Source organism: Bidens hawaiensis, unplaced genomic scaffold, assembly GCF_021521415.1.
Source record: "Bidens hawaiensis isolate Kalapana, Puna unplaced genomic scaffold, B.hawaiensis_p1.1 tig00016041_1, whole genome shotgun sequence".
In the NCBI taxonomy this organism is placed as follows: domain Eukaryota; kingdom Viridiplantae; phylum Streptophyta; class Magnoliopsida; order Asterales; family Asteraceae; genus Bidens; species Bidens hawaiensis.
Window position 1 is genome coordinate 340,516 of NW_027492454.1, and position 71,830 is coordinate 412,345.

General features: G+C 38.1%; 5 protein-coding genes across 7 annotated transcripts; 3 read left to right on the forward strand and 2 right to left on the reverse strand.

Annotated features, from left to right (window-relative positions):
* Window positions 1-6,756: 6,756 nt before the first annotated feature.
* On the reverse strand, window positions 6,757-17,930 carry LOC143550450 (exocyst complex component SEC10b-like). 2 transcript variants are annotated; one of them, XM_077041091.1, is made up of 25 exons: window positions 17,770-17,929; window positions 13,048-13,128; window positions 12,710-12,940; window positions 12,542-12,616; window positions 12,096-12,197; window positions 11,929-11,979; window positions 11,729-11,834; window positions 11,163-11,273; window positions 10,778-10,869; window positions 10,347-10,512; window positions 10,190-10,266; window positions 9,984-10,082; window positions 9,791-9,881; window positions 9,207-9,292; window positions 8,944-9,117; window positions 8,575-8,628; window positions 8,362-8,490; window positions 8,158-8,250; window positions 7,910-8,056; window positions 7,715-7,812; window positions 7,554-7,638; window positions 7,408-7,466; window positions 7,219-7,317; window positions 7,031-7,114; window positions 6,757-6,946 (listed from the first exon to the last, which is right to left on the reverse strand). In XM_077041091.1, the coding sequence occupies exons 2-25, from the start codon at window positions 13,126-13,128 to the stop codon at window positions 6,871-6,873; spliced, it is 2,466 nt and encodes an 821-aa protein (XP_076897206.1). In that variant the 5' UTR covers window positions 17,770-17,929; the 3' UTR covers window positions 6,757-6,870. The 2 variants fall into 2 exon arrangements, with proteins under 2 accessions (XP_076897206.1, XP_076897205.1); XM_077041090.1 differs by having other exon boundaries at window positions 8,362-8,628; window positions 17,770-17,930.
* Window positions 17,931-26,056: 8,126 nt separating this feature from the next.
* LOC143550451 (methylenetetrahydrofolate reductase (NADH) 1-like) lies at window positions 26,057-31,798 on the forward strand. Its single transcript, XM_077041092.1, has 11 exons — window positions 26,057-26,556; window positions 28,536-28,596; window positions 28,736-28,818; window positions 28,952-29,125; window positions 29,224-29,397; window positions 29,501-29,601; window positions 29,687-29,798; window positions 29,879-29,959; window positions 30,044-30,221; window positions 30,312-30,646; window positions 31,517-31,798. Exons 1-11 carry the CDS (start codon window positions 26,146-26,148, stop codon window positions 31,598-31,600), a joined length of 1,794 nt encoding a protein of 597 aa, XP_076897207.1. The 5' UTR covers window positions 26,057-26,145; the 3' UTR covers window positions 31,601-31,798.
* A 1,918-nt stretch (window positions 31,799-33,716) lies between these two features.
* On the forward strand, window positions 33,717-39,370 carry LOC143550428 (uncharacterized). 2 transcript variants are annotated; one of them, XM_077041072.1, is made up of 9 exons: window positions 33,717-33,853; window positions 35,761-36,025; window positions 36,128-36,229; window positions 36,488-36,591; window positions 37,357-37,470; window positions 37,776-37,887; window positions 37,962-38,295; window positions 38,889-39,079; window positions 39,166-39,370. In XM_077041072.1, the coding sequence occupies exons 1-9, from the start codon at window positions 33,717-33,719 to the stop codon at window positions 39,280-39,282; spliced, it is 1,476 nt and encodes a 491-aa protein (XP_076897187.1). In that variant the 3' UTR covers window positions 39,283-39,370. The 2 variants fall into 2 exon arrangements, with proteins under 2 accessions (XP_076897187.1, XP_076897188.1); XM_077041073.1 differs by having other exon boundaries at window positions 38,895-39,079.
* A 2,749-nt stretch (window positions 39,371-42,119) lies between these two features.
* Window positions 42,120-45,130, forward strand: LOC143550434 (F-box protein SKIP31-like). Its single transcript, XM_077041078.1, has 8 exons — window positions 42,120-42,206; window positions 42,309-42,422; window positions 42,596-42,669; window positions 42,926-43,001; window positions 43,394-43,504; window positions 43,585-43,759; window positions 43,852-43,970; window positions 44,996-45,130. The coding sequence occupies exons 1-8, from the start codon at window positions 42,120-42,122 to the stop codon at window positions 45,113-45,115; spliced, it is 876 nt and encodes a 291-aa protein (XP_076897193.1). The 3' UTR covers window positions 45,116-45,130.
* Window positions 45,131-56,900: 11,770 nt separating this feature from the next.
* On the reverse strand, window positions 56,901-57,614 carry LOC143550435 (uncharacterized). Its single transcript, XM_077041079.1, has one exon. The coding sequence runs from the start codon at window positions 57,612-57,614 to the stop codon at window positions 56,901-56,903; it is 714 nt and encodes a 237-aa protein (XP_076897194.1).
* Window positions 57,615-71,830: the final 14,216 nt, after the last annotated feature.

Genomic DNA, 71,830 nt, shown 5'->3' on the forward strand with positions numbered 1-71,830 from the left:
GATTAAGGTGCTAGGAAGGTATAAACAACTATCCTATGTATTTTACATGCTTAATTTTGAGTTTGAATGGGTTAATTATAAACCCTAAAATCTGGAAATTTCATATATTGTGTTCATATGATCTTTGTTTGATTTGATGATGTATTGATGATGATTTGATAACTAGAATTGATATTGTTACATGTTAATTGTTGTGTCTTGATTTTGAGATCAAATAAAACCCTAACCATGTAAGTATGGTGTAATTGATGTGCATGGATAGTGATTATGGTGTCTAGAGTGTTATATGAACGGATTATAGTCTATAGATGGTTAATATGTTGAGTTTTGTTGCAAACAGTTTCTGGACAGATTGTGTTGTTGATGTTCAACTGACTGTATCGGGGTGTAAATGTGAAAATTGGTTGAGATTATTGATACTACAGTAAACTAGGTTGGGTCTAGTTTCTAAAGAATATAAATTTGCAATTTTTGGACGTGTAAAAGTTAACCTTTATGATTTTACAAAAACGTTGTGCAAAGCTGAGTTGTTAGACCTGCTGTTAGGTTGTTTTGTAAATGTTATATCTCATGAACTACGAGACCAATTGGGTTGGTTCCACTTCTGGAAGTTGACTTATTGAGTTAGGAACCTAACCCAAGTGGTCTTGTATTTGTTGGATTTTTCATTTAACGGGAATTTCAAATAACATTCTGTTGCGCATGAATTTGACTGTTATGAGCTTGCTGTAGTGTTTTGATCATTATGAGAAATCTATGTGGAATAAAAATAAAATAAAATATGTTATGGAAACCTAACAGATGCATGCTTTAGTGATGATTTTTGGTAAATTAATTGAGATGCCATGATCGGTGGAATAGTACAATTTTTCAAGTAGAATTTCTGTCTCGGTGAAACTAGCTGCTGAATTTTGTGAAAATGCATGAAACATAATAATTGCTACTTAATTGTTATGTGTGACCAAATTGCCCTTACGGGGAGTAATTGCTAGTGATGTACATTATTAATACATGACACGTAAATAATTGCTCACACACGTATCGTATCACAAATATACTCGTTAAGTCACACACGATTCACAAACAAACACGAAACGTATCTTGTGATTAGGAATTATGTGCCGGGTCTAGAGACTCGATATTAGTTCCGATACTTAGAAAATCTCCTTGTTGTTTTAGAATGCTAGAGAGAGTTTTCTGTGACGCGCATCACTTGGTGATTTATTTTGGGAATTCTTCGCAAACAGTGAGTTTCACTTACCCCTTTAAACTGTTTTAAACGCTTTTCACTTGGGGGAGATAACATACTCCGATAAACGCATTTAAGATTTTGTTAGTAAATTATATATCACTTGTAAAGCCTAAGTGGCAAACGAAACATTTGAAGTCCTACACATCGAACCGGTTAATATTTGGAATAGCGAGTCACTGTTGAGTAGTACTACTGGGTTTGACAAACCCCACCCAACGCTAAACTCGACTGGAGGTCGAGCGGGTGTAATTTTGGCTAACACGTACCATGGTCTGGATGACCTGGTGACAAGGCACTTGATAAACAGTCAGCTTCGGTGTCGAACACTTAGTAATACTTATTGTATAGGCTAGCTACCTATCAATATATAATTGATTTAACACTATCTGGTAACGCAAAACGCTGAACGCAAAACGCTAAACGCAAAACGCTGAACGCAAACGCTAAACGCTTTAATTTTATTTAAACTTGTGAACTCACCAACCTTGTGTTGACACTTTTAGTATGTTATTCTCAGGTAGCCGAGGCGGGCGCGCGGTATAGGATCATGCATGGTTTTTGAACATTCTGATATGCAAACATGTTTTAACTATTAATACTTGGGTTTTTAAGTCGTCCTGCGTGACGCAACTTTTGTCTTTTGGTTTTTACGCTTCCGCACTTAATTTCATTTAAACGTTTTTATGGTTTGATTATAACTAATGATTCCGATCCTGTTAGTTCACACCCTCTGACAGTAAAACTCCGTTAGTGGAATTTGAGGGTGTGACATTATAACATAATTATTCTAGTTCATAAGTATAATTATTCTAGTTATTTGTATGTTTAGTATGTTAATTTTATTTGTTTTGGATCTTTCCCTATACGTATGTTTTGGATTTAATATATTTAACACTAACTATATAATTCATGTTCTAAATCATCAATTTTCACTTAACAAACCAAAGCCATTACCATCATCATCATCATAGTTTTTAAAAGTTGTCGGTTTATAAGTTAGTGAATTAGATGGAAAAAAACAACTTTTGAAAACCATGATGACGGAAATGACATAAAAAAATGCATGGAAATAACAAAAATGACCAAAATCAAATTAACGAAAATAATATTTACCTTTCTTAAATCCACAAGTCGAGCCTGTTATTTGAAACCAAATGAGTTTACTTTTAATTAATATCCTACATAAAATAAAAATAAAATAGTTTGCCTGACTCCCTGTCACGATATCGTCATTTTTATTTGGTCTTATCTTACTCTTTTTTATTAATTAGTTATCCAGTTTTATATATGCTTACTTTTTATTAATCGTTTTTCTTGCCATTAATTTTTTTCTTTTTTGAACAACCAAGAATAGAAGACCAGCCACCCGAAGTAACCTAATAGTAAAAATGATCTTATACGTCCGCGATCACTAACAACGTTAGGTAGTCGAAGTCCATCATCTTCATCTTTTGCGTCGGAGAAAATCCGTCACTAGAAAGTCAAAACTATAATATAATACGGTTGAGATCAGACTTGAACTTTCGAAGCTAGACACATTCAAATTGTTTTTAAATAATATTTGTTAGTTTTCATTAAACATTGTGTGCACTGTGCAGGTATTTTAATAAGGCCCGTCTTATCCGGGCTCTATGTGTTTACACGTTCCCACTTTGGCCTTCACGTCACAAACAATTCTTAATTCTTTTATTTTATAAGTGTGTATAATTTAAAAAAAAAAATACACCTCACGTCACACATAAATAAATAAATAAAACACGCATTAAAATATTGGCACGTGATGTTGGCCCAAACTTAATATTAACATGTCAGGCTATTTGTGGTGGATGACTATAAAATGAGGATGATTTTCGACACGTAACGCAACGTCAGCGGGTGGACAATATTTGTTTTAAGGATGTAACAATGTTGTAGCATCATCACGTCACACATATATGTGTGTATTACACACACATACTAATATAATAATAATATCCGAACAAAACCACCAAGTGAAAAATTTACCCCCCCCCCCCCTTTTTATCGTCAGGGGGTGTTTTCTTCACATATCGCCCAATTTTGGGGGGACATGTCGCGCCACTACACTTACACTCATACGGCTAAAAGAGTAAAAAGTTAAATTCAAAACATATCAACGGGATAAACTGTCATTAAATTTTTGAAAACTCTTATTTAGCGATATTCTATTCAAAACATATAATTAGAGTATTTTGTCACGGACAAACTTTTTAATTAGCGTTATCGTAATGACTAAACAATCAAAAGGTTGTGAGTTTAAGTTATTGTCAGGGAAGTGAGTGTACTAAAGACACATATGAGTGTTTTTGCCTTTAAAATAGAGGTGTATCTATCATATATAAATTTTAAAAGATATATGATTTACCACTAGACAATATTATACATGTATTTATATATTACATTCGTATAAAGAACAAGTTATAACAATTTTTACACATTGGATTATGTGAGAAATAAAATTTTCCTATAGGATTTCAGAATAAATTAGACATATATGATGTATTAATAGATACATATATACACAAAACAAACAATGTTAAGCATGACCATTTTTCTTAAATTTGATATATTCAAGTGACACCAAGTCAAATAGATGAATAAAAACTTAATAAACATGAAGCATGTTAAATGTTTGAATAAAAATTATATCAAATTAAAACTTTTGCTAAAACAATAAATATTTTCATTACCATAAAAATTTAAAAGCATCAATGCATTAGAGGTGATCCACTCTGTTAACAAAAAATGTAGTCAACACGTTGATGGTGAGGCTATGCACTCACAAATTTGGCCCCAAATACCAAACCCATTTCTTTTTATTTTTTTCCCAATTTTTCTTTTTTGGAAAATTGGTTTTTATTGGTCCCAATTATTGCTTTTTAGTCATTGTCGGTCTCAACTAACGAATTGGTCACTGATGGTCCCAACTTTTAATGTGCTTGTTCCTAACAGTCTGTGGCTAACAGAATCCTAACGCCGTTAGTTTCAGGTCGCTGGAAAAACGTTTTTGGCCGGGAAGTCAATTTTTTGTAAGGAAAACACCACCTGAACACCGCCACCACCACTAATTGACTCACCGTCAACCAACCACCATCACTTAAGCACTATCAACTGATTCCGACGATGGTTCTAAGGTTCCAGCGACCTCAATAATTGGGACTTTTACTAGAAAAGGTTCCTAAAGGTACAATACAAAGTTACCATAATGTTTGAGACAAAATTGTTGAGTTTTCGGGGAAAAAATGTGTGTTTTCCGGCCAGAAACATTTTTCCGACAACCTAAGAATTTTGTTAGCAGATCGTTAGGAACAAATACGTTGAAAGTTGGGACCGTCAGCAGCCAATTCGTTAGTTGGGACAGACAATGACCAAAAGACGATAGTTTGGACCAATAAAAACCAATTTTCCTTCCTTTTTTTATTTCTTTTAGAATAACTATAATAGGCATGCACCGTGTTCTAGAACTCGCAATGCGTTAGTTTGACGATGTGATAGGACTGACGATTAGTTGGATTGAAATTTATTTAATATTGTAGACATACGTATATAGAACTCGCAATTAATCAGCGACTAGTCGATGGAGTACCAACTAGCGATTAATCAGGCGTCTAGACGTGGTTTTTACAACCATGGGTATACATGTATTGGACTCATTATCCATTTATCTGTTTCTTGTTTTCAATTTATTTACAGTTGTCTATCAGATGCATTTAAGCTTGTAGTCATTTTCACCCAAAAGTAACTCCACCAATCGGGTGAAATTGTGAAAGTGACAAGTGCAACCAATGGTCTAACCCACCATGAAGGGTCTTGTGTTATTTGCTAGTCCATTTATTTCTTTTTTGTCGAAACTCAAAAGTACATGTTATCATTACATGTTCAAACTTTTTCACATGACAACATATAATTACAGCCTCTAAAAATACACCGCTTGTCTTTCATCCAACTCGTTTACCTTAACGTGTTTCCTACATAAAAAAAGTTTTCGTTTTAAAATATTTCATCTTATAAAGTGGATGTGACGTTAAAGATCTGTTATTTTTATCTGACACGCTAGTGCATCAAGTCAATCTTTATTTCCTGCTATGTCTTGCCCAATGACAAATTGGACATTTTTTTTTATCTTCGATACACGACGCAATCATGTCCTCTCAAAGTTTGGTCTTAACACTGTCTAGTTGTGGGATTAACATGTGATAGATCTAATCTTTGTTGACTCTTTACCTTAATTGGATTATTTGCTATCTTGGTTTTAAAAAAAGCATGAGGTGCTCTAAGGTGCCCATGTCTCGAAAGCAGAGAATAGACGCAAAGAGCTTCACGGACGTACGGTGCTCGATATTGAAAATTTTCTATAAATGAAGTTTAACTAAAATTATCTAACTGATTGATCCTTTACCGAAAGGAAAATAAGGCAATCAAATTGTTACAATTTAATTCTAAGAGTAAACTGTGGTGTTCGTTCCTGTAGTTTGTCTAAATCTATGGTTTTAGTCCAATAGTTTCAAATTTGCAATTTTCGTCCATGTGGTTTCATTTCACTTGCAAATTAACTCGACCTCACTAACCCCGATAAGTCTGGTCGTTAAACCCATCAACGTGCACCTCAGTGTGGGGCAATTTTGCACTTTTTCTCCCCAAATAAACCTCGGCCCTAATTCGCAAGCCCTCTCACGTGAAGGGCTGTGATTTATTTGGGGAAAATAATGACAAAACTGCTCCTCCCATGGGTGCACACTGATGGTTTAACGATCACACTTAACGGGGGTAGTGGGGTCGGGTTTAACCGCAAATAGAATGAAACTACATAAACGAAAATCGCAAATTTGAAACTATTAGACTAAAACCGTATATTTAAACAAACCACAAAAATGAAAACCGCAGTTTACTCTAATCCTAATTTTTGATATACAAGTATACAACCAAAGAAATTATGTATACCTCGAGCAGGTTTTTAGCGTAACTTAAATTGAAAAGCCCACACGGTCATAACTAACCATGGTTCTTCGTGCGATTGGGCCGGCCCAATCCCATTTACAAAAAAGTCTAGAAACCTACCATTGATGATTGAGAATTTGAGATTTTTGATTGGAAAAAATAATTTCTTACTGTTTATGTCAAGATTTATGTTTTTTTTTATGCTGCCAGATGTAAAAAACCAACAATCACATAATTTCTTAGACAAGTAATCATTTTCTATAAACAAACAGTGCAACATTTTTATTAAAATAATAATAATAAGTAGGAAGTTTGATGATCTTGCAATATCATTCAAACAAACAAGAAATCCAAAGTTTAAACGGAGGGCAACTTAAACTAAAATCTATAACGATTACAATAACATACATGTGTAAAAGTCATATATATAAACAGTCATATTATATAAAAGTCATATATATAACATACATATTATGTTTTATTACAATAACACATAATAAAACACGCGAGCGAGACCCATAGCATCTAAAGTCATATATATAAACAGACTGGATACTAGTGCACAAAATCTGCTTGTTTCGAAAGGAAAATAAAAAAAATAAAGAAATGGACAGAGTATAACATCCGGCGAAACCTCCGATGGTAAAAGTTTGTTTCTGCTTTTAAGAGCTTGGCCAAAGAGAGCTGAGTTTGGCTGCAAGTTTTGCACTTTTATAATCCTCTCTAAGCTGAATAAACCTATTCAACGCGGAAAGACAGGTCGTTAGAACATGACATATAGGTCGTCAATATCAAAATGTCGTCGTAGAATTCATTAGTTACCTTTGGGCGTCTTTCAGTATGCTTGGTGTGCCTTCAAACAGACTCGACAAGCTTTCAGGAGCCACAATAAAAACATTGGCCAAGCTGAAGATTAAAAACAAGTGCCACACATTAAATTCTTTTCACGATAAGTAAGGAATAGACAATGAACATAAATAGCATATATAAAATAAACGAATGCAACTTACATGCTTAATGATTCAAATTTCTCATCAACCGTAGGAGCATTAAAGCTTCGCACAAAATCTCCATATTCAGTGATGTCACGTTTCAGCCTTAGCCCTCCACTACAAAAAAGAGAGTTCAGAGTTCTTGACCAAATCGTTTCAACGCCGATGACTTTAAATGTAGTAAAATTAAAAGAAAAACGAGGTTACCTGGGATTAAAAGTGTACTTCTGCCAGTGATTACTTAGCCCTTTGTGCAAGCGGTTTCCCTGTATTATGTATTTCATTAATCATCTTAGCATGTAGTGGTAAATTAAACAGGTCACAAATAATTATATATAAGAAATGTGCGGTACCAATTCAGTTAGGAAAGCTTGCTTGTTGAGACCTTCTAGTGCAGTGAATGCTGCCTCAAGCACACGAGAGAGATATGCTACAACTCTGGCAAATAGACAAATATTTAATATTAGAAATAAATATATGAACTCTGACTTTGCAGATAAGGGCAAAAGACAACCTTATGCACGCATTTGTAGGGCGGTGATCAGGAACAACGCCGTCATCCGGTGACTTGTAGTCGGTAGCTTTTTGCTCGGCTGAAAGCAACCGTTCCACCTGCACATAAAAGGGAAACACACAGATTGTTAACAAAACTGAATGTAGATACCTTAATATATAGAAGATGTTGTTTCAATGACAGTTAATAACAAACCTCAGCCATAACTGTCTCGATGCATTGTTGGAGACCTTTATAGGCAGCACCCTCTGCACTGGACATAGCTGTTCCCATTTCTTCACAAGAAGCGGCATGTGCCCCATCCACAGGTAACAGAAGCCTTGAAATAGAGTTGGCAAAGTACTGACAATTGACAAAAGCAAACATAATCAAACAAGAATTCAGATTCGTCGCACTAGTAAATAAGAAAATGAGGAGATATAACTAGATGTAACGCGACCTACTTGTTGAACTATAGCCACACTACTTCCACACCGTTGTACAGAAACCATAAAAGATCTGAAACTGCTTTCACCAGCGGCAGCGGCAGCTTCTGCCTACACATCAAGATTAGATTGTCATGACTGGTTAGATAAGTGTGATCGCCTTTGTTACTCAACAACAGCAAAGCTCAAATAAACTATTTTTTTAAGATAAAGAGGTTTTACAGCAGAAGCGGCTGCAGCAGCAACTCTTCGACTGACACTTGTACCAAGCACAAACCGCTCCCTCAGTGCTGCAGCTTCTGTGAGGCCATCTCTAGCTCTTTCAAGGCCTTCTGTTGTATATTGACTCACCTGCACCATAAAAAGGGCAAGGGTGAATAATGAATATACATGCATATGATGAAGCCATAAAAGTTTCTTAGATTCATAACTTACTTGATCTAGAAGGCAAGTGAACACAGTTTTGACGTTGGCTGCAAGACTAGCGGGCTGTTTAAAGACAAACAGGTAAAACATAAGAACCTTTCATAAGCATCCAAAAGCATACGACATGCATGAAGGGCTTGTCGAGATGTGGCTATTTCGTGCAGAAGAATTATAATTTCAACAGACCGGATTCTATTTGCTATTGATTAACATGATAGCGGTATAGAATATTAGAATATACAGATGATTGATAAGCTGGAAGGAAACAATTCACGAAAACTTGTTGGTAACTTAATTTTAGTTAAGAGTAGCGCAACAGATAATATACCAAAGCTGCTATGGACTATAATCACTTGATGATATTTAAAATTACTTTACCTGAGGTGAAAACAAAGTGCATCTTGAAATTGCCTCTTCGTTCCAACGCACAAACTCTGTGACCACTGTAACAGATATCTGTTGGTGGGAAGATGATATTGAAGCCCCTTTTGACCGCCCAATTGACCCTGTTGACTCTCCTGACAGCTGGCTCTCGGAAAGCAGTTCCTCCATCTGCATGTCAAAATCCAATAAGTATAGAAGGGGATGTGTGTGTGTGTGTGTGGAGAGAGAGAGAGAGAGAGGGCTGTGATTGAAGAAACCTTTGCTTTGTAGAGCTGCCTTAAAGAAGCTTGCTCATATTCAATGTACATATCTTTGTGATCAATAAATAGAGACTCTGTTAGGCCTGCACAACAGCAAAATGTATGTCAGGACAGCTTAAGAGATTACTATGTTTCACATGGACTGTATTTCCTTTCATTCCAAATTTCTAATATTGAATAATCGATCCATGCGTGGCACATGTTTCAACTAACACTATGATTCAATGTAAAAGCTACATCACATGTGAAAATTAGTTTCATCCTACAAGTAGAATTGCTATTTGCTAGCGTGATATTGTATCGCGTTATTTTGTAATCTAATCCCTCTATATCTTATAGTTTGTATAATCAGCCAAATTGAGCCAAATTTCATTTCTATAATGACATGTTTGGCTTAGTTAAGTTCAACTAGAATAATAGTTTTTATGCCATCCACAATTAAGGTCCGCTTCTGTTACTGATTACTAAAACCTGTAAACACTCACACTTCGTATATTATGTTTACAATGCAAAACTAACTTCTGCCCTTAAGTCATGATTTCATTTAATGAAGATAGCAACGATTTTATAAAATATTGTACCTTCAATATCCAAGTCACCGCATCCCACACTGCGTAGATCTTTGGCTAGTTCCTGTGTCTTCTCATAGCTCACTGCTAGCATTCTGAGGTACTGAAACCATGTACAAGTACAAAAGAAAATTAACATTAAATAGTTAAAATCAAACAGATAACAGTTTATATACAAACAAATGCACCCAGTCACTGAACTTACTAGCAACAGACCACCTTCACCCATTGGAGGCGGATGTACTAAAGATGGTTTCACCAATAACTTTTCTAAAAGTTTAGGAACTCGGTCTTCCATTACTCTCTGTCGCAGAAACATCATAAACCGGGTTATAAAAGTAAATTTTCAATTATATATAAGTAAGAAAAACTCATAAAATGCCTAGAAAAAATGTGGTTTCCTTAAAATACCTGTACTAGAATCGACATGACATCATTTGGAGAAGGAAATACAGCCATGATGGTAGCCGCTTCTTTTCTGACAGTATCTACAAGTCATTTGAAAGAAGTATATTATATATCAAGAAAACACTAGTTTGGTCTTCAAAAATGTTGGAAACCTTCATACCTGTTATTTCTTTGTACAAAGAAGAGAGGGCACGGGCAACATTACTGGGACTAGGTAAGGAATCTTGGTCACCAAGAACCAATCTGGAGTCGGCATTCATAACCTCCACATCAAACATTGGTCTTAAGCCCACGTAGTGTTGCATGGCACTAGTACCTCTGCTAAACTGCATACCAAAAGCCATATCGTAAACTGCATATCACTAGTACATTATGCTTTTAATAGATTACCATGTGCATAATAGCAGGTTGACAATTAAAAAAAAGCCAGCTTGTCATATTGGGACAGTAGTTAAGTACATTTATAGTCTATAGAGTTTGCCCAATGATTAAACATTACATTATAATTTGTAACTCGGTAGTTTCTGATGAACATATTAATTAGCAAATACTTTCCAGCTAATAAGACAAAGAAAGAAAGTGCAGCGGTACCTGAGATAATATTTTTGCACACTCTGCCATGGTAGACAGTTCTCTTTTCTGAGATGCAGCATCAAACCGAGACAACAATCTGTTCTCCAGTTCTGTAAAAACATTATCGTCAAGTGTCAAATCAGTAAACTGATTTCACCTCAAACTTAAATGAAATTTCTTTGGTTTTAGATTTAAATCACATGTTACCTTATATTATAACTGTGTATACAATAATTTTTTAATGTCAATTATATAAAAAGATGGGTTGTCCGGGTTTTGAAAATTTAATGTGTTTAAATGAAGCAAATACGTTCTCTTGTAGTTGCTCATGTGAGAGAAGATTGTGGTCCCTGTTCCCATAATTAAACACAAACTAAAAATCAAGAACTTAATTATAACCTACCATTGCAGTATTCTTGAAGGTTGCCAACTGCAACCTCCAATCCTCTACTAGCAGTTGCATTCCCTTGCATAGTGACACCTTGTCTTCCAACATCTTCCTCTGCAAATGAACCTGATAGAAACAACAAAAGAGAAAAAGGTTACTTTATATACAAATTTTATCCCTAAAAGAATCACATCAAAAGGTTTAATATTTGTGCAGGACAAAATGGACCGGGTCGGGTCAGCTTTGATCGTACCCGCTTTTGTCTTATATAATTTCATTAATAATTAATGTGATGAATATAAGAACATAAAAGCATAAACTATGTTATCACAGTAATGACTTGGTTTTATTATAAAATGGTTTTATAAGGTTTTATTCGCTTGACAGTCACTTTGGGTGAGTTTCACCCTGTTCAACTCATTTGAGTCATATTCATTTTATCTAACTTTTTATGTTACCCATTTGACCTGTTTGAGGTATGACAAAAAACTCAAATTGCCCCACATAAGCATAATACAAGTTAGCCCATTTTGAAACAAGCACAAATACACAAGTAAGGTGTTTATAAGCAGTATACATACGCAATTTATGTGCAATAGAAGCAGCCTCAGCAACACGGCTGTCATCAGAAAAAAGAGGGGATAATTCCATCAGGTCGCCAGGGCTACTGTTAAATTCCATCAGGTACTACATGGTAGAACAAGTAGTGAGGTGTTATGCATTGCAATTTGCAAGACACTTCAAAAAATAAAAAGATATTAGTTGCATCTACTTATGGTACCTTTATGAGCTCCATAGTCTGGCTAGCGGTTTCTCTCTGTGAATCTGCACTCTGGCATTAAAAAGCATAAAGATTGAAACAGACCATTACAAGTAAACAATCACTCAATAACTTCCATGAATTATGAGCAATAAAACTTATTCGTTAAGGTGCTAGTCAAACTTTACCTGCAAATGATCCCCAATTTTAGCAGCGGTCTGACCAACACTAGATATACGTGAATCCAGTCTTGCAAAACTATCAAACAAGCCATCTACGCCTTTTTCTAGCTGAGAATAGATACTAGTTAAAATCTTAATGATGGAGCGTCAAACTTGAAGCTTGATATAGGATGCATATAATTTCAAAATTCTGACAAACTAATAATGCTTATGTGCAGATAGATAAGTATCATGCAATAAATCCATATCAGAATGTCTCCATACTCATAGTATGGGCAGGTTGTATAAAATCAGACCTCAAAAGTGGTTACCAGATTAGTAAGGCCAGGATATTGAATGAAAAAACTTCTTGCTCATCATAAAAACTTATTTGGTCACTCAAAAAAAACCTTTTTAACTTACAAACGCGTAATATTGAAAATAACCTTCAAAAAACGAAGTTAGTGATTTACCTCACCAAGTGTCTTCCTATGTTTAGAGTCTTGTGCCGCAGCATCTTTTTTAAGATTATATAGTTTTCCATCAATCTTCAACAAGTATACAGATATGAGGTTTAGCAACAAAATTGTTCAGTAAATAGATGCAAAACAGGTGCATGACCATTATGTAATTACATGTACCTGTGTCTGGAGTTCGACCAACTGTGAACATGAACTCTTAAACATTGACAATAAAGAGTCAACTTCTGGAAATAGCGGGCTTGATTGTGCTTGTGTTGACCTTCCATTTGACAAAGCATCATTCCCATTGATATTACCATTTCCTTCTAATGAGTCAGCATCTTCTTCTTGAAAAGCTGGCAGAAGCTCATTTACTAAGTTTCCAAATAAAGCATCGAATGAAAAGTCCCCCTTCATAAAACAAATAGGACAAACAGCAATAGCATTGAGTACATTATACCACAAACACACACCTACAAAATCACATACACCCAAATGATAAGGTCATTAAGCTTTACCTTAAAGTCTTCTATGTCTAGAACAAGTGGCTCAGAACTTGATATCTTGTTACTTTTTACTCCATCTCTAATTTCTTTCATCTAAAAAACAAAATTGTAAAAGCACCATTAAACCTTTTGTAACTTCCTGTGGCAGATGATATAAATATAAAGTTTTCAAGTGATTATCAGTTGTATAAAACCATAAAGTCGCAAGAAATAGTAGACTAACATCAAAAACATGACAATCAATTGAAACATGAGACATTAAGTAAAATGGTATCTAAATTTAACTCAGAACTTGATCTCGGTCACACACAGACACACACATGTAATTAACAGATAAAAATTGACCGACTGAAGTTTTAGTTAGTTTGCACTTTTTTAGAATCCAATCTTGCATATCTGCCCCAGATAAAACATTAAGTTGCCATTCTCCTGAAGTTCAATCAACTAAACTTACATTATAGCAAATCGTAACTTTAACAATAATCATTTCATGCTTCTTATTGCCATATTCATCCACATATCTAATATACTTTCAATATCCAAGAACTGAAATGGATCTGCTCAACGAGCAAACACACATGCAAATAAGCACACTCACGTCATACACATGCTTCCACATTATCGCCTTAGAATTTAAATTTTAAACTGAACGCAATTGTAATCTTTAGACTGAAATTCAAAGGGAAACTTATCACTCAATGCAACTCTTTTTCGGTAACAAAGTTACAATTTCTCATCTTGTTAAATATCATTGGTCATGAAGCTTCTTGAAGAGGTAGGTCCCAGCAGAGCTCAGTTGGACCCGCAAGACTCACCTTGAAGAGGGACGTCTGCGCAAAGACCAACTGGATCCGCAGGACCCACCATGCTCAGAGAGATGAAGACCTTACGCGCAGTACACCAGCTGTTCCCGCAGGAAAAGCCTCCCAATGGTAAAGTACCCCGCCTGTTCCCGCAGCTGCGGATACAAGCCATCAGGGAAGGCTACCCGCACTAATAGTAAGGCTACACGCACAAGGCACTAACTCAATAATTCAGTAATGTCACCTGAAGAAGGAATGAGCAAGGCGGGAATACTCCCGCCCAAATGAGCCAGTCCATACGCTTCTGGAAGATCTTTTGTACTATACCTGCCAAGGTATGGACAAAATAGACAAGATCTGACCAAAGCAGCCCATGAACCAATCACAGGGTGACAGCTCACCGACAACAGTACGAGGAGGAGCACGCTCTAGTACAAAATGTCACTATCAGCCGCTGCCTACCCACCAACCCTCATCGTGGCACGTACATAGCCTGTAGTTGGTGGAAAAGGAATAGTACACAGCCGGCCATGTCACTATCAGCCGCTGCCTACCCACCAACCAGCATGACACGTACGTAGCCCACAGTTGGTGGAAAAGGAATATTATACAGCTGGCTGTACCTGCTTGGAAACCTACCTTCGGCTATAAATACTCCAAACACCTTGGAACGGTATGGATATCACATCTTATCACATATCATCTGATATTATCTTATCTAGCTATTTCTCTTAATATACACTTATATTCAGAGCAATCTAGTCTGATTCTCACGCCGGAGGGTGGTCACAAGGAGGTACCCCCCCCCCTTCTCAGTGACGAGCTCACGGTGTCTGTTTTGCAGGTCATCAGAAGAATAACCATCTTTGCCGGACCTAACCCTCGTGGGAAACATCTACTTAACCCTAAGATTATCCTTAATCTGCCGGGGTCACTTAGTGTTTCTTCACTTCTTCTCCGTTTTTAAATTCAAGGTAGATAGAATCGTTGTGGGCCTATAAGGCTATAAGCCTGGGCAGAATTTCTAAAACCTAAAGACAGCTGAATTCTCTAATTTTTCTAACTAGATACATTTGAGAGATTAATGATAACCCACAAAATACCATACTAGTAAAAAAGTTATGTAACTACCAAAACTAATATTGTCATATTTCGAAAATGGAACTCAAAAGGATAAATTGTCACCCAATTTCCCTCAATTCAACCATTTACAATTTTGCGTTTCCATAAATATCAAGTGTCATATCAAGTGTCTCAAAGCCACTTCTCCGTTTCCAGATCCAAAAATTGAACTGGATCTTGTTCGCGAGCGAACACACACACACTTGAACAGCATTGTCGAAATCTTAAATCCCATAATATAGAGCTTTGACCAGATCATTCTAAATAACAGTAAAACCCTATACTAGTAAATAAGTTCATGTAATCTTCAAAATTGTAAAAGTACGTATCTCGAATTTATAGATAAACTATCGCCCAATTCACCTCCAATTTATCAATAAGTTAATTTTTCTCAGCATAGCATACCTCATTCGTCATTAACTACTCCCTAGGTTCAAATTTAAACAATATACAATCATTAATCATTGCATACTCTAAACAAAAATCAAATAGCAGATTTATAAACTGAAAACAGTTAAATCGTTAACATCAAACGAGTAGAACAATGGATCTCCTCAACCAGTAAACACACACACACACGCAACCTCAATTTTGGAAATTGATTTGAACCAAAATGAAGCTTGAATCAGATCATCCTAAATAATCAGCGAAACATCTGTAACTTTCAATAGTTTATAAAGGCCTAACTCAAAGCTGAAATAAGTGCAAAAATTATCACCTAATCAATCATTAAGTTACAGTTTCCCATCATAGCATACCTCATTGGTCATTAAACTATCCCTCCGGTTCAAATTCAAACTATATAGAATCATTATAGATAGAAAACAGAATTCAAATAGCTGATCTTCAAACTTATAACAGTTGAATCCTTAACACCAAACGAGTGGATCTGCTCAACCACTACACACACAGCATCTAATTGACTAATTTGGGGGTTAAACTGAACCTAATTGAAAGCTTGAATAAGATCATCCTATATAATTAGCGAAGGTTCAGTAACTTTCAACACTTTATAAAAAGCCCTAGCTCAAAGCTGAAATGAAATCGGAAATTATGGCCTAATCAATCATAAAGTTACAGTTTCTAATCGTAACAGATCTCATTGTTCACGGAGTTAATTATCCACTACAAAGTACAAATTCAAAATAAATATAATTCATTGCCAATTTAACTCTCAACACCAAACGAGTAGAGCAAGTAACAACGGATCTGCTCAACACACACAGCATTAATTCAGAAGTTGAACTGAACCTAATTGAAAGCTTGTATCAGATCATCCTATAGAATCCTAAAATCTCGTACTCGAAGCTGAAATGAAATCAGAACCTATCGCCTAATCAATCACAAACTTACAGTTCCTAATCATACTAGATCTCATTGTTCACAAAGTCAGTTATCCACTACAAATTAAAACTAAATACAGACATTACCTAATAATTAGCATACAAACCCTAGCAGAAACTTAAAAACTGGAAACAATTGAACTCTCAACATCAAACAAGTACAACAACGGATCGGCTCAACACACACAGCATCTAAATTAGAAGTTGAACTGAACCTAATTGAAAGCTTAGCTTGAATCAGATCATCCTAGTCAATTGTAATTCTAAATAACCATAAAATATCATACTCGAAACTGAAATGAAATCGGAAATTACTGCCTAATCAATCATAGTAGATCTCATTGGTCACGAAGTTAGTTATCCACTTCAAATTCCAACCATAAACAATCAATACCAAATAACTAACATACAAACCCTAACAGAAACTTAAAAACTGAAAACAATTGAATTCTCAACATCAATCGAGTAGAACATCGAATATACTCAACCACCACACACACACACGGCATCTAATTGACTGGCTTAGAAGTTAAATTGAACCTAATTGAAAGCTTAAATCAGATCATTACAATCCTAAAATCTCACACTCGAAGCTGAAATGAAATTGAAAATTATCGCCTAATCAATTTATACTAGATCTCATTGATCACAAAGTCAGTTATCCACTACAAACTCAAACTAAATACAATCATTAGCAAATAATTAACAAGCACTAGCTTGAAGCTGAAATGAAACAGGAAATTATCGCCTAATCAATCACAAACTTACAGTTCCTAATCATACCAGATCTCATTGGTCACGAAGTTAGTTATCCACTACAAATTCAAACTATAAACAATCAATACCGAATAACTAACATACAAACCCTAACAGAAACTTAAAAACTGAAACAATTGAATTCTCGACATCAATCGAGTAGAAATCGGATCTGCTCAACCACCACACACACACACACTCACTCACACACACAGCATCTAATTGACTAACTTAGAAGTTAAATTGAACCTAACTGAAAGCTTAAATCAGATCGTCCTATACAATCCTAAAATCTCACACTCGAAGCTGAAATGAAATAAGAAATTATCACCTAATCAATCACAAACTTACTGCTTACAGTTCCTAATCATACTAGATCTCATTGATCACGAAGTTAGTTATCCACTTCAAATTCAAACTAAATACAATCATTAGCAAATAATTAACAAGCACTAGCTCGAAGCTGAAATGAAACCGGAAATCATCGCCTAATCAGTCACAAACTTACAGTTCCTAATCATACCAGATCTCATTGGTCGCGAAGTTAGTTATCCACTACAAATTCATATTATACACAATCATTACCTAATAATTACCTAATAACTACCATACAAACCCTAGCGGAAACTTATTAACTGATAATAATTGAAATTGTAACATAAAACGAGTAAATTAGTGTTCGAATTAGAGATTTAGTGGAAATTGTTAACCTCTACGGCGATCAAGTAGAGTACAGGTTTAGAATTTGAGTTGAATTGAGAGCAGTTGGTTTGTTGGTGTTGAGAAATGAGATCGGAGAGAGGTTAGAGAAGAAGACGGAGCCTGACCGCGAAGACTACAAGGAAGAATGAGGTGACCGGAATGACTTTATTGCCCTGCCCATTTGGACCAACAAATGACCCAGGTCAAGTACTTGATATTTGTTTTTCGTTTTTTTTTAACTGTCAATGACTACCGGTTAAATTTATCACATCGGGATACACTCGTCTTTCAATCTGGAAAAACCCTCAACTAAGACCAACTATTGTGAACACTCACCCGAAGGCACGGCAGTGCAAGAAGATGAAACATGTTCGGTAACTTCAGTTCAATGATCCAATTAGTGAACGTCACATCTTCGTCTGGTTTCTCATCACCACCTGGTGCTGCATAAACTAAGTAATAGGGGCATGAATCAAACTTGGGTCACATGAACTGATGAAACACCAAGTATCTACCTTACCATTCCACCACCTGTTCATTGTTTTTTTTTCTTTTTAATTAAGCAAACTAACGTTCACTTTATTGTTAGGGGGTGTTTGGTAGAGGGATTTGATTGGGGAGAAATTGAATTAGAAATATTTCTTTTGTTTGTTTTCCACTTTTCATTTCTATTTCTCTTTCTATTTCTCTAAAACTAGAGAATTCCATTTCTCTTTAAAACAAAGAGAGATCCATTTCTCAGCAGCCTCCTCATAGCATGTCACCACCTCGTCTCCAACCACCACCTCGTCTCCGGCCACCACCCCATCTCCGGCCACCACCTCGTCTCCGGCCGCCACCTCGTCTCCAAGTCTGCAACCACCACCTCGTCTCCAAGTCTGCAACCGCCACCTCGTCTCCAAGTCTGCAACCACCACCCCGTCTCCACCGTTCGCAGTGGTGAACACAGAGATGGTAACCGGTTGTAGGTTGCAGGTGGTACGGGTGAACGGAGATTAGGGTTTCAAGTGGTGGTTCGTGGTAGGTTAGGGTTTTCAGATGGTCGGGTGATTGTGGTCGCAGGTGGGTGACAGTGGTGGTGGAAATCGGCGGTGGTTGCAGGTGGCTTCTGATTATCATCATCATCATCGCCACCACAACCACCACCACAAAATCTCCAAAGAGGCAGTGATGACAGATCTGAGCCTCCTTTTTCTATATCTTATGTTCCAAAAATTTGAATCTTTTTAATTTCTTGTGTACTGTGGTTGAAGAAGGGGGTTTGGTGGCGGCAGCCGGTGGTGGTGGGTTGTGGTTGAAGAAAGGGCTGTGGTGGTGGTGCTGGTGGTGTGGGGCTGTGGTGGTGGTGCTGTGGTGGTGGTGCTGGTGGTGGTGGGGCTGTGGTGGTGGGGCTGCGGTGGTGAGTGGTGTCAGGTTGGGTGGAGGTGGGGTTGGGTATGGTAAAGTTCTCTGTTTATTTTCTCGTGTACCAAACAAGAGAAATGATTCTCATTCTCCATACCAATTCTCTTTCTCTACAATTCCATTTTCATTTTTATTTTCTCTCCATTTCCATTCTCTGTACCAAACACCCCCTTAATGTAAATCTTAGTTTAACGAAGAGCTAGCTGGTTGACTTGTTTAACTAAACGGTTTATATAAGTTGGTTAAATACAAACTTTACTATATTACTTCATAGATCATGATGCTAAAACTATAAAGTATAAACTGGTGTGTTACAAATTAGTTGATTTTTTTAACTGATACTTGGTAATTGGTATGCTTAATTTACCGTATAAAAAAATTATGGGTATGATGATTATTGATTCAAAGAAAAAGTGGTCACCACGTATGAATGGAAATGAGAAATCCTATATGAAACTCTTATTTGCCAAAGACAAAAAGACACTGTAAGTATCACCGAATGAGTGGGAATCATGTGACATGGCTCATACATGAGAACGGTTTTTTTTCGAGGGAATCCTTAGCCTCGAAAAGCATGGCGTCAAAAGCATGTTTTGCTGTTGTGGTGGTGACCTTAGTCTCATAACAACTTCCTAAGCAAGTGTTAGGCATGTCTTTTGCACAAGGTTTGGCGTTAAAAGCATGTTTTGTTGTTGTGGTGGCCTCAATTAGTCTCATAACAACTTCCCAAGTGAGTGTTTGGCCTTGTCTTTTGCATAAGGTTTGACCTATTCACGTGGTCTTTTGTCTTTCTCATGATTTTGTGACTTAGTGGTTGAGTGTCACACCCTGACTTAGGGCCTAGGCGTGTGACCACGAATTGGTATCTGTTTTGAAAATATATCAGAGTTTAGGGGTTAATATTAGCGGAAGACTTTAGGTTGAATATAATATTAATTTACGTTGAAAATTTACTCGGGAATTAAATACCCGAGTATTGGTTTACAAAAGATATGTTTTCATATTACAAGGATTTTTATATCAAAAACGGAGCCATCTGTACGCGCTTCTATCTTCATTAAGACTCCAATCCTTGTTAATACTACTTACGCTTAATTACCTGCAATGGGTTGGAAAAATACGTCAGCTATATGCTGGTGAACACGTATGACTCAATAAAACATTTTGAATGACAATATAAATACAAATGTAGTTTTCTTGACAATCTCAGCGGAAGCATTTCTACTTCCGGTATATGTACCACTGCCCTACACACACAACGGTATTCCCCGAGCTAAACGGCCCTAAACTGAGAACTGGTCATGACCATTTAAGCTCGCGGCTTCATTGCCTTTGATTGATTGATTGAGCTTTAACAGTTATGTTTGGATACAGACACATGCGTATTCGGTCGAGTTGATATTATTCTCTACTTTGTATTATAATGTTTTAGAGATATCATTATCTCATGTAGACATTTGATTGACTCGTTAAGACAAACACCCGTTCATCTTATCGAGTATAAATATGTTTTGACTGATTGAAAAGGTTAACGTATTCACCTGTACCGTCGGTGTTGTAAACCTTGACTGATTGATTGATCGACTGTGAATGATATTAACCTATACATAAATAGGTTCGTATGAATGTTTTGAATGAAGTTAAGCTATGATTGTAAGCTTAACCTTGAAATCGTTTATCTTTTATTGTGAATGAAAACAGTTGTTTTTATGTGACGTTTGATATAGCATGCTTTGGCTTAATAGGGTCTATCACGTTGGTAAGTTTCTCCAGGTAAGTAAACGGGTCCCTCGGTTGATTGGGATTTATGCGAATTACTTTTCCTTAGGCAAGAAACTTACTACTAGTGATATCCCCCTTCCAGTTACTACATGCCCGTCAAAATATATCTTTTGTTTAACATTACTTCATCATGAAGTAACGTTCATGAAAACATGATTGTGAATGATTTGTAAAATACGATCAAGGTTAAAGGCCATAGCCTCTATTGATAGTCTAAGCCATAATTCAAATAACTTAAACGTAATCCCTACCTTAACGTGGATACTTAGATTGATAATAAGAAAAAGGCAGGATCTTTATCTACCCGCTTATGTGATTGCTATTTGATTATAACTTCGTTTATTGCACGAACTTCGAAGAAAAAAACAGCACGTCGGCTTGTTACGGCAACGGCACACGCTTTCCAATGCTATGTGTGTATAAAGGAAGGTGTGTTTGGGATGAAATGAGCTCAAACCCGTCACCCCCCTTTTATAGCTGAAATTTGACCCGCGATGGGTCCCTTGTGGCCCGTCGCGTATCGCGACGCCGCCTTTTTACACCGCCTTATGCGGTGGTGACGCGTGGCCCGTCATATTGCGCCACGTGTCGACACGGTGTTCAACACGTGTCCACTGACTCAGCAACCCCATCGCGCTACGCGATGGGTTACATGTTACCCCGTTGCGTACCGCGACGGGACAAGATTTTCAAAATTTACATTTTGGTCCCTGAACTTTCTAAGTTAGTACATTTAAGCTCATATTAAAGAGGGTAAAAGATGCGGTGTTACATTGAGTTTAGACGTGAGACAAAAGATTAATCTTGTCTTTTCCTTTGATGATAACAATCATGTTGATCTTTTCCCTAAGTCACGAATAAAATTATTTATTCGTCGTCCAGAGGGTAAGGTATCATATTTTATGGCTATGTGTCGTGTAGTGTGGCAAGGTGTCATATGGTATGGTTAGGTGTCGTATGATGCGGTAAGGTGCCGTATGGTGTGATAAGGTGCCAGACTATGTCTTATAGTGTTGTAAAGTGTAATAGAGTGCGGTAAGAAGTCGTGCAATGTTGTAAAGTGTCTAACAACGTGGTAAAGAGTCGTACGTTGATTATTTGCTTGTTGTCAGGAGGGGAAGATGTTTCTCTTTATACGTGATTTGTGGTGATGAAAAAATATGTTTAATCAAATGTTTTCTTCTCGGTTAATTACTTAATTAAAATGTATTAACTCTGTTAAGTCTTAAATATATATATTTTTTTCTCAAAAACAATGATGATAACTAAATTGACTTGCTGACCACTTTTTATTTGATTATAGTATTTTAATAATTCATATTTATCAGTGCAACATGACACTTTTTCTAATTGTTATTGTTGCGTGCTATCTTCATATATTAGAGCTTTACGTTGGGGTTTAAGAAAATAATGATTGGTAACTAAATATATTCATACATTGTAAAGATTAAAAAACCATTATTTATAAACTAATAATGTAATGGATCATCTGGTTCGCGAACTTTGAAATAATCAAAACTAATTCAAATAAAAACTTGTATGGTGTTTTGTTTGTAAGTTTACAAAAGGAATTGAAACTAAAAAAAAAAGCTAGAGGAAATTACCTACCCGTCATATCAAATTCACATTAATTTTTATTATAATATTTTCTCTCTCTTTTTCCATTGTATAATACTATAATCTCATTATCCTATTCATCAAAGTTGTTACGTTGCCACTACTAAATCTATTACCAACTTTAATCTAATCACATGACTTTGAATATTTGACAACAAATGACGAAAAAATGTTCACATTTGAATACGAAATTAGTATTACATATAAATAAATTTGTCTATAATTCTATAAACCAACTTATTACTTTTAATAATCTATACTATTTAATAAATAAAGCTTTCAAAATGCCACATGTCATCACTATATTCATCCTTACAAAATTGTCCCTCCTCTCTCTCATATTAAATACATTTCTCTTTTTAATATTTCATTTTCAATTTTTAATAATTCCATCCTAACTTAAAAGAATTAATACCATCATAAATATGTTAATTTGTTTAATATAAAATATATTGCATTATTCATCCTTACAAAATTTTCCCTCCTCTCTCTTATATTAAATATATTTCTCTTTTTAATATTTCATTTTCAATTTTTAATAATTTCATCCTAACTTAAAAGAATTAATACCATCATAAATATGTTAATTTGTTTAATATAAAATATATTGCATTAGTTATTAATATTAGATTTTTATAAGTAACCAATACGAAACGAGTGGGTTTCTTAACTGATCAAAGTATCAAATATTGTTCATGTCAAAACAGTTTAAGATTAAAATGAGTTTTGGTCCACGAGTTGGTTTAAAAAAGTAGTCATTTATAGCTAAGTTTTGATATAGAAAATAATAAAGAAATAATTTATGATTTATGAATTTTCTAACAAATTTTTATTTCCAAATTACGTAATATATAATTTTTTTTACCGTACAGTATATCTTCATATATGTGATGCATTTTTTTTTTGTATTTCACATTATGTAATTATTTAAAAAAAATATTTATTCTAACCCGTATGCTACACGGGTAACTAACCTAATTTAATATAAAACTATGATTCCGGTCTATAATTTTTGGGGATTCAATAATCAAGCCTTAAACATTCGTGTTGGTTTTTTATTTTTTATTATTATTTGTTTGGTTGGGACTTGGGTGGAGGAGGCGTGGTTGGTGAAAACTTAATTTCAATTTGGTCCCTAAACTATTCATAATATACAACCAATTTCACATACATGTTGAAAATGATACCTTCTCTATTTTTTATATAGTAACGGTGACGTTTTTGGTGTTAGATATATCTATCAACACACTTTAGATCATGACCTTAATGAAGAACATTTTGATGAAATCAAGTAGTTATTTATTTATTTTATAAATTATAAACTTCTATTAGCCACTTATGTATACATATTGTCGGATTTAAACTCTCCGTATTTTAAATAGAAGATATACATTTTAGCACTGTGAAATTTATCATAAACAACGTAAGGAGTTGTTAGTTACTATTTTATTTAATATTTATTCTATTTACATATAAGCCTCATTGAATGTATTTTGTAAAGTTTTTAACCATGCACGTGTATATAAGACGATAAGCTACTTTATATATGTTCATTTACCCATCATAATTAATAAGGTCACTCAGACACTTACAAATAGTTTTGTTTAATATATGTAACTATTAGTTTATATATTAATAATGAACATGCCATTGAAAAAAATATATGACTCTGTTAACATGGATGTTTGTATTCATGTTACAATATGTGTAACCGGATTAACATGTTATTGTTTTGATTTGCTGGTGTTTTTTATTCTTTAGCCCAGTGTTTTTTTCTCTCCAAACCTTATTGGACATTCTTGTTAGTAGAAGTTACCTCTTGGTGCACAATTTTCTATTTAATATAGTGTTTCTCTAATAACCTATGCATGTCAAGTGCATGTTATGATGCTAGACGGTCTTAATAGTTTAAGTTAAACTAACTTGTACCAAAAGCTAATAACTATTGATGTTAGACGGTCTCAATATATTGAAGGCCTAATAAGCTAAATGTATGTTGGATCAAGTAGTTACATAACCCACTTCTCTTCATGTAATTATATATTTTTTTTTATGTTTGGTTAGCTTTTTTTTTTCTAACCATCATCGTATGTTTTGTTTTAATAAATCATTCGTCGTTCTAAAGTACACGTAAACCACCCTGACGTCATAATTCACCCTCTCTTTGTTTGCGACTAACTCAAATGCACATGGCAGTCTAGTGGTCTACTTTATGTTTAATTGTGTTTGAAATATATTTATTTTTACTTTAATTCATTTTGTTAACATAATTGCACCGTAAAAGAATATTAGTATTATAGGAGTAATCTTCATAAGAGTGTTAACTACCAATTAACAAAGACAGAAATACGAATTTTTTTCTTTAAACATATATGATAAAACACCAGATGTTATGTTTACTTTCAGGCGGTGTTTTGATTTCGTCATTTAAGCTAACTGTCATCCAATTCCTTCGTTAAGTTGATGTGCGTGAGTAACATGTGAGGGCTTTTGATCTTTTAACATGTCAGTTATCCCTCTTCCCTCTTTAAGGCAACCATATATAATAGTAACTAAGTTTTAAAATTGTTCCAATTAAGTCACTCATAAAATATTTTGTTATAATCAGATCACTAAAGTTTTATTTATGTTTTAATTATAGATATTTTACATGAATAGCATGTTATGTAGTTTTTTTTCTAAATAGTTTGACATTGAAAAATATGTGTTAAAAAATTGAAAAAATAATTAAAAAAAAAAAAACTGAAAAATTGCAAATATTATTTTTTTTTGTAGTTCAGTTTTACTAATTTTGTCAATTTATTTTTAAAAAATCAAGTGTCAAACTATTTAGAAAAAAAAAACCTACATAACCTGCTATCCAAGTAAAATATATATGATTATAATACTTTTACACACTTTAGTTACATGAATGAAACAAAACATTTTATAAGTGACCTGATTGAAACAAATTTATAACTTTATTACTATTTTATAGAGTAACCACTCTCTTAAACCACGATAAAACACCATATCAATAACACCCAAATCAAAATCTAAACACCCTAGTTAAATATAACAATAAATTGGACGTGACTCAATGGCAGCGCACTCACTTTACTAGTGAGAGGTAGGGGGTTCAAACCTCACTATCACCAATTTATATGAGAGATATGAGGGATGGCCATGACTTGCCGGTGTTCGAGTCCTGATCTCACCTGGTTTTACCGGCTCCTCGTTGTCGTGCCGTTTGGCGGGCGTGGGGGTTGGGTTTTATTCGGGGAATCCCTCAATAGGTGAACCGTTAGGGGCTCTGTACGTTCGGACTCGGGTCAGCACGGGCTACATTTAGCCAATGGAGGGCGGTACGGAGTACCCGACGTTACTTACTTGTTCGTTAAAAAAAAAGAAGTTAAATATAACAAATCACCAACCTTCAAGACCCATTTACAACAATATCAAAACCCAAAGGGCTTAACCGTATCATCCCACCATTATAAATAAGCCACACACACCCACTCATCTCCTTGTACCATCCCTTAACTGTGTAGTGCCTCCATCCCACCAACCACATCCCAGATCTCCCAATTATCCTTCCCAAAATGAAGGTAATCGACAAGATCCTCGAGTCCACAGCCGCCGGGTCATCGGGCAAACCCGTATTCTCATTCGAATTCTTCCCTCCAAAGACCGAAGACGGAGTCGAGAACCTGTTCGAGCGAATGGAGCGAATGGTGGCCCACGACCCGACGTTTTGCGACATCACTTGGGGTGCTGGTGGGTCAACGGCGGAGTTGACTTTGGAGATTGCGAGGCGGATGCAGAACCTGGTGTGTGTGGAGACTATGATGCATCTGACGTGTACGAATATGCCTGTGGAGAAGATAGATAACGCGCTTGAGAGTATTAAGAAGGATGGGATCCAGAATGTGTTGGCTTTGAGAGGTGATCCGCCACGTGGACAGGATAAGTTTGTCCAGATCCAAGGTGGCTTTGCCTGTGCTCTTGATCTGGTATGTGATTGATCATTTGATCATTAGTTAGTTAGTTATATAAAACCGAACTTATCCCGTAGCTGCCGACACTATATTGATGATCAAAATGTTAGATATTTAGTGTAATTGGAACTGGATTGACTTGATTAAACAAGTTAGGAGGTGCGGGTGCGGGTGCGGGGTGCACGTCTGTTTGAGTTGATTTGAATTTGTGAATTTAGGTTTTAATTGATCATGAGTTACCGTCATTAATTGATCATTGAGTTATTGATGTTAGGTAGGTAGTTAGTTAGTTATAACTTTATGCGGTTGCTGCTGACACGAGTTTGGTGATTGAAATGCTTGAACATGTTACATTTTGTACTACGATATCGTTGATTACTAGTTGTTTGATTTGGATCTGTGGATTTAGGTTTTAATTGATCATTTCGTTACCGGTGTTAGGTAGTTATACTTTATGCCGTAGCTGCCGACATGAGTTTGGTGATTGAAATGCTTGAACATATTACATTTTGTACTACAATCTCGGTGATTACTAGTTGTTCGATTTGGATTTATGGATTTAAGTTTTAATTGATCATTAAGTTACCTACGTTCGTTAGTTATAACTTTATTTATGCCGTAGTTGCCGACTCGACTTTGGTGATTAAATTGGCTGAACGTATTACATTTGTACTGCAATCTTAGTGGTTACTTGTGTTTTGGTTAATTGTTTGATTTGGATATGTGGATTTAGGTTTTAGTTGATCATTTTGTTACCGACATTAGGTAGTTATAACTTTATGCCATAGCCGCCGACGCAATTTTGGTGATTAAAATGCCTGAACATATTACATCTGTACTACATTAATAATTGAGTTACATATATTAGTTAGTTATATTTGAATTTGTGCATTTGAATTACAAACGATTAGCTAACTTTATTCCGACTGCCGACACAAATTTGATGATTAAAATGCCTGAACATATTACCGGTGTCGGATCCAGGATTTTATTACTATGGAGTCACTGTATCATACGAGTGGATGTAAAAGTTTCTGGTTCGGGTCGGGTGGGAAATACTAGTAATATAATGTAGAAATTATGTTTTTAATCGAGTTTATATTTGATACCTGGGCTTTATATACAATGAAAACTCAAATATGATATTGCATTTGTGTGTTCTGCATTCGATTCTATCTTACGACGTGCTATTGAGGGATTGTGAAGTCTAATATTAGGGTGTGATATCACTTATCAGTGTAGAGTGCTTTGCCCATTTTAGTTCATTTTGTAGTTACGGGTTTCATATATTAGGTTCTTTCAGTTTTCACACCATGTTGGGTGATTTTTAGCTAATGAGATCTCTGAAGTCTATTCAGTGTTGTAAAACTTGCTAGGCACTAGTCAATCTCGAGCAGTGGGATACCGACTAGCGATTAATCGGATTGGATATTTATATGTAATTTTCAAATTCATACACACAAAATTTTTCAAAATTTTGTATATAACTTTTCAAACTTATTAATCGGATTGGATTAGTAAGTATAAATTTGTAAAATTCAAAGTTTTTGATCAACTTTGATCGATTTTAGGGGCTGATTAGTTGAAATCGTACCGGCAACCCAGCGCCTAGCTAGTAATCGGCGATTAATCGCTGCTTAGATTAGTTTTGTTTTTCAACACTGAGTCTATTATAGTAATGTAGTTTGCTTTAAGATGATTTTGGATTTTAAAGAACTTTAAAACATGTTAGTCTCATTGTATTTGAGTTTGCGAATTTGTATTCTCATTGATCATTGAGTCGTGCACATTTATACACTAACTCTTGGATTAGCTCTGTATCACAATGCTGCATAGGTGAATTTAGGTTTTGTGATGTGTGAATAAGATGATTTAGTCATGAAGAACTTTATGAAAACCTTACTCATGTCAAGTTACCTGATTAAGCTGTATGAGAATGACTGTAATAATCTTGTACAATCAATAGTTTTGAATGTTTGTTGAATTTTTTACAGGTGGAGCATATCCGTAAGCAATATGGTGACTATTTTGGCATAGCTGTTGCTGGTTATCCAGGTTTCCATCTCAAATCCTTTTGTCTTTATTTATAGACAGCCGGATTTCATATACATTGTATTGATATTATTTGTAGATGTTATCCTATTTGTTGTTTTGTAATTCTATATTAATTAAATATAAAAGTTTTGTTTCTCAGAGGCACATCCTGAAGTCATTGAAAGCAATGGTCTTGCTACACCTGAAGCATACGCAAAGGATCTTGCTTACCTTAAGAGAAAGGTACACTCTATTCCCAAAATTTAGGTTCTTTGATGTTGCAGACATAAGTAACATATTAACATATTATAACATATTAAAGCTTGAGTTGACTGTTTGACTGTGCTTAACCAATGAATGGGATTTCATGTTGCAGGTTGATGCTGGAGCTGAAGTGATCGTCACTCAGCTTTTCTATGACGTAGACAACTTTCTCAAATTTGTGAACGATTGTCGGCAAATTGGAATAACTTGTCCCATTGTTCCTGGTATCATGCCCATCAACAACTATAATGGCTTCATTCGCATGACTGGTTTCTGCAAAACTATGGTATGCTGGTGTTCTTATATTTCACATTGCTTTTTTAAATCGATCCAAAGTTTGCGTTTTTTAATCATACTCATGTAATTAACTAATTACTACTACAGATTCCATCTGAAATCACTGCTGCTTTGGAGCCAATCAAGGATAACGAAGAAGCTGTTAGAGCTTATGGAGTTCACCTTGGAACTGAAATGTGCAAGAAAATTATGGCTAGTGGAATCAAGACGTTGCATCTTTATACACTCAACATGGAGAAGTCTGCACTGGGAATTTTAACCGTAATAACAAAGTCCTTTCGATATTCTATTATTCTTCAATATTTATATTTAATAACATTATTTGCATTATTGAATGTAAACTTACATTGTATTTACAATGCAGAATCTTGGATTGATTGAAGAAACCAAGATTTCAAGGCCACTCCCGTGGAGGAGACCTACCAATCTTTTCCGCCTTAAAGAAGACGTTAGGCCAATATTCTGGTATGCAACATAAACATGTATTTATAAAACCATTTTGTTTTATATTTAAATAAATACTTGATTTTTTTTTCTTTTATGTTGATAGGGCCAACCGTCCAAAGAGTTACATCACAAGGACTACTGGCTGGGAGCAATATCCACATGGGCGTTGGGGCGATGCTTCTAATGCATCATACGGAGCATTAACCGACCATCAGGTACATAAGTTATTAACTTTGGTGCACTCTCCTAGTAATCTGGTTAATCTCTGATTGCTAACTGTTATATGTATCTTTAGTTCATGCGACCACGTGCACGCAACAAGAAAATTCAAGAAGAGTGGGTGACTCCTTTGAAAAAGTTTGAGGATATTTCTGAGGTATTGTGTCGGTGACTCAGATTTGAAGCTTAATGGCAATATTTTGTGTGTCAAAAGAGGCTAATTTAAACGTTTTTATATCAGAAATTTATGAAATACTGCCTTGGACAACTGAAAACCAGCCCGTGGTCTGAACTAGACGCACTTCAGCCAGAAACAGAGATTATTGATGAACAACTAGCTGCGATAAACCTCAAGGGCTTCCTTACCATCAACAGCCAACCGCCCGTTAATGGAGCCAAATCTGACCTCCCAACCGTTGGTAAGATTTTATTTAAGCATAATTTGGTCAATTTGGTCAACTATCATGAAAATGCCGACTTAAAGCGATATCATTGTTTTGGTTTTGAAGGATGGGGCCCAGCAGGCGGGTACGTTTACCAGAAAGCGTATGTGGAGTTTTTCTGCTCTGGTGAAAAGTTAAACGCTCTGGTGGAGAAATCGAAGGCGCACCCTTCACTGACATACATAGCAGTGAACAAAGACGGGAATTTGGTGTCGAACGTGGGGAAGAATGATGTGAATGCAGTTACATGGGGAGTGTTTCCTGCTAAAGAGATCATTCAACCAACTGTTGTTGACCCTGCAAGTTTCTTAATATGGAAGGATGAAGCTTTTGAAATCTGGTCAAGAGGGTGGGCCCAGTTGTATCCTGAAGATGATTCTTCTAAATCACTTCTTCAAGAGGTTTGTTTGTTTGTTTCTTTATTATAACCCAATTATAGGGGGTGTAAACGAGCCGACCCCAAGCTCGACTAGGTTCGAGCTCGGCTCGTTTTTGACTTACGAGGATCATTTCGAGATCTTCTTCTAAAGCTTGAGCTCGGCTCGTGATTTGTTTTTTCTAGCTCGGGATTGGCTCGTTTTCTATTTATTAATTAATTTATAAACGTTTTTTGTTATTTTTATATATTTTGAGCAAAAAATTTAAATGAGCCTAAGATCGACTTGAGCTTGTATAGCACTACCTTAAACGACCCAAAGCTCGGCTAGAGCTCGGTTGTGCATTGTGATATTAATACAAATAAGTTCAAAAGAGGTAAAAGTTAAATAATACACAAGGCTCGAGCTCGGGCTCGTTATTGACTTACGAGAATCATTTCGAGCTCTTCTTCTAAAGTTCGAGCTTGGCTCGTGAGCTGTTTTTTCTAGCTCATGATCGGCTCGTTTTCTATTTATTAATTATTTATGTATGTTTTTAATTATTTTTATATATTTTGAGAAAAACTTCAAACGAGCCTAAGCTCGGCTGGACTCTGGAGCTCGTGTAGTACCTTAAAACGACCCAAAGCGCAGCTCGAGCTTGGTTGTGCACTGTGAAATTAATACATATAAGTTTAAAGAGATAAAACTTATAAAATACACAAGGGTCAAGCTCGGCTTCTTTCGAGCTTTTTATTGGTCCGAGCTCGAGTAGCTCGCGAGCAACTTGGCTCGTTTGCACCTCTACCCAATTATAAACCATTGTTATTATTAAGACTCAGCAAAATAATATTTTTACATGGTTACTTATATCTTATGGAGTCTTATATGATTATTGTGGCAATGGGATTACAGGTGCAAAACAATTACTACTTGGTTAGCTTGGTGGATAATGACTACATCAACAGCAACTTGTTCAATGTTTTCAAGGACATCTAAACTTGATCACCAAATCAATCTCTATAGAGAAAATGAATGTAACACTGTTTTTTCAAGGCTTTCTTGTATTGTAAGCAACTATTCGTTTAAAGGAGGAGCGTACGAGCTCGCAGTTACTTGGTGTGGTACGAGAAACAATGCATAATGTACTATCATATCACTGCTTACAACAGTGTAATATTATCACTTTATGTATTATCGTTATTTGGGCTTTTGTTACACAGAGTTTGCAATTTTTATTACTGGGCTTTTGCAGTATTGCAGTTTATTTAACATGAAAGTTTTCATTTTATTAAATTTGCGATCGTCATGACTTATGAATTAACACCGAGAATAGATGAAATTTTACAAATCAATCAGTTATTACTATCGACTATGAAACGAAAATGATTATGAGTGGAATTAAGAAATGAACAGTAATCTTTACAATTCAATCTACGCGCTATGTATAGGCCTTAAAGCCCCGAATTGACCGTTAACATGTGTTAACAAACTATGTTAGCAATTGGCACGAGTAGTCTCTTCAGCTCCAGCTCGAGTGAACTGCCAATGTACGATTAAACACGAATGAACTAGTCACAACTATGATCCACCAGTTATGACTTTAACATAACGATAACCAGCTTTTAAATGATTGTGACATATAATAATTAATTTAATAAAGTTTTATAATTTCTAATTTCTAATACCATTATTCTTATTTTATAATTTATAATGTAATAAGGATTAATAGAGGTGTTCAATACTTCAATACAACCGTTATACGAAAGAATATATATATATATATATATATATAATATATATATATATATATATATGCTTGTGCTTTTGAGTTCATCACGATCTTCTTTCCTCACACCACTAACCAATCAAAAAGTGACTAAATTACATGTAAATATGAAAGATATTTAATATAACTTATTAAATCTTAAATTGACTATGGTTTAATTATTTCTTGCATAACTAACGTTGAGCCCCCAAAACTTTGATCCTATAACACATACTTATCCTAAAATTTATTTAAAATACCTACACGGGCTACATTGTAAAGAAGTTTAGAAAGTTTATTTATTATATTAAAAGTTAAAACTAAAAACCATGTTGGGATTTTATGTATGTTTTTAAGTTTAGAAGTTTAAAATACACACTACAAATAATGCTAAACAACAGAGAATGCTAGTTTCTCTTCATGATATTTACCCAAATTATAATACCATTATACCATATTACCATGGATAACTGGATAGATATAATGTGAACTTATATTCCAACATAGTCTTTATCCTAACCCACTATACTAACTTGTACACAATGCATAAAATTTGTAATAACATAACATATCATATCAAAACGGTACTTACATTAAAACCTATTGTACGTCATTCATTGGGACTTGTACAAAAGAAATCCCTAAAATGTCAATTTGGCAAAATAATAAAGAGAATCTTTATTTGAAGAATCTTAAAATGTTTATTTAAATATGATTGGTTCCCCACTTCCTCCCCATTTATATAGGTCATATCATAATATTTTCAACCAATTACAAGACACCACATTTTGTAAAGTTCTAATCACATTAATAGTTGTCTTGGCTCACAAAAGAATATCGCTAGGCACACATAAACCAAGTCGAGACTCACAAAAAGTATCAACAGTTTTCACCAAAAATATCGACTGTCCCCACACAAATTTTCTCATAATTCACAAGTTATTTGATTGGATTACACAAGAATCAGGTCAGATCACACAAAAATCAGGCAGAACTTAAAAAAAACGTCTTCGGTCTTTTTTAAGAAAGTAAGAAATTTATCAAATATTTTTCTCATGGTACAGTGTAATTGCTCGAACACCGTCGCCTAACATGAACAAACAGGTCCGGCCCGACGATATTTAGATGGACAATTTCGTCTTTTTTCGAAACTATTCTATATTTCTTATACACAATTTCTTAACTTTGTTTAATTGTTTTAATATTTTCCTGCTCATTATTTAGCGCCTCCTTTCTTCTTCCCGCTTAACCAAATTTCATCAGTTTTAAACTTTTAGCTCACGCGTGCCACTCACACACACATATAACCACTTCAATGCTAATTCAAACTTAGGGTTTCATACCACAATGATCGAAACCTGCAATGAGTCATCAACACAGCCATTCGCGAAGACTATATGTTCAATCTGTTTTGAAGATCTGAAGCCAACTGTTGAAGATCTTCAAGCTATTTCAGTTTGCGGTCACGTCTTCCATGAACTCTGGTTTGTATCAAATTAATTAAATAATTTCTCAATTTAGTTACGGTTTATGTTTAGATAATAATATATGTATGTATGTATATATAATAATATGTGATGTTAAATGAATTTGTGAAACCCTAGCCTCTAGTCGATGAAATTGAAATCCAGTTTCTCTACACATTACTTGTAGTTTTGGTGTAATGTTTATGTACATTGTATATTTGCCCTAGGTTTATTCAGATATCTGATATATTTAACACTAGGATGTATCCATTGGAGTTTAGATAGGGGTGTAAACGAGCTGAATCAAGCCCGAGCTCGGCTTAAGCTAAGGCTTGGCTTGTTTATTATTTATTAAATAAATTGTATATGTTTTTTAAATTAATTTTATATATTTTGAGAAATATATAAAATACAAGGGTACATGCACCAATCGGCTGGTGTCTCGATGGTTGAGTGTTATGTGCCTTACTGCCTTATGTCCAAGGCTTGATGCAAAACTACTATCGAGCCGGGGGTCTCACCGGAAGAAGCTTCTCTATTCCTATGGGGTAGAGGTAAGGCTGTCTACATCTTACTCTCCTCAGACCCTACCATAGCTTTGCTATTGGTAGGATTTACTGAGTACGATGATGATGATGATGATGATATTTTGAGAAATATCTTAAGTGAGCTTAAGCTTGGCTTGAGCTAGGCTGTGGAGTGTGAAATTAATACATAGTCACATAGAAGTTCAAAAGAGGTAAAACTAGAAATTACACAAGGCTTGACAAGCTTAGAGTAGATTCCCTTACAACATTTGAGCTCGTAAAAGCTCGACTTGTTTCGAGCTTTTTATCGATCCTATCTCGAGTAGCTTGTGATTGGCTCGGTTTGTTTGCATCTTTAGTGAAATCCAGTTTTCTCTACACATTACTTGGATTTTTGGTGTAATATCTATATACATTGTATCTTTACCCTAGGTTTACTTAGATATATATCTTTGACACTAGGGTTTTTGACAAATGATACTAGTGAATTTTAAAATTTATCTTTGAGGAAATCGGTTACGATCTTGAATGGAAGGGTTTCCCTCTTTTACTCAAGTGATGGTGACAATATTTGTGTTTTCTGAGCTGCAGTTGTGGTTTATACATTATTTTCTCTATTTTTGTTACAGTTTTAGAGTTTATCAAGAATCTGGAGTCAATAGTTTACAAATTACTTCTCCTTTACTCAGTTGTTTATTTGTAAAATGTGTAATAGAAATTTTATAAAACATTAGTTGTCATTCAGTGATTTTTATACACTGTCGCTATATATGATCTGAAGACGTGTAGTTTTTATGTATGCTGCATCTTTTTAATATGTTATTTGGATAATTGGATGGATTTCTATATACTTGGCACTGGTTATTGTTTACCCAAGCTGTGACATTGTCGTTGTGTTTTTGGTTTAGAAGTGTGATGGTATATAATGTATGTATTTCAGTTTTAGTTTTAGAGTTAAATCAAGTATATGTAATTGATACGATCTGATGATTCATCCCTTTTATTCAATATAGTAAAAAAATTTTACTTTACATAACATGTATGATGTAATATATGCTGTAAATGAAATTACAAACTTGTGAACCCCACACGTCTATTTGCGAATCTCAATGTTTCCATACATGTAATTCGAATGTGTGGTGTAATATGTACAATGTATCCGTGTCATATATCATTATATGATACATCTACTCAAAAAAAATTCTGTAATGCAAGACGGTCTTGCATTTGGAATACAACAACTGATTATGCTATACTTTGAATTATACTAATACTTGCACATGATGAGTTGTTGACTGTGAATTACCTATATGCTGAAGACTACATTAAGACATCCTTTTGAGTTATCATTATACATTATTTTAATAATATGTTTGTTTCTGATGGTGAAATATCTAGCATACAACAATGGTTCGAGTACTGCTCAAAAGGGAAGAAAAATTGTCCAATTTGCAAGCAAACATGTTCAACATCTAATGTGAGCCGGCTCTATTTCCAGTCAGTAGGTGATTCAGATGGCTCTAATCACTCTCAAAAGCCGCAAACTTACAATCATGACCCAGAGGAACTTAAGTTAGAAGTCAGGAGACTTGAGGTGAAGATTAGTGGGCTCAGTTTAGCTTTAGAAAGTCGAGAAAGTGAATACAATACTCTTAATAATAAGGTAATTTAACTATTAAAATCTTATTATTCTTACTTGACTATAGTTTTGTATGCTTGTAAACTACTTTTGCCTGATTACAGTTCATTTTTAATTTTTCTGTAGTATTCGGTGTGCAAGGAGCAGTTGAAGAAAGAAACATCGTTGAAAAATGAAGCTATGGGGCAAACACGCACAATTAACGACTTACTTAACTTGAAAATACAGGTAAGCTGTAATTACAGTTTTAGACTGATTGACTTTTTCAACAATTGTAGTTATGAAAATGTTGAAATAATACTTACAGTTGCACGAATGAGATGTTTTTTTTAAATTGAGACAATGTTAAATGAAAACAAAGCTATTCTAATTAGCATATTATGTTTGAAAAGCCAACCACTCTGTAATTACATATCCTTAACATTCATAACTATAATTATCCAAATTCAGGCACAAATGCACGATTAAAGTTCTGCCATGTCACAGGAACTTTATAAATCGGAGCAGGAGCGCAATAAGTTGCTGGAGAAGTATAAGACTTTGCAAACGAATAATATGAATTTAGCCAAAGAATTTGCTGCACTCAAGTTGTAAGTGTTGCAAAACTCAAAAGTCAAAATGTGGTGGGCTGGTTTGATTCACATACACTTATCTGTTCACTTTTTTTAATCTCTTTTTCATCAAGTTAATGCATAAAACATAATTACAAAAAATGTCGTATTACAACAGTAATACAAGTGTTTTAATAACGCGATTTGGGAGGTAGAAACTTGTAAGCATTACAAATACATATTGCTCAAGTTTTCGATCTGCTTAACCCTTCTGTTTCAAGGTTGACTATTTTTTTATTTGACCAATTTGTGAATTAAACGCCCTGCTTGCGGTGCGCACATATAATGTATATATGTGTGAACCCTTGGGTGGGCAAAAGTAAAATTGCACTAATTTTGACGTTATTTTACTAATCACGTGAAAATAACGTTAAAAGTGGCGGAAGGTTAATCAGGCATCATGTGGTGGCGTTGATAGCCGAAAGACAAGGGCACATGCACCAATCAGCCGGTGTCCCGATGATTGAGTGTTATGTGTCTTATGTCCAAGGCTTGATTCAAAACTACTATCGAGCCGGGGGTCTCACCGGAAGCAGCCTCTCTATCCCTATGGGATAGAGGTAAGGCTGTCTACATCTTACCCTCCTCAGACCCTACCATAGCATTGCTATTGGTGGGATATACTGAGTACGAAGATGAAGATGATGACCAATTTGTGAATTAAAATAAAAATAACCCAAAACAATTAATTCATAAGTTAATGGGCCACAAATGCCACCTCTAATGATTTGTTTTATACTGCAGGGGCAATTCTAATTTGGAAGAACACGAAATAGTCAAATATGTTTCTTTGATTACTGAGCATCACAGCAAAGAAGAAGTTGATAGATTTACGAAGTTACTGAATGATCACAGGAAGTAAGTTATAATGCCATGTCACTTCTAAACTTTATCCTGAAATTATTGGGAGCTTATTTCATTATTTTAAGTTTAATAGAATCTATCCAAACAAACCTTGTCAATGCTGTGGGGCTATCATCTTTAATAATTTAACATTTTAATCTCTTGCTTTCATGGGGTATAACAGAAAGAAGTATGCTAACATAATGGGAGTAGCGGACACATTAAAAGCTTATATCCATTAATTTGTCACTTCTTATTTGCTGTCTTACACATACACACATACACTGAGACATAATGCAATGCTACATGTTGTTCATTAGGAATTATCACGAACTAATAAAAAAATACAAAGATCTTGGGGGAGATGAAGCATGGGATCGTAAAAAGGATGAAACGTCTGAAAAGAAATCGAAAGTCTTGGAACGCTTAAAGGTAAATCCATGCCAATAATGATTTTTTGTGTCTAGTTTTGCTGAATGGATAATTCAATGTTTGTTATTTTTCAGGAAAAAACCAGACAAGCGAAAACTGCTAAAGCTCCAAAAAAGACCAAAGATTCTTCAGGTGTACTAAATGAGGTAGACCCCACTCTCAATGACACATATACACCACAAGACACAATAAAGAAACCTGATGTTCATCCTAGAGAAACAAAGAGGTCAAGAGTGACTGAGAGTGTTACAAAAAGTAATAATAAGGATGATGATAGCTCTTACATTTTAGTCAGTGATGATGATGATGCATCAAAGGTTCCAATTTCACCAGAATCTCCATCATATGATTCGGTATCTCGGCCTACTAATAGGACAACTGACGATGACATGGCATGTGTTTTTGAAGGTAATATGCTGTTTGCTAGAGACCCAAGTCTCCACATATTCATGTGAAAATAGGTCAACTCTTTAGAATATAGTTGGCACTTGATTTCGGTTATGTTATGTATCATCTCAAACGGGTCATGTTAAAAGTTAAGCTAAAATGGAGTGGGTGAAATGGGTCACACAGGTTAAAAAGTTGTCTATGATCTAATCAAGTGTGCAAACTACAACCTCATATGTTTTTATTTTATTAACATTAACATGGATAATTATTTTGTTAACATACTAATAACTAATAAGTAATTATTTAAGAAACTACAAAGAAGAAGAAATATATTGGTGGGTCAACCATAGGGGTGTTCGCGGTCTGGTTTTTGCGGCTTTTAGTAACGGTTTATGGTTTTAGCAAACCAAAACCAAACTGTATAAGTTTTAAACCGAACCGAACCAAACCAAACCGTTAGTAACAGTTTGGGCTCGTTGGCTTTTATGCAACATATCCATATTTATGTCTTACCTGTCATTTTGCCACATATAAATTGAATACTGTTAGAAAGTTGAGATTGATGGCAAACTAAGTTACTAACTATATGTTTGTTTTAATTTAAAAACTAGCAGCAGAACCTTTATTTACTGCTGGAACGCTCGGTCTAGATGGAACAAAAAGGCATTTGGGAACATATTGCAAAAAGGGTTTTAATATTTCTTTGGTACCAACACAATCGTCTGGTAATCTTATTAATGTTGGACCTGATGGTAGAGGTGGTACAATGAAAGTTCTTAAACCCCTAAATTCGTTCCCAAACGTAAGTTTTCTCACTTGCATTATAGTCCAATGAACCGTTCACTTTCTTACTTTCATTAGTTTGACATTTTTAATTTACACGAGCAGGTCTCTAGGGGACCATTAATTTCCGCTAAAAGAAGCAAGCTTGGGACGAAAACAAGTAGTTTGCAAGCCAAGGGGTCCTTGAAGATTAACCACTATTTCAATAAAGCATGCCAATGATGAGTATAATGCAGTGCTATGTAAATTTTGATTTTTTTTATGTAATATTGAACAGTAATTTAACCACCCCTGATGAATTATGAATATGACATGATCTTCATGTGTTTGACATCTATTTGGGGAGTAAAAGATTTATTTATTTATTTGTTTTTTTTAAATAGCATGGTATTAAAGTTTTGTATGATATTATGGTTAATTTTATATCATTTAATCATATATGAAAATGGTTTTGGTTAGAGTTACTGATTGTTTGAACCATTGTTTGGTTTCTGGTTGCAAAGAATAAGCGAGTTTGGATGATTCGGATAATCATTAGTAGAAAGCATTATTAGAGGTTAAGGGGACCCGGGGTGGAGCGTGACCAGCCTCCATCACGCGTGATGGCCTCACGCACACCGCCGCCGGTGCCCCATCATGCGTGATGGCCTCACGCACACCGCCCCGCCGGTGCCCCATCACGCGTGATGGGGGGTGTTTGCGTGATGGCTATCACGCTGTGAGGGGGTGGAAATTGAGGAAAATGGAACGTTGGAGGGGAGGGTGTTCTTCAATCTTCAGGATGTGTGAGTCGTTTGGCCGGAAAAAGGTCCTGCGATATGGGGTGAAGGTGGATTTGAGGTTTTGAGGGTGTTTAGGAAGTGGGTTTTGGTTGGATTTGAGTGAAACCCAGTATTGATGAAGTTGTTCTTCATGATGAGTGAGTCATGTTGGCCGGAAAAAGGTCCGACGATATGGGGTGAAAGTGGATTTGGGGTTTTGAGGGTGTTTAGGAAGTGGGTTTTGGTTGGATTTGAGTGAAACCCGGTATTAATGAAGTTGTTCTTCAGGACGAGTGAGTCATTTTGGCCGGAAAAAGGTCCGGTGAAGGTGGATTAATTTTAGTAATTTTAGTATTTATTAGAAAAAAAAATCCATCACACCACACCACCACCCCTAGTAAATTCTACCACATGTGATGGATTTTAGAATGGGTGGTGTGGTCTGATAGGTTTTGGTATACATATATATATATATATATAGGTTTTTGTGTGAGTGAGAGGAATGTATTTAGGGTATATATATATATAGAGAGAGAGAAAGAGAGTTCCATCACTCAAATCCATTAAACGTGTGATGGTCATCACGCGTGATGAGAGGGGCGGTGGCGGTGTTTCAACAACCATCACGCGTGATGGTTTTCACATCACGCACCACCCCCTCTCCCCTAAGAGGGGTGAATACGTGTGGTTCAGTGTAAGGTAGGGATTAACGTTTGGTTTCGAGTGCCGCTAGTTCAGTGTAGGGTATGGATGGGCATTTGGTTTCGAGTAATGTTACTACACTGATAGATTTGATCCCGTATTTGTTAGATGTTGTATCAGAGGTGGTCCAGTGGAAGCAATCAAACACACACAACACAGTAGTTAACAAATGGAACTAGACAAACAAAATACTAGTAGTTGTTTAATTTGTAAAGAAAATAAATAACAACTAGATATACCGCCTGATTTCGTTTAAAGACTATACTAGAATTAACAATACAACACCGATTATAGGGATCAAGCTATAATCGAGACATACTACTTATACCAGTGAATTACTGATACTATACTACGATAAGGTGAGTTTAATGACCCCACTTTTTAAATTGTTTTATGAACATTTGGGGTGGAAATCATCTATCTATCTATCTATCTATTTATCTATTTGACATTTTACAATTGCACATGACCATATATACCTGTTGTAACATGCTATGTGGTGTTAGACATAGTATCGTTTGGGACATGTGGCAGTTGAGGCCACAGGGAGTGCTTGGGCAGTGGAGGCCACGTGGTAAAAGCACATCAAAGGTTCACTTTTGGCTTAGTATAATTACATCATATACATACATATGGTGCATACTATGATTACGTATACCGATTTCGTATAAACTTGTGAAACTTACCAACTATTCATAGTTGGTCCGCTTTTACATGCTTTTCAGCATTTCAGATATACCAAAGTTGGAATGATGTGCGTATTTTAATTCACTAATGTTTAGGGATGGCAACGGGTCGGGTTCGGGCCGGGTATTGGTAATCCCATGCCCATACCTGTTTGTAAAACCTTGTCCCATACCCGGCCCATTACCCGTCGGATATCGGGTATACCCGTTGGGACTTTCAAGTATATTTTTTTTAATCATTATGGTTATTTTATACCTTTCATTCATAAAAAAGATTATTACATATTTAGATATGATACACTCGATATATAGAAGCGTGACAATAAAAAAATAATATCACTATAATTTTTAGATATATTTTTTTATATATATGCTTCACAACCTATAAAATACAAAGAATTTTTCGGGTATAAAATTCGGGTATATGGTACGGGTAAACAGGTATGTGTTTTCGGGTAATCGGGACGGGTATTATCTAATCCCATACCCGGCTCGTATCCGCGAAAATTTTTTAAATCCTAATCTCATACCCGTCCTATTTGTTTCGGGTTTCAGGTATACCCGTCGGGCTCGGGCTTTTTTTCCATCCCTACTAATGTTTTGGTCACGGTTAACTGACCCATAACCAACTCGCTATAACCTATAAAACCGATTAACCGAAACCGCCATAACAGATTCGTTATGATTATCTATTAACCGACCCATGCAAACCATTAAATATTCGGGGAAAAATACCCTATCCCTCCGCAGTCAAAAGTTAAGCATCATTTTTTTGCATCTTATGTTTTCTCGAACCGACAAGGTTTGACCCGACCCGACCCTACCCGAAAGCAACCCCCAATTCTGAAATCGAAATTCTCCCAATTCCATTTCATCATCATCATCATCATCATCATCATCATCATCAATTATGCCAGGTGTTTCGGAAGACGAAGACGAGAGTCTGGCTCAATTTCTAGAATCAGAGGTCCTTTCAGAGGTATCTTCTTCTGATCAGGTAGCAAATTCCTCGATTTCTTTCAGATATAGATCTGAGCTTCTTTATATATATATATATATAATATATATATTATATTTATATTTGTTTGTATGAATTCAGGAAGAAGCCAAGAAGAAGAAGCCTCGGGTGGAGAGGATTGATGACGGTCGCGGCGTCTTCAGCCTCGTTCCGCCGGAGCTTTTTCCTCATATCCTTAAGTTCCTTTCATCTGAGGTCACCTTCTCATTTCTATTTATTATTATTATTATTTATTATTATTATTATTATTATTATTATTATTGTTATTATTAATTATTATTATTATTATTATTATTATTATTGTTATTGTTATTGTTATTATTAAACAAGCTTGTTTACTAACACATAATACTAATGAAATATTGCAGGATCTTGTTTCTTGCTCCATGGTCTGTAGGTTCCTAAATTTTGCATCTTCTGATGAATCCTTGTGGCGTCGCCTGTCAGTAGTATTTTCGCTTTTTTTTTTTAATTGTATTTGGATTTCATCATGTCTAAATTGTTTAGAAGGTAACGTACAAATGAAATTAACGTGCTAAACGTGAGAATCAAGTAGAGTAATTATATATACAAGTAGTGTAATTATGTAATTACATCCTATGACAAAATTACATAATTACTCTACTTGTATATATAATTACTCTACTTGATTCTTTTGTTAGCACGTTAATTTAATTTGTATTTGATTCAAACCTTAGGTACTGTATGCGATGGGGTATCCTGCCACCAACAGGAAAGTTGCGTGATTGTGCTTGGAAGAAGCTGTATATTCAGGTAATTAACAATAGAGGTGCACAAACCGGTTTAAAACTCCAAACCTGTTCGGTTTAGTCAACAAAAGTCAATATCGGTTTATGATCGGTTTTGGTTCGGGTTGAAACCGGTTTCTTACCTAGTTACGATCGGTTTCGGTGGGGGTTTTGACCGGTTTTTGCCCGGTTTCGGTTCGGTTAACCGGTTTGGAACCGGTTTTGATGCAAAAAATTGAAAACCGGTTCCAAACCGACGGTTTCAATCAGTTCCAAACCGGTTTCTACATAATCGGTTTCAAACCGGTTTATTTGCCCACCTCTAGTTAACAACACTTTCATATAATTTTATGCTAAGAAACCAAAACCATATTTTATTATTTTGGACCTAAGAAATTAAGAATTTTTGACGTGTAGCGTGATGAAGAAGACATGGTTGAGTTTGTTAGAAATTGCCCTACTGAGTTCAAAGAGTATTACATCCAGATGCAAGTAGCCAAAAGAAGCCAAGCACCTCTTCCTTCACAGGTGAATACCACTTTTATAATATCATCATTTACAACTTGTAATATATATATATATACATATTTATACTATACTGACTTTAGTTGAAAGATGACTGGATGATTCTGGACAAATCTGTTGCTGATCAAGTGTCCATATGGAAGAAAAGCAAAGGACTGACCGATAAGGTGTTCTCTGATCATGATTGTTCTGGAGAAAGATGCTCTTACTATCAAATTGGAGATGTTTTTGTCTGTGAAAACACTGGATATGTTCACGGTATGCTTCATTCACGTTCTCTTCTTCATTATGTTGTTCAAAAGTACATGTGGAAAAACGGATTTTTAATAGCATTGCTGTTGCGTGTGCAGTGTGTGATGATGCTTGCAAGGAGGTTGTTCTTGATCCAGATAATGAGCTCTTGGTGTGTACAATTTCGGGGCATTGTTTTGATCGGTTGCTTTCCCCATCTGAAATTGGAGGAGACATGGTAAAAGTTGCATCTCTTCTTCTTATGTTGTTTCGAATGCTTTCTTCTTTCGAAATATTAAAAGAAACTTCATCTTTTTGGTACAAGACGAATCAAACTAATTTCTTTTAATTGAGGGAAATATAATGAAACTTGTGAAGCATCTTGAGAGTAGGGTTGCAAACGAGCCGATCTGAGCCCGAGCTCGACCAGGCTCGAGCTCGGCTCGTTTAACTTATACGAAGCTCGAGCTCGAGCTCGGCTCGTTTCGTAGTTTTTCAAGTTCGAGCTCGCCTTGATTAATATTTGTTAATTATTTTTTTATATATTTATAATTATATGTGCATATTTATTTTCATTATAACTTTATATATAAAATAATTTATGTTATTTAGTTATATTTTTCATAAAATTATATATATCAATTAAAAATTATTAAATATATATATATGTATATATTAATATATAAATGACGGGCTCGTTTAGGCTCGCTAGCCGGCTCGAGCTCGATAAGTGAAGCTCGAGCTCGGGCTCGTTTAAGGTCGGCTCGATCGAGCTTTTTCACGAGCCGATCTCGAGTAGCTCGCGAGCAGCTTGGCTCGCTGATATAAAACAAGATTTATCTAAATTATATTATTTTAATGATTATCAAAGTTTCAAGCACATTCTGTTTTAAAAACAAAATAGATTTATATAAACATTTAGTGTGTCAAATATTATTACATTACTAGAATTATATTATTTCAGTAGCTGTCTAGTTTTGTAAAAAAAAAATGTAGGAGGTTTTATGAATTATGAATGCACTTTGGGCGTGAAGGTTTATCGACCCATTCATGGTGTAATTTGTTAATATGGCTACTTATATTCTTGAATATCGTCATGTTTGCTTGTTATTACTGTATTTTGGTTTAGTCTGTGGTATGTTGGCTTGACCCATAATGTTTTTCGTTTATAGTTATTAATCAGTTATAAGTAATTAGTGTGTCAATTGTGATTACAGAAATTGTTTTATGTGAATATTATTTTTTTGTTTGGTTGAAAATTAGGAGGAACAGCAGCAAGCGGGTGTGACTGATGAAGCGGAACCGTTCATGGGATCTGGCCGTTTTGGTATGAGTTTTAGTTTACTCTCTTGGTTTCGCCCTATTGTAATTAAAAATATTTGATGTTTTTTTTATAAATTTGTGATGTAGCTCGGGCATATCAGTTGGGTTATAACTGCGAAGATGAGAAAGAGCTGGAAGCTTGCCTGAGGTTCTGTTAAACCCCGCCCGCGAGTCTTCTTCTATCCCTACTACTGGAATTTTACATATTACCTTTTATTAAATAATAATTAAATTCCAAGAAATTAAAGAGGTTGTAGATTATTAAATATAACTTTAGTTTGTTCACCTTAAAAGCTTATTCTGTTGCCTCACTGAGTGATGTCTTGTTGATATCAGTAGTGTGTTTTCGGTTGGTGATTGAAGGCATAGGTCAGTGCAGTGTTCCGGTTTCATGTTCTTGGTTGAACTGCACAAATTCGGTCCAGTTTTTTATTTTGGTTAACGGTTTGATATGTTTTCGAAAGTCGGTTGCTCTCTCGGTTGAACAAGAGGTGTCTAACTTTAGTAAAAGGTGGGAGTATTCTTTCTCGCTTAGGTCGTAAACCCGCATGATTCGCTGATCTTCTCGGACACAACCTAGAAACTCTTAGGTAGTGTTTGGTATGCACGAATGAGAGACGGAAAGGAATGGATCAATGTGAGGGAACGAAAAAAATGGCGCTTGGTTTGTTGGATGGGAATAATATATTACCTCGTCTATTTCAAATTCATTCCAACCATCCTCTTGTTTTTTTCTTTTTGTTTATTTTTTCCCTCTCTTGCCCTATATCACCTTCACCACTGCTCACCCACTAGCACCGCCACTACTTGCCATTGACGCCACCCCAAACCAAACCAAACAAAACTGTTAGTAATGGTTTGGGCTCGTTGGCTTTTATGCAACACATCCATATTTATGTCTTACCTGTCATTTTGGTTATCCATATTTAAACCCCTAAATCCGTTCCCAAACGTGCGTTTTCTCACTTGCATTATCGTCCAACGAACTTTCACTTTCATATGTTTCCACTTTGACCCGTTAGCAAAATCGCCTATTTGCTCTTATGCTACATATATTCGTTAGTTTGAAAATTTTAATTTATACGAACAGGTCTCTAGGGGACCATTTATTATGAATATGATATGATCTTCATGTGTTTTGACATCTCTTTAGGAGGTGCAAAATTTATTTATTTATTTGTCTTTTTTGAATAGTTTGTGGCTTGAGCAGCAGCAACTCATACCCGTAGGGTACGGATAGAGTATGCATCTCAGTATCAAAACTCATACTCGAACCGGACCCGATTTATACCTGAAAACCAGAACTGGTTCCATACCTGGAACCGGGTTTTTCCAATACCTGAAATCGGGTTTTTCAAATACCCAATCTATACCCGAAATTACCCAAAAAATACCTGAAAAATATCCCTAAAAAGTGTAACCCCTTAAAATTTCCAATCTATACACGAACAATACCCGGTAAAAAGCCCAAAAATAGGGTTTTTTCAATACCTGGAAATAGAGCATTCAAATACCTGGTTTTAAAATACCCGGTTCTATACCCGACCCGAACCCGACACAGGGTATGTGAAGAAACACGGATCCACTCCCCAATTATGGTTCCTGGATCCAATGAGTCCACAGAGTATGATACGGTTAACTTCTAACATGATATGAATACAATTGCCCAAAGTCCAATGACGTGAACCTGCAAAACAGACACCGTGAGTTCGTTACAGGAAGGACAAGAGGGGGTCTTCCCGTAACCACCCTCCGGCGTGAGAATAAGTACAGTTCTGATGAGAATAAAGTACTTACGTAAATTGAGAGAGTATAGTGGGAGTGAATGAATACCTCATGATGATTGAGAGGGTATTTATAGCCGAAGAGTGTAGGGAAGTGATTGGACCAGCTGTCCTTTTAGAAGATGCTCTCATAACCGTCTGGACACGTGTCCTCATATGATAGGTTCAGGCTATACGTTGCATGTGCATGTATAACAACCTGGATACGTGTCTCTCCATCATTGGTTAATGGAGCAATATTGGCCATGTGCACGGTTGTAACGACCTTTCTAGGTGTCACCGGCTGATTGGCCGGAAGATCATGTATTGCCCAAGAAAGCATTTTGGCAAATCTTCTAGAAGGTAATTGATTATTGACAGCTGTCCCGGAGCATTACCTCGTGGTTATTTACGCGGAAGGATATTCCTTCTTGCGGATGACTTTTGAGGATACTGTGATGCTTCCGCATGTGCTATGAGGGTGTTTCTTCCTCATATGGCTATGCGGATGGTTTATACGCCCCGCGGGTGCCTTATTAGGGGCTTCTGATTGACCCGCGGGTATTCTTTAATGGTATTTGGGTCTTTTTGGTACCGTACCTCCATTAATCCCCCAAGTCTGGTGTTTCTTCCGTGTGAAGTATTTTATGCGGATAAAATTCTGGACTTAATGTGATTTGGGGGTTTTTGACTTTTTAAATTGGTGAGAAATATCTTTTGTTGTTGTGGATAATCATGAAAAAGGACAAGTTGACCACTCGCAGGCGCGTGTGCAGGCGACAGGACGTTTTTGACGGCCGTTACTGTACCCGACTGTACAACTTTTTCCTTTTTCGAATTTCCCGCGTGACGTGGCGATCTGTTACTGAACGGTTTTTTTCTCTCTCTACAGTTCGTATCCCATCGCATTAACTGCGGTGGGTATAAATAGAGGGAGTTAACTTCTTTTTGAAGTTTTATCGCCCTTGAATTCTCAATACGAACTTGCTTTTCTCTTCTGAATCCTTCAATCTTTCTTTGATTCCTTTGAACAAAATCAAATATTATTACCAAGTGTTTTAAATGGCGCCTTCCCAATATGAGGTCGATGAGATAGAGGTTTGTTGGGACCGAGAGGAATACCAGAAGCTTGTTACGACTTATGGTATTCCACCGGAGTGGGGACCGGAGTTCCCCTCTGCTGGTTCTATAGCCAGTTTTCCACCTCCAGGTAAGATGGCTTTATATGCCGATTACTTTGACCACGGGAATTTCCGCCATCCCGTTACAAAGTTCTTCCAACGGGTGATTATGGCGTTTGGGATTCACTTATCTCAACTCCACCCACGTGCTGTCATGCGCATTCGACATTTCGAGTTCGTGTGCATGGCACATGACTTGGTACCCCGGTTGGATCGGTTCGCTGTATTTTACAAGATGGCGAATCGAAACGGGTGGTATACTTGTCATAGCTTGCCGGATAGAATTATCGGCAACATGACTGAAGAAATTTCCAAGGATTGGAAGAAAAGATTCTTCTGGATCTCTGAGGATGTGGTGCCTGAGGCCATGACTCGTCGTTCTCCTAACGACGCCCTTATTGATATTACTCCAGCTGCTCATGAGAACTGTGACTGGTTCCGCAAGCTTACTACTCCACCCACATCAATGCGGATGCTTTCTGAGGAGGCCCTTGTGTGGGCAGGCATGAGTCGTTTGTGGTCTTCTCCTTTCATGGAGCCTGTATTTATTGGGCTAGATGGCCGTAAGTTTGAGTGTCTTGTTCTTCTACTTTTCCATGTTTGTGTATTTATTGTTATCGTTTTTATTTCTTTTCAGGTTTTGGATCAATGTTGGACGTCTTGGATGATGATAAGGGTTGTGTGGGAAAGACTATCTGTGATGCAAAGGATGCGCCAATCCTTGAGAGGACTGCTCAACATTTCCTCTTTCCTGTCAAAGTGCGCGCCGAACCAGTTGTCTCGGAAGCTATCTTTGAAACAGGTGCGCACATTCTAAATCCTCCTCCTCTTAATGCGCTGACCTCGGACGAGACAATTGTCATTCCAAGTGACGATTCTGCCATTCTTGAGGAGGAAAGCTCAGATGATGCTTCTGAAGGTTCATCTGTCTCTCATTTGTTGGCAGAGCTTTACCGGAAGAGATCTCTCCGTGCATCCCAGTCAGGTGACACAGGTACCAGTGCTGCGGATGCCGTAAAGGAACCAAAAACCAAGAAACGCCGGACGCATCGTCCGAGGAAACCATTACCACCTAACCTTGCGGAATGTCTAGGGACAGTATCTGGTAAGTTTTTACTTAAATTTTTGTTGTTCTTTAAGAATGAGATCTAACTATGACATTCTTATGTAGATCCGTCTATTGCTGATCGTCTAGTGGCTGGTAGGCTATCGACACCGATGCCAATTGCTGAAAAACAACCGTCACCTCCTCCAGAAAAGGAGGCAGATAGACCCGTTACCCCTCCTACTGAAACAATTGTGGAGGGGTCTACCATTCAGTCAGTGACTTCTGGATATCTGGATCATTTATTCAGGGATGTTTACGCCACCGGTTTTCAACATGAGAACCCGGATGTTGCTGCTGGAAGCTTCGGTGTTAATGAACCTTCGATGCAACCTCCTCCCCAGTTTTACCCTTCTTCCTCGCTCTTTTCAACGGGTGAGGGAGATGACTTTTCATTTGGATCTTTTACCCATAAAGCTGGGGGAGGTTCATCACAAGGTGGTCCACAACAGTCTTCTTCCTCCCTTGTTCGCCTCGGACCCACAAGTTCTCAATACTTTGGGAGAGTGCAATTGGGAGGAGACTATGACTTGTTAGTCCCGCCCTGGGATATTGTCAACGGGTCTCGGGTTACCGATCCCAAGACCTGTATGAGTTTTGTTGAACACTGCATGCCACCGGCTGAGAAAACACACCAGCTAACTCGTTCCCGCCAAGAACTCCATTCTAATTTGGCTGTTTTCTTGACTAACAGCTTGGCCTGCAGTCAGGAAATCTTACGGGAGTGGCGATTAATGGGCGGGAAGCTTGGTGCAGCCTCCGATGCTGCAAAGGTTGCGAAGAAGGAAACTGAGGAGTATCGTAAAGCAGCGAGTGCAGCTAAGTGGAAACAAACTGACGCTGAAGTTGCACTCCAACAGGAGAAAAAAACGGAATGCTAATGCTGCTAAACGGTGGAAAGAGGCCTGTGAAAGGTCCAATGCCACCCTTGAAGCTTCCCGAGCCGAAACTCAAAGGAAAAAGGACGAATTGGCGAAGGCACAGGATGAAGTGTCTCAACAAAACGCCCGGATCCAAGAGCTCGAGGAAGCTTTAAGACTGCAAGGGGAACTGATATAATGCTAAATATATATGTTTCTCCTGTTTATTTTATTTAATATTTTAATTGTTTTTGTTCATTTTTAGTCAAGATTTGTATACTACTAACGTTTTTGTGTGTCGTAGGTTCCGGGATTTTATTGTGATAAAAAGGGCGAAAAACGAGCTAAAACGAGCCGAAACGGAGATCCGGAACGCGCCAGGAAGAACCGGAACAGAGAACCGGTCAGACCGGGCCGGTCTGACCGGCCCCTTTGGAGAAGCACGCCGCGCCGCGCCTAGGGGAAAGGCAAAAAGCCCTTAGTGCGGCGCCTAGGCAATGCTGATGGGTTTTTAACTCGTTTTTGTTTATTGTCGGGCCTTGTTTTTGCTATTTAAACACCTTTAACTTAAACCTGACATAACCTGAAAACCCTTGGCCGATTTTGGAGAGCTATTGGAGCATCTTTCGCGTTTGTTGGTGATTTTGAAGGCGAGAGAACATCCGGTGAAGAGTTACACGTTCACGTTCGAGTTTACAGGTTTTATCATCTTCGATTCCCCGTTTCTTATACTTTCACCATGTTTTCGTTATTATTTGTTTTGTTTGATTTAGATTTTAATATGCTTGGCTAAATTCCATAAACTGCCTAGGTCGTGATGAACCTTAGTTCGGTTTGATTTTATTTGGATTTTCACTTCGTTATTGATATTATGTTCTAAGTAAACGGTTGAGTTTGATTTAGTTGATGCATATGATTGCTTAGTTTTGTTTACTTGAATTTATTGTTTCACATTGCCCTTGTTGATTGTTTCATAGGATAGGGTTTTGTTAGGTCATTTACTGTGTGTTCTTGACTAGTTTATGATTAATATCGATTAAGATCATAGAAACAATAAAATCAATTAAACAAATAAAAGTGAGCTGCTAGTCTAAAAAGTTGTAAAGTGATAGGCTATTAATAGATCTTTGCTTGTCGGGATTGCTAGATTTAGTTCTTCGTAAGGAGTCCGTCTAGGTTTGATTGTCAGCTTAGTCTATTAAATTAATTGGGTTTGCTTTGCTATCTTTTGAATTTCGCGCTGTAAGGTAGGTTTTCGTCATAAAAGATACTTAGACATAAGCAATTAAATAACCGTAAGGAAGTTTAATATAAAACTGGTGAATCTTAAAACTTGTTAGAAATCCATAGGTTTCTTCTTGAAGTTCAAGGGTCCTGTTCGGGTTTTCTTTCAAGGGTCTATCTTATGATCCCGGTTCCATAACTTGCGTTTTTCCATTTAAATTAATAACCGTAACTTTGGGGATTCCGGCTTGGGTAGTTATTTTAATCATCTGAATTAATCCAAGTTTTCTAAATTGTTTATTAGTTAAAACTAATTAGGGTTTAAGTTTTATTAATTAATTAATAAGTAATGATTATGTTTTATTATTATTATTATTATTATTATTATAATAATTAGGGTTTGTTTTATTATTATATTAATTAGTTTATTACTAGTTTAATTAAAGTAATCATTAGTTAATTATTATTAGATTTTTAATTAATTAGTTTTAAAATCCCTCTCAAATATTATTAATAAATAGTCGTGTCTTGTAGTTAAGTCTAATTTGCTAGTTTCGTAATTTAAAGAGTCTCGTGGGTTCGATATCCGGACTTACTTAGCTGTACTAGAGTCGACCGGTTCACTTGCCGGTTAGTAGTTTAAGTTAAGTTTAAGGGTCTAGAGTATTACTTAGTGTCTAGATTAGTATAATTTTAGTTATTTATTTTATAACTACTTTTAGCACATCAGGAACAGTCTGAGATGAAAGACAAGACTATTGTCGAAATGCAGTCCGCATACGACTCCCTTTTGCAATCTCAGACTGAAATTAGCGACCGCGCCTCCACCGAATTGGAAGAACTTCGTGGCAGGGTGGAGCGCGCTGAGCGGGAGAGACAATACTTCCTTAACCGTGGTCTTGACTCAGTAAGTTTCTCTTGGATACTGCTTAACTTTTGTCTACTTTCTTTTATGATGTTTAACAAACTTCGTTTATAGGTCATCCGTCATATTAAGAGGAGTTCAGAGCTTACTGATTGCTTTGTGAACTTGAAGACTGCTTCTGAAGGGGTTGGCCGGGTAAAAGGTTTCAACGAAGGGTTGGCATTCGCCCAGTCCGGACAACCTGTTGAGAGCCATCCCCTTTACGGACTTGACGCGGAGCAAGAACTTGGCATGCGGGTCCAAGAATATGATAATCTGATCTTTCCGCAGCAACATATGCTTCCCGAATTTGCCTTGTCTGAAGATGGCGTGAAGCAGTTGCGGGTGTACATTGATGATGAATCTGATGATGACAAGTCTGATGATGACAAGGCGGAAGATACGACGCCCCCTAACCTTTAGGGTAGATGTAGGCGTTAAAATTTGGACTTGTAATTTCTTTTCATGTTTTTTGTAATCACCATTTTGAATATTAATGAGAAGAACTCCATGTGTTGATAATATCGTTGTGAAATATCTTCTCTTTAAATTTTGAACTCGTGCAAGTTGAATAGATAGTATTGATGACGTGGCGGAGAGAGAATTTTAGGCGGTGGCTGACAGGACGTGTTAAACGCTTGTTTCCCGAATTTGCCTTGTCTGAAGATGGCGTGAAGCAGTTGCGGGTGTACATTGATGATGAATCTGATGATGACAAGTCTGATGATGACAAGGCGGAAGATACGACGCCCCCTAACCTTTAGGGTAGATGTAGGCGTTAAAATTTGGACTTGTAATTTCTTTTCATGTTTTTTGTAATTACCATTTTGAATATTAATGAGAAGAACTCCATGTGTTGATAATATCGTTGTGAAATATCTTCTCTTTAAATTTTGAACTCGTGCAAGTTGAATAGATAGTATTGATGACGTGGCGGAGAGAGAATTTTAGGCGGTGGCTGACAGGACGTGTTAAACGCTTGTTTGACAGCCTGTAAGTACTTTTTCGAACCTCCCGCCTGACGTGTCAGTTATTTTGTGGTCCATCTTTTCTCTTTCTTCTGTCAGTTAGACGGTCGCATTAATTGCGATGAGTATAAATAGGCCTTGATGTCTTCAGCCCATTCTTATCACTTACATATTTTTGCCTTCATTCATATCAGAAAATTTTGCTTTCTTGCATCCGTCTCTACAATTTGTTCTAATGGCTGCCCAGAAGAAAAATCCTCCCGCTATTAATGAAGTCGGATGTGATATTAAAGAAAAAGACTTTAAGGATGTCAAAAATGTGCATGGCTTCCCTCCGGAATGGGAAGCCGAACGTCCTGTGAAAGGCCCCATTGCGACGGCGCCGCCGTCAAAGAAGATGGCCGTATACCTAGACCACTTCACTACGGGTAACTTCCGGTTACCCGTGACGAAGTTTGTTCGGTCTGTACTAGGGAAGTATGGGCTCCACTTATCCCAAATTCACCCCTTTGGGATGCTGCGGATTCGGCATTTCGAATTCTGTTGCCAATCTCACAGTTACGAGCCATTTGTTAATATGTTTGCTATTTTTTATAAAATGACATATCATGACGGGTGGTATGGCTTTGCTACTACCGGAAAAGGTCCCATTGGTTTTGAATGGATCCGCAGTATCCATGGTTGGAAATCCAAATTCTTTTGGATCCGGGAATATGTCATCCCGTTTACGATGACTCGACGGAAACTTGAAGATCCACTTCCTGATATTCCTGTCATTGAGTACGAAGGTCACAAGTGGTTTGAAACTTTGACCAAGGCGCCAACACCCATGCGTCCCATTCACGAGGGGGCGATGGTGTATGCCAAAATGAGTCGGTTGTGGCCATTCCCTGCCTTGGAACCTTACTATGAGAATCCTGATGGAAGTGAGTGTTTACTTGTAATATTCTAAGTTTCCAGTTTATTTTCTTTAACGTTCTTCAACTGTAGGTGAAGGTACGATCCTTTCCACTCTTGTGGACAAGATGGGAGGCATGATGGTTCACCGTCCTATTACTCAGCATGACGTTCCTTTTTTGGAACGCACACGAAGTAACTTCGTTTTCTCTACTACCCTCACGCCGGAGCCTACTGTCTCCGAGGCGATGTACGCACAAGGTGAGGAGTTTGTGAAAAAGTGTGAAGGTATTTCCCAACCTCGACCTTTAACTGCCGTTACTACGAGCGGGGTGATGGTACTTATTTCATCTAGCGAAGAGTCGTCACTCTGTGAGGGAGGTTTATCGAGTGGTGCTACTAACCCTTTACATTCATTTGTAGGTTTGACCCGCAAGCAAGATCCGAAGGCCACCACCGATTCGTCGACAGGTGAGGAAGGTGGCCCTCTATCCGTTGAGGGCGAACCTCAGGTTATTGAGGAGGGTGCTTCGAAGGCGGCTGGGAAGCGGAAGGCACAGGCTTCCGATGCCGTGCCCAAGAAGAAGAGAAAGAAGAAGGATAAGGTTAAAGTCCCGGATCTGGGAGCTCGTCATCGGGAGCTTTCTGCCCGAGACGTTTCTAAAGGTAAAAGCTAACCCTTTACGATTATTTTTCAATTTATCACTCTTTGGTGATTTAAAGAGTTTTATTCCTGGGAATGTTTAAGGCTTAATGGATTCTGCTGCTACCAAACTCCCAACTCCACCAACCTCACCATTAAACACTGCTCAAGATCCGATCGATTTATCAGATTCTTCTCCTATTAAGGAAAAAGAGGTTGGTGAAGCTGATCACTTCCACACATCTCCACCCCGTCGTGATCATGTCTTCCGAGATCAGGGTGGGGTCAGCGTGTTCAAATACGGGGGGGCAGGCTTCCTCCTCTTGAGTGGATGAGGAAACTGCCCCGCATCATCCCCATTGGTCATTACGGCGGAACTCGGTGTTGGATAATGCGGACGTCTGTCATGAGTATCTCCAAGAGAGTCTTCCTCCCGCCGAAAGGGAACGACAACGTCGTCGCATCCGCTAGGAACTTTTAGACTCTAATTCGTATCATGTGGCGAACGCTGTGTCAAGAAAGAGGCTTTTAAGGCGCTAACTGATGCCCAAGATAGTCATTGGGTTATGGAGGTGGTAAAAGCCGAATAATTTGCTGCAGAGGAAGCTAAGGCTACTCTCCAGAAACAACTGGATGACCAAGCTGAGCTGATAAAGACTCTTCAAGCTGACTCAGCAGCCAAGGATCAACGCTTATCCGACCTGAATGCCAAGAATCGAGACCAAGCTCTGGAGTGTGCTGGTCATAAGATGGATCTTATCCGGGCTCAGGCGGATAAAAAATGGCTTTTATCAACAGCGATTCCCAAGGTATCAAGTCCTTTGATCAATACAAGTGATTCAGGCTTATATGTGCTTACTCATGCTTGTATGATTTAACAGGTTATTACTGACGTTCGGAACAGTGACGACCTTGGAAATTGCGTTGTTGTGCTCCTTCGTGCTTCCGAGCAAGCAGGCCGACAAATAGGTTTTGAGGAAGGATACGAGTTTGGTTCAGCGTCCCGGCTTCCGGAGGAATATGTGTTGGCCGGCAAGGACACTGCTCCTATCCTTCTTGAGAAAACTAAGGAATTTGATACCTTAAAATTTTCCCTTTTTGACCATATATCCGAGCTTGCGGATAAAGACGATGCCATGGAGCAATTAAAGGAGCTGCTGGATCTTGAGGTGGAGGAAGAAGATGAAGAAGCCGAAGATACTACGGAAGACGAAATTGTCGCCCCTTAGCTGTATATGTACTTTCCTTTGTAAATCTTTCTTCTTGTTTTGTAATCTCTTTTGATCAACAATAAGAAGTCTTTGCGTTCTTTCCGGTGCACTTTGTCTTATGTACTATAATATAAGTGCCTATTCGGAACTTCGGTTTTGTCAATAAAATATTACAACTTAATGAAATAACATGGAATTAACTGGACATTCTCATACACTAGGCATAGACCTTCTTAATAAAAGAAATTACATAACTTGCTAGTCTATGTGGGCACGCAGGCCGAAAAACAGAAAAGCAACTAAAACTGCTATATATAGGATTTCTTTAACTGTGCTGCGTTTCATGTTCGAGGGATTTCCGTCCCATCCAACTTCTCCAACTTATAGGCACCTTTGGATAGTACTTGTTTGATTCTATAAGGTCCTTCCCAAGTTGGGGCTAATTTTCCTGGAGGCTCCTGTCCGGAGGCCTCGTTATTGCGGAAGACAAAGTCTCCCGCATCGAATTCGCATGTCTGGACCCGCGAGTTGTAATACTTATGAAATTGTCGCTTGTAATTGTGTGCTCGCGAATCAATGCTAATTCTCTTCTTTCTTCCAATAAATCAAGATTCATCCTAAGTTCGTGATCATTATCATCGATCAGCAAAACCCTTGTGGATGGGATCCCAATTTCTGCGGGGATCATGGCTTCAGTGCCATAAGTTAGGCTAAAGGGTGTTTCCAAATTACTGGAGTTCTTTTGGGTGCGGAATACCCAGAGCATGTGAGGCAGTTCATCCACCCAACCCGTTCGTTTCATCCCTAGCCTTGCCTTGATCCCTTCCTTGATAGTTTGGTTGGTTCTTTCGACCTGACCATTTGCTTGCGGGTGAGCTACGGATGTGAAGGTCTGAATGACTTGGAGTTCTTTCAACCATCCTTGCAATCCGCTATCTGCAAATCGGGTCTCATTGTCACTTACCAATTCCTGTGGGAGACCGAACTTGCAAATGATGAATTCCCAAAGGAATTTTTTCACGTTTGAAGCCGTGATTGATGCAACCGGTTTGGCTTCCACCAACTTGGTGAAGTAATAAATGGCCACTATCAGGAACTTGACTCGTCCCGGGGCTTCTGGGAAAGGTCCCATGATATCAATAGCCTATTTTTGGAATGGCCAGATGTTACTGGAATTAGTTCGTTCTTCGGACGCAGGGTGTTGGGGGCATGACGTTGACATGAATCACACTTTCTGATTTCTTGTACAGCGTCTAGGTGCATGCCGGGCCAATAATACCCTGCGTTCTTGATCTTTGCAACCGTCATTCTTGGTCCCGCATGTAACCCGCAAATACCTTCGTTGATTTCTCGAATTAAGTAATTTGCGTCTTCCGCGTCCACACAATGTAATAGTGGACCAAGGAATGATCTCCGGTACAAGATGCCGTCAATCAACGGGTAATTCAAAGCTTTGTGCTTAATCTTCCGAGCCTCAGCCTTTCCTGCTGGAAGTGCTCCGGAAGATAAGTAAGCTATAATGGGTGACATCCAAGACTCAACACCAGTTTGAATTACCAGGACTTGGTTTTGTGGAACGGATGGATGATCAAGAACTTCTACACGAATATCTTTGGCGAAATGCTCAAAATTCGTTGAAGCTAGCTTGCTAAGAGCGTCCGCCGATTTATTCTCGCTCCTCTTAATGTGGACAATATTGAAGGAGGAAAATTGGCGAATCAAGACCTTTGCTTGTGACAAATAAAAAGCCATGACATCGTTTTTGGTTTCATATGTTCCATTTATTTGTCCCGCAATTAGCATAGTATTCACCCGGACTTCCAAATGTTTCACCCAAAGCTTTTTCGCTATCCGCAGTCCTGCCAGGAAGGCTTCATATTCTGCCTCATTGTTGATACTTTTGAAGTCCAACTTGATGGCGTATGTGAATTCATGTCCCTCAGGGTTGACTAGCCTTAAGCCTGCACCTGACCTTTCACTTCTTGAAGCTCCGTCCGTGAACAATGACCAGACTTGTCCTTGTTCCGGAGGTGCTTGGGGTTGTTGTTCGATCAAACATTCTTGTTCTTTGTGCTGCGGGACCTCTGTGACGAAGTCCGCTAGCACTTGTCCTTTGATTGCTTGTTTTGGCTTATACTCGATCGAGTGTTCACCCAATTCGATGGCCCACTTTGCCAGTCAACCGGACAACTCAGGTTTACTCAACACGTTCTTGAGTTTGTATCCGGTTAACACATTGATGGGGTGACTCTGAAAATATCTGCGGAGCCGTCTGGCAGCGTAAACCAGTGCCAAAACCAACTTTTCTAACATTAAATATCTTGTTTCAGGGTCCGATAATGTTCTACTGACGTAATAGATTGGAGTTTGAATATTCTTCCTATCTGTCAACAGGACAGCCCCCACAGCAATGTTGGATGCTGACAAATATAGTGTTAAGGGTTAACCCGCGTAGGGAGCAGTCAACGTAGGTAATTCCATTAAACACTTCTTGACCTCCTGAAATGCTTGTTCGGCTTCCAGGGTCTATCGGAATTGTGCTTTCTTGAGGCAGTTCCTCAATGTTGAAATGAACGGGTAAGATTTATCAGCATGGTTTGCCAGAAACCTGTTTAATGCTACCAAGCTTCCGTTAAGTGTTTGAACTTACTTGAGGGATGCGGGAGATGGCATACGGGCTATTGCTTGAACCTTGTCCGGGTTAGCCTTGAAACCCGTGCCCGTAACGATTACCCCGAGGAACTTTCCTTCCTCCATCCCGAAGGAACATTTTGCTGGATTCAGTTTCATATTGATGCTTCTCAAGGTTTCAAAAGTTTCCTCTATATCCCTCAACATTTGATCTTCTTCTGTGCTTTTGATTTCCAAATCGTCCATATAGACTTCGAGATTCCGACTTATTTGACTTTTGAAAGCCTGATCCATCAGTCGTTGATATGTGGCCCCCGCGTTTTTTAATCCGAAAGGCATCATTCTGTAACAGAATGTTCCTTAGTCAGTTCAGAATGCTGTCTTGTCCTCGTCGCCAACTGCCATATGAATCTGGTGATACCCTTTGTAGGCATCGAGGAAGCACTTGAATTTAAATGGGGCCACAACATCTACTTTTAAGTCGATCTCCGGAAGCGGGTAACAATCTTTCGGACATGCCATGTTCAATTCTTTATAATCTATACACATCCTCCATGTTCCGTTGCTTTTTGGGACAATCACTGGGTTGGCCACCCACGTTTGGTACTTGATTTTTCGTATGATCCCAGCATGAAGAAGGTCTTGTAGTTGCTCATTCATAGCCTTCGTTTGTTCTGGACCCATCTTTCGTCTCTTTTGCACAATTGGGGTGAATAACAGATTCACCTTTAACTTGTGTTCCGAAATGCTCCGTGGGACACCGGTCATGTCCGCGGGCTGCCAAGCAAAAATGTCAATGTTCTTGGTCAATAATTGCTTTAAAAAGGTTCTCACTATCTCCGAGATAGCAGGTCCTATTGTAATTGTCTGGTCTGGAAACTTCTTATTCAAAACCCATTTCTCAGATTCGGTCCTCTGAGCCTGTCTTGGGACCTTGCTTGGTCTTGAACTGTCGGTTGTAAAACAATGTCGGTTTACATGAATTATCGCCACACCAGTACGAGTTGGAACTCCTACTGCACCATGGGCTGTGGACGGATGGGCGTTGAAGTCTCCGATCACCTCTCGTCCCAAAATAATGTCATGTTTAGAAGTTGCTGGTAGGACAAAAAATTCAACTTCTTTTGTTCTTGAACGTACTCCGTCACTTAGTGTGACCGGGAAAGTAATAACACCGCGCGGGTGCATTATCTCTCCCCCGAAACCAGAAACAGGGGCATGAATTGGTTGTAGTCTTTCTTTGTCTTCTTCGTCCAATTGTTCGAAACACTGTTCGTACATAATATCGGACGTACTACCTGTGTCAAAGAACACATATTGTGACCGGTAGTGGCCAAATTCGGCAGTAATTATCAGCGGGTTTTGTTACACGGGCCCCCTTTGATCCGAGGAAAAATAACGGGCTCGTTCTTTCATTCTTCGTCTGAATAGTCTCTCCTTTTTCCTTTACCCGAATGTCTCCCCTGAATCATATGGACATTCAGATATTTGACTTGCCTTTTAGCTGGGCCCTGGCTGTCTTTTGCGGGAGGTTTGCCAGTCCCTGCTCGTACGTCCTTAACCAAATGTTCGAGTTTACCGTTTTTAACAGCTGTTTCAATTTCATTTCTGAGGGCTACACATTCATTCGTGTTGTGCCCAATATCATTATGATATGAGCAGTGTTTCTTGTTATCAAGGAATGACTTTCGTGGTATTGGTTGAGGCTTCCAGAAAGTCAAATTCTCCGTAGTGAGAATTTCTAAGGGAGTCTTTGATAACTGGGTCCAACTGTTAGGGGAAAGAGCTGAAAAAATACGTTTACCTTTGTTACCGATCAGAGACCTTGCATCAAAAGGCTTAGATGTTTCCGCGCTTGGCTAGAGTCTTGACCATATTGGTCCCTTAGCCTGCCTGTTTGGTCTCGGAGTTTGAAACTCAATCTTCGATGATTGTTTTTGACTACTGGAACTTAGAGTTTTCTCAGTTCTTGCAAACAACTTTGATGCCTTCATGATTTCATCCCATGACTCGGGCATTCCGTCTCTTCCTGTGAGAGTACGGATCAGGGCATCACTATGGACGTTCTTACAAAATGCTCCCCGTAGCATATCTTCGCTTACTCCTCCGATGTTAAGGTTCTCGTTAGTGAAACGAGTAATGAAGTCTTCAATGGACTCATTATTTCGCCTTGTAACATCTAGTATTTCCGAAGGGTCACGAGTATGTTTCTTTTGTTGACTAAAGTGCTGAGAGAATTTTGCTACAAAGTCTTTCCAACTTGTAATCTTTCCATATGACAATTTCTCAAACCACTCCCGCGCTGCCCCGGTGAATGTTAGCGCGAACATGTGACACCAATATGGAAGAGTCCAACCACTGACTCTTCCAACTGCTTCAAACCTTAACAGATGATCACTAGGATCAGTCATTCCATTATATGTTCCAACGGATGTTGGAATTTTTGCATTAATCGGGAATGGAGCTGTCGCGATGCTCGGAATGAATTTTTATTTCTCTGCGAAATATTCCGGGCGACATGGTTTGAAAAAATCATACTCAGCATTGCTATGATACTCCGCATGGCGAACAACTGGGCGAGGATAGCTAGCCCCTCCGTACGAAGGAAGACGGCTATCCCCGCTGTAAAAACTACCTTCTGGGCAATAAGTTGAGTCGTACCCATCCAGGTCGTCCTCATAGGATGTACCCGCATATCTATGCGGGGACGAGGACGTAACCTCCGGGTCTCACTCATGTTTCGCTCCGATGGCTGGCTATACTGAATGTGGCTTCCCCTTATGGGGGGGAGAGATAGATCTCCTGGGAGGCTCATCATACGTCAGGGTACAGCCATGGAAACGCTCATTCCGGACCCGACGTTCATACTCTGCTTTCAGACTATTTTGTTGGACATGAAGCCACTCGTCCGGAGACAAAGTTTCCTCGGTTCTGAAATCATGACGGTGAGCTCTTCTTAGATTAGAATCACCGGAGTCTTCTTCCAAACCTAACTCTGATTGAGTTCGGTGGACTTCTCTTGCAACTCGTTCTAAATTCCTCAAGTTAGAACCTCCTGGGGCTGTGACATGCCCCAAGTCAGTAGTTGGTGTAACAACATTTCACGCGTCTACCGGAGTGGCCCTTCTTGTTGAGCAAACAACCCCGAGCCGTTGAACCACCCAAGGAAAAATTTCCTGGGTTGACGGTGTCGGTTCTTGCAACAGGGGTCGAAATTCGAGCAAACACAGATGTTGCTCCTTCACGTGTTTCAAAGTTGAGATCACGTGGAGGTTGTGCTTGATTCTCCGTCGGCCCTTTAGGTAACTGACTCATATCCTAAAGAGAACGGAAAGGGTTTTCTGCTGTTCTAACAAAAGCACGGATGGCGCCAATGAAGAAACACGGATTCACTCCCCAATTACGGGTCCTGGATCCGATGAGTCCATAGGGTATGATATGGTTAACTTCTAACACGATATGAATACAATTGCCCAAAGTCCAATGACGTGAACCTGCAAAACAGACACCGTGAGCTCGTTACGGGAAGGACAAGAGGGGGTGGGGTCTTCCCGTAACCACCCTCCGGCGTGAGAATAAGTACAGTTATGATGAGAATAAAGTACTTAAGTAAATTGAGAGAGTACAGTGGGAGTGAATGAATACCTCATGATGATTGAGAGGGTATTTATAGCCGAAGAGTGTAGGGAAGTGATTGGGCCAACTGTCCTTTTAGAAGATGCTCTCGTAACCGTCTGGACACGTGTCCTCATATGATAGGTTCAGGCTATATGTTGCATGTGCATGTATAACAACCTGGATACGTGTCTCTCCATCATAGGTTAATGGAGCAATATTGACCATGTGCACGGTTATAAAGACCTTTCCAGGTGTCACCGGCTGATTGGCTGGAAGATCACGTATTGCCCAAGAAAGCATTTTGGCAAATCTTCTAGAAGGTAATTGATTATTGACAGCTGTCCCGAAGCATTACCTCGTGGTTATTTACGTGGAAGGATATTCCTTCTTGCGGATGACTTTTGAGGATACTGTGATGCTTCCGCATGTGCTATGAGGGTGTTTCTTTCTCAAATGGCTATGCAGATGGTTTATACGCCCCGCGGGTGCCTTATTAGGGGCTTCTGATTGACCCGCGGGTATTCTTTAAGGGTATTTGGGTCTTTTTGGTACCCTACCTCTATAGTATGGCTTTTACACTGCATTCTCGGGTTTAAAATACAAGGAAAAGAAATGATAAGATTGGATAGAGGAAGAAAAGAAAAGAAATTATATACTTAAATGCATTTTCGAGTTAAAATAAAAGAAAAGGAAAGAAACATTCTTGAGTTAGATTGGAAGGAAAAGATAGAAAAAAATTTGTAACTTTATAATTATGTCATCATAGCAACATGAAAAAGAGAATTAAGATAGGGTAAATTGGTAATGAGATTTAAACTTTCCTTCACAATCCGGCCATATTTTGCAGGAAATTTTTAAAGAAAAAAAGGCCTAACTTTTCCTTCTGTTAATGAAAAACTTAAGAATGAAAAAAGAAAAATTTTCTTATCTTTTCTTTTCTAATCCTTTAAATAAAAAACTCAAGAATGCAGTGTTAGATTCCATACCCGAAACCAGATATTTGAAAAACCCGATCTGTACACCTCTAGCAGCAATACCATAGTATGGTATTAAAGTTTTGTATGATATTATGGTTAATTTTATATCATTTAGTCATATATGAAAATGGTTTTGGTTAGAGTTACTGATTGTTTGAACCATTGTTTGGTTTCCAGTTGCAAAGAATAAGTGAGTTTAGATGATCGTTTAAAATGTTATTGAGGGTTGTCGATGATTCGGATGATCATGATTAGAAGCTAAGAGGGGTTAACACGTGCGGCTTAGTTTCGTGTAGTGTAGGGATGAGGATTTGATAACGATACCCGGTATCATACAGATAGATTTGGTTATGTATTTGTTAGATATCGTGTCAGATGACTCAGATGTGGTCCGGTAGAAGCAATCAAACACACACAACAAACTAGTTAACAAATGGAACTAGACAAATAAAATGCTAGTAGCTGTTTAATTTGTAAAGAAAATAAATAACAATTAATATGTACTTTTAAAAAAGTACTATAATGAAACTTTTTTGATATATCATATTACCATTATGGAAAATTCTTAAAATAGGCCAATAAATACTCAAATTTCGAAATAATCCTTCGAAAACCATCGGCGTCGATGCATTTGGATTCCCGCCGATGGTTTTCGTCGTCCAATGCAAAATCGACACGTGTAAAGGTGCTGACGTTATCCGATGATTTCAATAGAAATCCGTCTTGTGATAGAAGATGAAGAAGATGGTGGTGGAGGAGTGGTGGTGCTGGTGGCTGGAAAGTGGAGACGAAGATGAAGATGAAGAAGTTGAAGATTGTGGTGGTGATACATGTTTTTTTGAAAATCATATTCGAAGACGAAATTCACTTGAAATTCATTTGCTCAGATGAAGTTAAAAAAAAACACGGATTTCGATGTTTTTTGGAGATGGTTTTCATGGGGATGATTTTCATTCCAAAACTATCGGTTCAGACGGAATATATTGAAAATCATCGGATGACGTTAGCACCTTTACACGTGTCGATTTCGCATTGGACGAAGAAAACCATTGATGGGGATCCAAACGATGGTTTCGAAGAATTATTTTCGGAATTTGAGTATTTTTTGGCCTATTTTGATACCATCTCTCCTCTTTTGGCCTATTTTAAGAATTTTCCCTTAATATTACTATGAATTATGAAGTATAAAATAATATAAAAAATTGTTTTTTAAGCTAAACTTTGAAATTTAGTTATCATGAAAATCATAATCAAATCATTAGTTTCTCAATGAGTTAAATTATTTTGTTATATATTTCTTATGTTACTTTCGTTATAATTCGATTATTGGTAAGAAGTTATAATTCGATTATTGGTATTCTTGTCACTCCTATCTAAAACTGTTAAAACGAAATAAAACTTCGAATTGATACGCTTAAATATTATACCGAAAACCTTATGTCATTTTCGCTACATCACTCGAAATTCATACATTTTTTTATTTCAAACATTTTGTTACATCATGAAAACTTGTTATCATTGCGTAACGTAATGTTTTAACTCTTAAAAAAAAGTCATTAAACTAAAATCCAAACACCCCCTATTAAAAGAAAGAAAATAAATTTAAAAATCTTACAATCATTGAATTTTTTTTTTCTTTTTTATAATATTATCTTTTCAACCGACAATTTCAATATTTGAACCGACCTTCACCTTTTCATTACACCTTTATTTAAGATTTGTACCATCCAATTATCCAAACCCTACTTATTTCCGAATTTTATTTAAATAAAAATTGAATAACTTTTGTCTTAGCTGCTGACGGTCTTAACTTTTAACATATTTGTTCATAACGATTCACGGCTAACAGAATTTTAACGCATTTGGTTACAAGTCGCCAGAAAAACGTTTTTGGCCAGAGGTGTCACATTTTTCGTTGGAAAACACCACCAATTGACTCACCGACAACCAACCATCACTCCTTGAGCACCATCAACCGATTCCGACGATGGTTCTAGGGTCATGAGACCTCAAAAATAGGCTTTTACTAGAAAAAAATTTCTACATGTCCGATATAAAGTTACCAAGATGTTTGGAACGAAAATGTTGATTTTTCAGGAAAAAATGAGTTTTCCGGCAAAAAAAAACTTTTTTTCGGCGACAGGCAACTAACGATGTTAGATTATGTTAGTCGCGGACCGTTGGGAACAAATACGTTAAAAGTTAGGACTGTCAACATCCAATTCGTTAGTTGCGACTAACAGTGACCAAAAGACGATAGTTAGAATTAATAAAACCAATATTCTTAAATTAAATAAAATAAAATAAGTTACATGACGCACGTCAGAAACAAAATTCACTCTAGCAAAGTAACTGAGTATATAACGAATACAAAAGTTGTTACTCTTTGCACGTGATTTTTAGTACTAAAGCATACAAGTTGCTTCTTTTTCACCTTTTTACCACATGGGTCGAATATAATAATATGAATATGTTTATTGCATAGTGTTGTGGATAATAAATTAATAATTTTTGTCACGTATAATATATAAACTATTTTATTTTATCGTAATCAAAACATGCAATTTAAACATACGTATGTCTAAGTGCATGTATATAATGATACACATATAGAAGGTTTCACAACCAATAATATGGTATACTAGGGGTGTCAATTCCTGACACGACCTGAAACTCAACACGAAAAATTATAGATTTTGAGTCGGCTGACACGATTCGTTTTTTTAAACAGGTCAACCCGAACACGACACGTTTAAAAAATGAGTCTATCCGAAACTAACCCGTTAAAAAGTGGGTTGACATGTTACCACGTTTAAAAATATTAAAAAAGTTAATATTTTGATTTTAGAGATAATAAGTTTTAAATTTTAAAGTTGAATACTTATATTTTTTTATTTTTTATGCATCAATAACTTTTAAAAGTAAAATTAGTTTCTTTTTTGAAGAGGTATGTACCCGCCTCAACACCGAGCGAGGCGGGTCAACCCACAAGATATAGACAAGAGGCTTGAAATCAAGACATTATGAAGGCACAAAGCCAAAACCTATGCGCATGGCGCATATAACATATGCTCATGCATCACATGCTCAGGCATCACATATGCTCAGGCATCACATATGCTCACGCGTATCACATGCTCACGCATCATATATGCTCACGCATATCACATCTGCGCGTGGCGCATCCGCGCGTGGCGCATATCACATGCTTGTGCATATCACATCTGCGCATGAAACATCTGCGCGTGAGAATAAAGAGAAGACCTCGCGCATCCTCAGGATAGGCGCGTATCACACATGCACATAATCAACCTCGTCCTTATCCAAATCAGGATTAGGGCAACCTTGATTGTGCACGTCACACAACCTTCCAGAAGGTATCTTTTTAAGGAAATAAGAATATGCTGATGTTGACAGCTGCCAATGAAAGGTGGACAACTCAGCAAACCCCATGTGCTACCACGTGATTATAATCAATGAAAAAGCACCAGGTGTCCCAAGGACACGTGGCGCAAAGCAATTGGAGGAGGCCAACAAGGCCCTAATTGGGTCTGAGCCCAATCATTGGAAACCCTAGCACTATAAATACCACATCAACTCCACAAGGAGAGACACACCCAATTACACAGTATTCAGCTATATTAAGCAATACACTTCAATTTCCTTACTCTCAGATTATTATCTTCTCCTACAAATTCTTATTCTCACACCGGAGGGTTACCCCAAAGAGGACCCCTCTGTCCCTTTCTGAGGGGTAAGTTTACGGTGCTGTTCATTTTGTAGGTGGAAGAATCCAGATTCCAGAGAACCATCGGTGAGAAAGCATAATCACACCCGAGGAAAGTAGATCGTCTACCAGTGAGTCGATCCACGTTTCTTCATTGGCGCAATCACCTGTTACAACGGCAACAAAATCTCATCAGATCTCTAAAAAAAATTTCACCATGGTTTCTGGTGTTCGTAACGTCGATCAAGTTCTGGAGGATATTGAGCGTGAGGATGTTAATGAAGGACAGCAGTTTCTGAGGGTGCCGCGTGATTCTACGCGCATCACCAGTAGCCATCCCTTCATCACAACTCCTCATGGCCAGACTGAAACTCCTCCAGACGATCTCACGTTCCAAAATCTTACCGGCGCGAAACAAAAAGGACCAATGGGTCCAGAAGATGAAACCAATGACCCTAAAGAATGGCTCATAAACGAGCAACGACGTCTAATGGACAAGTACAATGAGATGGTCAAACAGAAAAAGTTAGCCGACTTAACACAAAGGCTAGCGTTTGACAAGCAAACCATTCAAGGAACAAAAAGGGCGCGCGCGCCGGAAGAGGGTCACTCTGTTCACACTGAACACGCTGAGTTTAGTGATGAAGAAGTGCACAGCATGAGGAAGACGCGAGATACTCAGGCAGGAGGCTCACAGCTCCGCGCGCACGTGAACATGGCGCCTGGAGCCAAAGCCGATCTGGATCTGTACACACCATACAGCCCACCAGTGAGAGGGCAAGTGGACGTCACCACACCGTACAGGCCAGCAATCTTGGTGAAACATTCAAAATTCACTGAGCGCATCGCGAAGGCCCCCATTCAGCACAAAACCAAGATGCCAAGTGGTTTGGGCAAATATGACGGCACAACAGATCCAGACGATTTCTTACAAGGTTTTTACAACACTGGAAACCTAGAAAGCTGGACGATGCCAACATGGTGTCACATGTTTGCTCGCTGCCTCACGGGCGCGGCGCGTGTCTGGTTCGAAAGCTTGCCTACTGGGCAAATCGATGGGTTCGAGGAACTATTGGAAAAGTTCCAAGCTCACTTCGTACAACAGCGCAGACACACGCGCGACCCTGATGACATCATGCACTGCGTGCGCAGGAATGATGAAACGATTGAAGACTACATAACTCGTTTCAATCAGGAGTCTCTGGCAATCGGAGGTATCACTGAGCAACTATTGCGCGTGGCCTTTATACAAGGCGCGCGCAGTGATCAACTCCGCCGAGCTCTCGTGAGCAGAGATGGCATGCCCACCACTTGGGCCAAGCTAATGGAAGCATCGCGAGTCTTCGCGAGAAATGAAAAGCAAATTGCCCAAGATAGAGCGAGAGAAAGAGGGCATCAAGCAGAGGCGCCGCGCAGCAACGAAAGAAGGGGCAAACAGAACACTGTATGGTCCAGGTTGCAACCAACCAGTTTTTCTCCCGCAGAAAAGCAGGCGCAACCAAGCTCACCTCAGTCCCAAAAAGACATTCGTAATCGCGGAGAAGGTGATAAGAGGGAAGGCGGCAGAGATCCTAACAGACCTCTGCCAAGAATATGGACTCCCCTCACTAAAACGCCTTCACAAGTGTTGAGCACTGAGAATGTCCAGTTCAAAAGCCCCAAGCCACTACACTACAAGGGACAATCAAACAGTGGCAAGTACTGCGAGTTTCACAAGTCCACAGGACACAACACTGATGCATGCCACCACTTGAAGGATGCAATTGAAAAAGATGTGAAATCTGGCAAGCTGGCTCACCTGGTGAAAAACCCAAGACCAGAAAGTGAACAACCAGAAGGAGCCTCTGCCAGCAAAAAGTTCAAAAGAATCTGTGTAGCCGAGGGAGGAAGGCAAGGGCAAACATCAAGAAAGAGAAGCGCGCAAATCCAAGGAGATTGGCGCGAGCAACAAGTAATCTTCCCAAGAATCAGGGGAGGCCCTTCTATCAGCAGTCCTCTTGTCATCACTACACACATTGCTCATTACGAAGTGTCAAAAGTCCTGGTGGACACTGGCAGCGAATCAGACATCATGTATGAGCAATGTTTCAGAAAACTGGATCCGGCAGACCAAGCAAGGCTTGAAATTGTGAATGCACCAATCTCTGGTGTTTCAAATGAAATCATTCATCCCCTAGGTCAAATACAATTTGAGCTAACTATGGGGGATGAGAAACACAAGCGAGCCGAAGTTGTCAACTTCTTGGTCTTGCCCACCACTTCTTGCCACAATATGATCTTAGGTAGAGGAACGATTGCCCAATTTAACGCCATACCGTCGCCAGCGCACGGCGCGTTGGGGTTCCCAACACCAACAGGTGTAACTTTTGTATACCGAGATCATTTGTGTGCAGTGACAAATACTCCGCGGGAAGGGAGAATGAAACTTCCAATGGCAGACAACGCGCCAGAGGAATGGATTCTCAACCCAAAATTCCCGGAGCAGAAAATCACAATTGGCGCAACGATATCAGACGACACGAGGTTAAGAATGAAAAGATTGCTCACAGCATATATGTCGGTCTTCGCGTGGCAACACTCTGATATGACTGGGGTTCCGCGAGACCTGGCACAACATTCTCTCAACACGTTCAAGTCTGTAGAGCCAATTGCTCAAAAGAAGAGAGTCATGGGGGATGAGAAAGCGAGGGCCATGAATGAGCAGGTTGAGGATCTACTGCGCGCAAACATCATCCGCCCGATACGATACCAGACGTGGGTAGCCAATCCTGTGATGGTAAAGAAAAGTAACGGGTCGTGGAGGATGTGCATTGACTTCAAGGACCTCAACAAAGCGTGCCCAAAAGATTGTTACCCCCTCCCAAACATCGACGCAAAGGTGGACTCCGTGGCGCCATTCAAGCTCAAATGTTTCCTGGATGCCTACAAGGGCTATCACCATATTCAAATGGCACCACAAGACGAGGACAAGACTGCCTTCAGAACCGACAAGGGTGTTTTTTGTTACACAAAAATGCCCTTTGGTTTGAAGAATGCGGGCGCCACCTACCAAAGACTTATGGATGCCGTTTTCAGCGAGCAAATTGGAAGAAACCTAGAAGTCTATGTGGATGATTTGGTGATCAAAAGCAAGGAGGAAAAACAAATGCTCAAAGACATCGAGGAAACCCTTGGGCGCCTAAAGGAAGTTAACATGAAGCTCAATCCGAGCAAATGCACTTTCGGCGTACAAGAGGGAAAATTTCTAGGTGTAATGGTCACCAAGGATGGTTTCAAGGTGAACCCAGAAAAGGTGGAGGCCATCCTTGACATGCCCTCGCCATCCACCATGAAAGAAGTCAAGAAGCTGAATGGTAGATTGGTATCAATCAACAGGTTCCTAGCGAACCATGCAAGCAAATCTACCCCATTTGTCAACACATTGAGAAATTGCTTAAAGAAAAGCCAATTCAAATGGACTCCTGAGGCCGAGCAAGCTTTCAGTGAGATAAAAGAGTGTTTGATAAATTTGCCAGCGCTCACAGCTCCACTTCCTGGTGAAATCTTGACATTGTACTTATCAGCAGGAGAGCGCGCCATCGGCGCAGTATTGTTGGTGGATCGCAAGGGAATCCAAACGCCAATATACTATGTGAGTCGGGTGCTGACAGATCCTGAGACGCGCTACTCCATCATGGAAAAGTTAGTTTTGTCACTAACACACGCGTCGCGCAAGCTGCATAGATATTTCAATGGTCATCCCATTGAAGTTCTGACTGGTTACAACATCCAGCAAGTCTTGCGGCGTCCCGCGCTCTCAGGAAGGCTGACAAAATGGGCGCTGGAATTAGGAGAACACACGATCGCCTATAAGCCCCGTCCAGCAATAAAAGGACAAGTCTTAGCTGATTTCATCGCGGAAATTCCAGAAGGAAAAATTGAAGAGGCTCAGCGCGAGGTAGACCCTCCGCGAGCCAATGATGAAGAAAATGTTTGGAGATTGTTCACTGACGGAGCTTCAAACAACGAGGGGTCCGGCGCAGGCCTTTAACTGGTGGATCCAGAGAATCATGAATATACTTACGCCATCAGGTTGGACTTCAAGAGCACCAACAATGAGGCTGAGTATGAAGCCCTGCTGGCTGGCCTGCGCATCGCGCACAAATTCGGAGTTAAAAAGCTAGAGGCCCATGTTGATTCATACTTGGTAGCAGCACAGGTCAATGGCCTTTATGATGCCAAGGAGAACACCATGCCTCTATATCTAGAGCAGGCGAAAAAGCTCATCGAGTAATTTGACTGCTTCAGAATCATTCATATTCCGCGCAGTGAAAACAAATCTGCAGACGCGCTGAGTAAGATGGCATCAACCAGTTTCGATCACTTTGGCAAAGATGTCAGGGTAGAAGTAATGAGCAACCCGTCGGTGGTAGCGAAGTCTGTCCTTGTAACTCATACAACCCCTTCATCATGGATAACTCCAATAATGGAATTCTTGAAGGAGGGAAAGGTACCGGACAATCGCGCACAGGCGAGGAAGATAAGACACAAGTCGCAGAACTATGAACTCCTTGATGGCACATTATATCGACGCTCTTATCTTGGGCCGCTCATGAAATGCCTAGATGCTGAGGAAGCAAGCTATGTGATCAGAGAGATACACGAAGGAATCTGTGGAATACATGCTGGCCCGCGCATGGTGGTTGCCAAGGCAATGAGCGCAGGTTACTATTGGCTAGGCATGTACTTGGACGCTCTAAAAGAGATCCAAAAATGCAAAGCATGTCAGAGCTATGCGCCAAACACCATGCGGCCAAAGAACAACTTGATTCCAGTGACCTCCGCATGGCCTTTCCACAAATGGGCAATCGATATTGTGGGTCCCCTTCCGCAAGCGCAAGGGCGAGTAAAATTTTTGGTAGTGGCAGTAGACTATTTCACAGAATGGGTTGAAGCCAAGCACTAGCAAAAATCACAGCCGAAGCGATGAAGCAGTTTATCTGGAGCCACATCATATGCCGTTTTGGCTTGCCCATGGAAATTGTGAGCGATAATGGCAAGCAATTCACTGACAGGAAGATATCCAG

Bases quoted from the DNA above. Each gene is read 5' to 3' on its own strand.
- LOC143550434 (XM_077041078.1), top strand. From the start codon at position 42,120: ATGCCAGGTGTTTCGGAAGACGAAGACGAGAGTCTGGCTCAATTTCTA. The intron at 42,670-42,925 runs GTCAGTAGTATT...TTCAAACCTTAG, and splicing joins GAATCCTTGTGGCGTCGCCT to GTACTGTATGCGATGGGGTA. The intron at 43,505-43,584 runs GTGAATACCACT...TACTGACTTTAG, and splicing joins AAGCACCTCTTCCTTCACAG to TTGAAAGATGACTGGATGAT.
- LOC143550450 (XM_077041090.1), bottom strand. From the start codon at position 13,128: ATGAAAGAAATTAGAGATGGAGTAAAAAGTAACAAGATATCAAGTTCT. The intron at 10,870-11,162 runs GTAGGTTATAAT...ATGTTTTTACAG, and splicing joins CCTTCAAGAATACTGCAATG to AACTGGAGAACAGATTGTTG. The intron at 10,513-10,777 runs GTACCGCTGCAC...TTTGGTATGCAG, and splicing joins GTGCAAAAATATTATCTCAG to TTTAGCAGAGGTACTAGTGC.
- LOC143550435 (XM_077041079.1), bottom strand. From the start codon at position 57,614: ATGCTAATTGCGGGACAAATAAATGGAACATATGAAACCAAAAACGAT.
- LOC143550451 (XM_077041092.1), top strand. From the start codon at position 26,146: ATGAAGGTAATCGACAAGATCCTCGAGTCCACAGCCGCCGGGTCATCG. The intron at 28,597-28,735 runs GTTTCCATCTCA...TTTGTTTCTCAG, and splicing joins AGCTGTTGCTGGTTATCCAG to AGGCACATCCTGAAGTCATT. The intron at 29,799-29,878 runs GTACATAAGTTA...ATGTATCTTTAG, and splicing joins GAGCATTAACCGACCATCAG to TTCATGCGACCACGTGCACG.
- LOC143550428 (XM_077041072.1), top strand. From the start codon at position 33,717: ATGATCGAAACCTGCAATGAGTCATCAACACAGCCATTCGCGAAGACT. The intron at 36,230-36,487 runs GTAAGCTGTAAT...GCCATGTCACAG, and splicing joins TACTTAACTTGAAAATACAG to GAACTTTATAAATCGGAGCA. The intron at 37,471-37,775 runs GTAAGTTATAAT...GTTGTTCATTAG, and splicing joins TTACTGAATGATCACAGGAA to GAATTATCACGAACTAATAA.